This window comes from Panicum virgatum, chromosome 6N (genome assembly GCF_016808335.1).
Source record: "Panicum virgatum strain AP13 chromosome 6N, P.virgatum_v5, whole genome shotgun sequence".
Lineage (NCBI taxonomy): Eukaryota > Viridiplantae > Streptophyta > Magnoliopsida > Poales > Poaceae > Panicum > Panicum virgatum.
Genome location: NC_053150.1, coordinates 29,373,334 through 29,445,422, shown reverse-complemented (window position 1 = coordinate 29,445,422; position 72,089 = coordinate 29,373,334). Strand labels below are relative to the sequence as shown.

The 72,089-nt window shown below is 43.4% G+C and overlaps 1 protein-coding gene, 1 long non-coding RNA gene and 1 pseudogene across 4 annotated transcripts; 1 reads left to right on the top strand and 2 right to left on the bottom strand.

Moving 5' to 3' along the window:
- Positions 1-13,923: 13,923 nt before the first annotated feature.
- LOC120680030 lies at positions 13,924-16,883 on the bottom strand (annotated as a pseudogene).
- A 14,082-nt stretch (positions 16,884-30,965) lies between these two features.
- Positions 30,966-31,373, top strand: LOC120677251. The gene is made up of 2 exons (XR_005676235.1): positions 30,966-31,113; positions 31,215-31,373. It is a non-coding gene; the product is annotated as an uncharacterized LOC120677251 (long non-coding RNA).
- Positions 31,374-34,261: 2,888 nt separating this feature from the next.
- On the bottom strand, positions 34,262-38,715 carry LOC120678463 (UDP-glucose 6-dehydrogenase 4). 3 transcript variants are annotated; one of them, XM_039959655.1, is made up of 3 exons: positions 38,590-38,715; positions 36,719-36,797; positions 34,262-36,128 (listed from the first exon to the last, which is right to left on the bottom strand). In XM_039959655.1, the coding sequence occupies exon 3, from the start codon at positions 36,108-36,110 to the stop codon at positions 34,668-34,670; it is 1,443 nt and encodes a 480-aa protein (XP_039815589.1). In that variant the 5' UTR covers positions 36,111-36,128; positions 36,719-36,797; positions 38,590-38,715; the 3' UTR covers positions 34,262-34,667. The 3 variants fall into 3 exon arrangements, with proteins under 3 accessions (XP_039815589.1, XP_039815590.1, XP_039815588.1); XM_039959656.1 differs by having other exon boundaries at positions 38,272-38,608; XM_039959654.1 differs by lacking the exon at positions 38,590-38,715 and having other exon boundaries at positions 36,719-36,971.
- Between the last annotated feature and the right edge of the window lie 33,374 nt (positions 38,716-72,089).

Sequence of the window (72,089 nt, the reverse complement as noted above, 5' to 3'; positions counted from 1 at the left end):
GTTACACACAGAGGTTGGAGAAGCTGGGCTTCCCACTTGGCCAAGAGTTGGCCACTGACTTCATTCTTGCCTCTTTGCCTCCGAGCTATGGAAACTTTGTCTCGAACTACCACATGCACTGTGGCAGAACCACCTGAATTATCCCGGCTCAAGTGCGCAAGCTATCACCATAAAGGCAACACCATCTCAAACGCACTTCAAACGGAACAATTCTTGGTCTGTCGGGTAACGTCCCGATACAACCACCGGTTTTCGGATCGAACAAGCATACCCCGCACGAAGGCGAGTCCAGAGATATTACAACCATAATTTTACAACACAGGCAAGTAGTGATTACAAACTAGATCAAACCATTATTACAAAACCAAATTTAGTAAAACAGTTATACAAGTCTTAAGTGTAAAACTTCAGAGTTAAAATAGCGGAAGATAAAACACGACGGCTACAACACGTCGCAAAAGTATACCAAGCTAGCCCAAGCAAGGTATCACTCGTCAAGGTCATTGCCGGCCGAAGACGTATCCCACTCTACGGACCAGCCAGGAGGCAAAGAACAAGGATAGGTCAAGCTAGCGATCTGTTCCTTAAAACTCATACCTGAAAAAGGGTTTCAATAGCAAGGCTGAGTATTCTAATACTCAGCAAGACTTAACCGTCCACGGGTATATGTAGCCCACTTTAGCTAGACTATGCAGGGTTCTGTGAGGCTCTGGTTTTCCTTTTGCTGAAAAGTAATAAAGAGTAGGTCCTTACTTTCAAGTTTTAGCTTCCAAGATTCTAGTTGATTAACCATTCTATGTAAGCAACTACTATCCAATCATGGTAGAACTATAAGCAAACATCAAGATTGATCATAATAATGTTGCTCTTATTACTCTGTGTGGCAAAGGGATCAAGCAGTCCTAAACTGTGAGAAGCAGACAATTCAAATCGAATTTCTTACCTGGCCAGGCAAACCTAACACACACGTCTGGAACACTGTCGGGTCATTCCCAAACAACCGTTTACCTTTCTTTCCGGCTTGTGGATAGGGTCACTCTCCCCGACTACAGGGCACCAACTTCCTCCCTGCAGCCGCGGTGTTGCGCAACATAAACATAAATAAAACCTATCTCTAAGAGAGAGTGAAAGGTATATCCACTCCCCGGTCCAATCGGCTACTAGGCTTGCCACGTACCATATTTACGGCATGTGGCTAGTACGTTCAAAAACTTAACCACCGCTACCACACACCGCGACCTTAGCAAGTTCATCAACACAGACGGGGTCTCACATAAGGTCATGATATCGAACACAACCCCGTCTGTCGTCCTTATATTGATAACAGAAAGGTAAACAAGCAATTCCTATAGAACTCGCGAGTGACAGGCAATCACTCGACTTTTACCGGTCCTATAAGCTTAGCAAGTAGTCGAACTCAAGTCTAGTGTTCAGTACATAGGTTCCTAGGATCATGCATCTAGGGTTTCAATTCAAAACCTAAGAACTGTAAATGCAGAAGCAAGTAGTAACAGTAAATGATAATAATTTGAAATATAGGTTATGTCCAGGGCTTGCCTTCTCGGTAGTCGCTAACTATTTCAGCTCTAGGCTCTTCCGAACTTTGGTTCGGGGCTTCATTTAGTACGGCAGTGTTCGCTTGAGCTTCGGGATCACCTCCTTCGGAATCCGGGATCAGCTCGTACGTCCCGTCCGACAAAGCAGTCGTATCTATATGTAATGCAAAAACAGTATTATAAACACACATGAGCAATCATTTATAGAGTAGTTAACTAACAATTCTAACTATACAAGGCATCATGATCAACATCACAAGAAAGCTATACTAACTTCATAAAGTGAGTGGTCGTTGATTCCTATAGCAATTAAATCAAGGTTTGCTAATAAGTTAACAACTCAGAGCACCAATAGTAATAAATTTAACAAAAATTACCCTAAATAGAATATGAACAGAATAAGCAATCCTGTAAATTTCATGCCAAAACATGTAGCCAATTATTCATAACAATTCAATCATTCAGACCACACCTAGAACAAGATTGAATTACACAGGTTAAGCTAAAGCAAAACAGAAGCTCAAAATTTAAAAGTAGACCTACACAGGGATGAATTAGTACTATGAATTTTTCATGATTTTATCTACAAAGAATTAATTCTGAGAAAATAAACAATACAGACATTAGATTAACAAGATTCATTTTGAGCTCCTGTTCTTGTCATGAACTGGGGCTCAAACTTTATGTACAAGCTAAACTATTCAAAAATATCACTCAGAAATATTTTCATGATTTATCCTCAACATAAACTATTTATCATAATTAAAGTCTACTAAAGAAGGATTAAAACAAAGAAATAGCTACACATGAGAACTGACGACAAAATATTTATATAAACACTAGTGTCACGTGAACAAACCACCATAAAAATTTCACTGCAAGACATGGCTTCAAACATCAGTTAAGAAAAAGATAAAACATCTAGTCTTTATGTACCTAGTGACACAAAACAACTTGTACAGCAAACACTTGCAACAAACATACACCATATTTTGATTCTACTGCAAAGATCTACTCTCAAGGATTCCAGAACAACTGGATTTGCTATTTTACGAATTTTCTACGAATTTCTATTGAATTTCAAAGTTCACTGCAAAAATTACAAAGGAGCCCTTGCTGCTACTATTCATCTGAGTCACGGCCTATTCAAATAACCCCCTGGTGTTTCTGGAATTCAAACCCGAGGTCCTTGGCCGGGTCAGAGGGGGGGCGCGGGGTTTGACCGGCCGAATCCTGGCGAGGGGATCACCGGCGGCGAGGGTGGAGGGGTGTGGGGGCTTCACTGGTTCAAGGCGCACCTCAGGGTGGTCTTGGGGTGCGGGGAGGGGCTCGGAGGCGGCGGCTCGACGGAGCAGGGTGGCGGCGGTGAAGGTTTAATGGCGGCGGGGTGACTCCGGTGAGGGTTGGGCGACGAGAAGTGGTCGACTGGCTGCGCGAGGGCGAGACGGATCAAGTGGCGGGGTCAGCGCGGGCAGAGGAGGGGCGGAGCTACGAGTTCCACTGCGGATAGGCGACGGCGGAGCTCGGGCTACGACGGCGAGGGGGCTCCGGTGAGTTCTGGGCGAGAAAGAGTTGCCCATGAGCTGTGCGGGGATGAGGCGGAGCGATTGACGGGGTTAATTGAGGGCGGGGAAGTGCGGAGGTGTGGGTTCGACGGTGGCTTGAGCTTGCCGGCGTTCAAGGTGGAGCGGCTGCGTGTTCTGGGGCTCCTGAGCAGCGAGCGTGCAAATGAGTGAGGGGAAAAGAAAGCTGCGGTGTTTTGGGTTCTGAAGCGCACGCGAGTTGGCGGTCCGAGGTGCTGCAGCGGGCTCGCCACCGCGGCGGCAAGGTGGCGACCGGCGCGCGGCCTGGGGCGGGTGGCAGAGCGGAGAGGACACCAGCGCGAGGGCAAGAACGGCGAGGAAGCTCGGGCGCGACGTGTGGAAGCTAGCAGGCAGGAGGTGGCGCGGGGAGGCGGCCCAGAGCGGCGGGAGAGTGCCGCTTTGCCGGTGGTGAGAGAGAGCAGAGAGGCAGGTAGGGGAAGGAGAAAACGGGCTGTTTTGCAATTTCTGAAATTTCCAGGGACCTGAATGTAAAACAAGGATAACTTTTAAACTAAAGCTCAAATGGAAAAGTGCCCAACATGACAGTTGTTCAATTTTTCAAGATCTACAACTTTGGTGTTGTGCAAAAATTTATTTGATAAAAGATTCAAGAGCTAATTTTGAAAACATAAGAGGGATTTTGAATTCCAGGAATTTTGTCTTTTTCAAGGTAATTTCACTTTAAATTTAGACTTAAAAGCAAAATTTGCTGCCATGCAATAAATGCACTGAATTTTGCAAAAACACCCTCCACAAAAGCCTATAATTTCACAACCTATTCAAATATAACTGCAGAAAGGACCTTGCATAAAATCATAATTACACATATAACCTTTTATACTTACAAAAAGATCCTTTTTCAAGCAATTCAAGCACAAGATGCATAAAATAGATACACAACTACTGTGCAGACACCTAGGGTGTCACATGCACGGGGCTGAGAAGGGCTTGAATGAGCTGTGCATCATGCTCAAAATGGCAGAGAGTGACATCAAGAAAAGCACAGGTGGCAGCCATGTATGGCTTTCCAGAATAAGCCTACTTTCAAGAAGAAAGGTTCTTCTTGGAAGAAGAAGAAGGGCAAAGCTAAGGGCGAACCCCAAGCCAAACCCTACACCCAAGGCGAAACCTAGACCAGCTGCAGACAAGGAGTGCTTTCATTGTCACTAGCCAGGACACTAGAAGAGGAACTGCAAGTTGTACCTAGCCACACAGAAGAATCGTTCTTCCACCTCGGGTATGCTTGTCGTTCATATTACAAAAATATTTCTCGCTGACTCTTATATTAATTCTTGGGTATTTAATACCGGATCGGTTGCTCATATATGCAATTCGATGCAGGGAATGACAAAGAGTAGAAGCATTGAAAGAGGAGAAGTTGACTTCTGCATCGGCAATAATGCAAGAGTTGCTGCTTTGGCCGTCGGGACGATGCAACTACACCTACCGTCAGGATTTGTCTTGGAGCTTAATAATTGTTATTTTGTTCCTAGTTTGAGCCGAAACATTGTGTCTTCTTCATGTTTGATGAAGGATGGTTATTCTTTTGTGAGTGAAAACAATGGTTGTGTGATCTCTAAGAATAATATGTTTGTGGCTTTAGCGTACATAAAGAATGGGCTATTTATTTTAAATCTTGATGATTCTCCTGTCTGTAATATAAGTGCTAAAAGACCTCGGCTAAATGATTTGAATCCTACCTACATGTGGCATTGTCGTCCCGGTCATATAAGCGAGAAACGCATGAAGAAGCTCCATGAGGATGGACTTCTAAGTTCGTTTGATTTTGAATCATATGAGACATGTGAAGCTTGTTTGCTGGGCAAGATGAGCAAGGCGCCGTTCACAGGTTTTCCAGAGAGCATCAGATTTGCTGGAACTCATACATACTGATGTGTGTGGACCAATGAGCTCGACTGCTAGAGGAGAATTCCAATACTTCATTACTTTTACTGATGACTTAAGTAGATATGGCTATGTCTACTTGATGAGGCATAAGTCTGAAACCTTTGAAAAGTTCAAGGAATTTCAGAATGAAGTTGAAAATCAGCGTGGCAAGAAGATTGAAGCCTTGCGATCTGATCGTGGGGGCGAATATCTGAGTCACGAATTTAGTGATCATTTGAAGAGTTGCGGAATTGTTCCACAACTTACGCCGCCTGGAACACCTCAAAGGAACGGGGTTTCCGAGTGACGTAATCGAACTCTGTTGGACATGGTTCGATCAATGATTAGCCAATCGGACTTACCATTGTCATTTTGGGGTTACGCTCTAGAAACATCAGCTTTCACACTAAACAGGGTGCCGTCAAAATCCGTAGACAAGACACCATATGAGATATGGATTGGCAAGACTCCCAGTTTGCCTTTTCTAAAGATTTGGGGTTGTGAAGCATTTGTCAAACGACTCCAGTCTGACAAGCTTGCACCCAAATCGGATAAGTGCATATTCGTGGGATACCCAAAGGAGGCCTTAAGGTATTACTTCTACAATCGGTCTAAGGGCAAAGTGTTTGTCGCTTAGAACGGAGTTTTCCTAGAGAGAGTTTCTCCAAGGAGAGAAAAGTGGAAGAACGGTACAACTTGAAGAAGTTCGAGATGAGCCAATAGGACAAGACTCTACAAGTGACGCTAATGTAGCTGAACAAATTGAGATGCCTTTGGCAACAGAAGCACCTCCGCAACCACGAAGGTCAGCAAGGCTCCGCGCAGCGCAGGAATTATTATTGTTTGACAATGATGAGCCTGCGACATATGTGGAGGCGACGGCAGACCCTGACTCCAAGTCATGGAAAGATGCCATGAAATCCGAAATAGAATCCATGATGGAAAATCAAGTTTGGAACTTGATAGACCCGCCTGATGGTGTGAGAACCATAGAGTGCAAATGGATCTATAAGAAGAAGAAAGATATGGATGGAAATGTTCACATCTATAAAGCTCGACTTGTCGCAGAAGGTTTTCGACAAGTTCAAGGAGTTGACTACGACGAGACTTTCTCACCCGTAGCGATGCTTAAATCTATTCGGATTATTCTAGCTATTGCTGCATATTTTGATTATGAAATATGGAAGATGGATGTCAAAACAGCTTTCCTTAATGGAAATCTGTCCGAGGACGTGTATATGATGCAGCGCGAGGGTTTTGTCGATCCGACCAATGCTGGAAAAATATGCAAGCTTCAAAAATCCATTTATGGATTAAAGCAAGCATCTCGGAGTTGGAATATTCGTTTTGATGAAGTAGTCAAAGGGTTTGGCTTCATTAAAAACGAAGAAGAAGCTTGTGTTTACAAGAAGGAAAGTGGGAGCTCTGTTGCATTTCTAATCCTGTATGTAGATGACATACTGTTGATTGGAAATAATATTCCTATGCTTGAGTCCGTAAAGAGTTCACTGAAAAATAGTTTTTCGATGAATGATTTGGGAGAAGCAGCATACATACTGGGCATCAAGATCTATAGAGATAGATCAAAGAGGCTTATAGGATTAAGCCAAGATACTTACATTGACAAAGTGTTGAAGCGGTTCAACATGGAAGAGGCAAAGAAAGGATTCTTGCCTATGTCACATGGCATACATCTTAGCAAGACTCAGTGTCCTACGACGACTGATGAGCGAGAGCGCATGAGCAAAGTTCCATATGCCTCAGCAATTGGATCTATCATGTATGCAATGATAAGTACACGCCCAGATGTTTCTTATGCTCTAAGTGTTACGAGAAAGTACCAGTCAGATCCAGGTGAGAGTCACTGGATAGCTGTGAAAAACATCCTCAAGTACTTGAGAAGAACTAAGGATGTGTTTCTAGTCTATGGAGGTGAGGAGGAGCTCGTTGTAACTGGTTACACTGATGCTAGCTTCCAAACCAACAAAGATGATTCAATGTCTCAGTCCGGTTTCGTGTTCAAAGTAAATGGTAGTGCGGTTAGCTGGAAGAGTTCCAAGCAGGAGACGGTGGCCGATTCTACATCAGAAGACAAGTACATTGCAACTTCGGAAGCTGCAAAGGAAGGTGTTTGGATAAGGAAGTTCCTTATTGAGCTTGGTGTGTTCCCTAATGCCTCTAGCCTGCTGGATCTCTACTGTGACAATAGTGGAGCTATTGCGCAAGCCAAGGAGCTAAGGAATCACCAGAAGAGCAAACACGTTATGCGGCGATTTCATCTCATTTGAGAGTTCATCGATCATGGTGAGATCAAGATATGCAAAATACACACGGACCTAAACATTTCAGATCCATTAACAAAACCCCTTCCACAGCCCAAGCATGAGAGGCACACAAGAGCAATGGTAATTAGATACATTCTAGATTGACTCTAGTGTAAGTGGGAGACTGTTGGAAATATGACCTAGAGGCAATCATATTTCCTTGTATTCATGATTAATAAAGTGTTCCTTCAATATTTATGGATGACAACTTGTATTGATTAATGCTTATGTGAAGTATTTGTGAAACTCTATACTTATATGAATATTCTAAAGTGTTCCTAGTCGGAGTTCATGTGAGGATACACATGAATATTAGACTAGCACATGTATTAGTTGATTGACTATATTTCACAAGTCATGGACATGGGGATGTCAAACTAATAATGTGGGCTCATGTGAGACATGAGACTGAACTGACCCAACATGAGATGATGACTTCTCATTACACAATATGTATGTTGTCTCCTAAGACCTGAGATCGTCGTATGTACTCAAGATGTGAACCGACTTACTTAGGAGCCATCAAACGCTTCACTGTAACTGGGTAGTTGTAAAGGTGGCTGTCGGGTCTGTCAAGAAGTATGCTGTGACACATAGTCGGTCAAGATGGGATTTGCCCCTCTCTACAAGAGAGAGATATCTCTGAGCCCCCCAAGTGATTCAGATCAAAAAATGCATGGCCATGCTGGGGTTAAGAGTTAACCAAGGATTCCGAATCACGGGATCGAGAAAGAGTGGTCGGCTTCAAGCTAGACCAAATATGGTGTGGCAAAGGAAACAACATGTATAAGATTGTGACGGCTCGACAGATATGATTCGTGCGTGCTTAGGAGTTGACACGTCTTGCTAGAGACCGCTATCAACTATTGGCCAGCAGGAGTACTGGGCCATGTCTATTCACGCGTGAGCCCATAGGGTCACACACTTAAGGGCCAGAAGCCTAATGAGGATGAGATCCAAATTAGACTGAGCTTTGATGCACTAATGGGCCTTGAGAGGCTCACAGGGTTGTACTTTTGGTGGGGCTTAGAGCAGCCCACCTGAAGGGGGCGCCCAAGGTGGGGCCCACTAGGGCCCATCTAGGGGCGCCCACCAGACTATAAAAGGAGGGGAGGAGGGTGGAGGGGGCGCCCCAACTAGCAAACCCTAGCCACCCCCTCAGTTGGCCCCCCCTCCCTCTCTCCGCTGCTCCTCCTCCCGCGCATCAAGCCCTAGTTCATTCTTGCGGATCTAGCAATCCGGAGTGCGACGCTTCTTTCCGTACGTGTGGACTTCGTTGAGGTGCTGCGCTTGCTGCACAAGGACGAGCCGTTCGTGAGGAGGTTCACGCAACTGCATCATCTAGTGGTAATCCCGTGATCTATAACTGCAGTAATCCTGGTTTATGCGGTTGAAAATTTTTGTTTTTGCTACCCCATATTCCTACAATTGCTACAGTACACATGTTCCAATGATGGATTAATTAGTCTTAATAAATTCATCTCGTAGTTTACAGACGAGTTCTATAATTAGTTTTGTGATTAGTCTATGTTTAATACTTCAAATGTGAAAAGATTCTATTTCAAAAACTTTACAGCTGCAACTAAACAAAACCCTAGTCAAGTTAATCAACAATCAAAAAACAGATGTTGTATCGTTCCATTCTCATGAGAGAAGCAACACTGTTGGTTTCCTTGCCAGCTCCTTTTGGCCAAATTATCTTTTGTTACAATAACACCTTTTCGAAGGTACCAAAGGAAAACTTTGATCTTCAAAGGCGTTCTTAATTTCCAAAGACGCTTGTGGGTATTGGGGATTGTTTCATGAATCAGACCAAGATAATGTGATTTTACTGAAAATTCACCCTTTTGATCTATTGTCCAAATAAATTCATCCTCCTCCTGACTTAAAACAACAGCTGTAAGACGTGAAAGAAGATTATTCCACATCACTAACTTGTTGCCAAAATGATCCCTCCACCAGGATACATTAGGTGGACTCGCACTCAGTACTACTTCCACCGTATCCTGATTCCCTCGAGCAATGTTGTAAATCTGTGGATATTGTTCTCTTAGTGGTGTATTTCCCAACCAGATATCTTCCCAAAATCTTGCTTGTGACCCGTCCTTAATCATGAAAGTTCCAAATCTAAGAAAGTCTCATTTTACCTTCATCAAACTTGCCCAGAAATGAGAGTCTTCGCTTTTCACTGGACCTGAACCAAAGGTTTGGTCCTTAGATACTTGTTGCGTAGAATCTGCTGCCGTCTGTTTTTAACAGTCGGTACAACCATTTGCTAAGCAGAGCTGTGTTCTTTAATCCCAGATTATGTATGCCTAGGCCACCTTGTTCCTTCGGTTGACATAGAATATCCCATTTGGCTAAATGGTATTTTCTTTAATGTTCATCACATTGCCAAAAGAATCGTGAACGAAAGTAATCCAACAAGTGGACCTACAACTGGAAACTTTGTGTAATTTTGAAAAGCCTTGATCATAAAATATCTGCATTTTAGCGAGTCATTATTTGGTTGTACTCATCCAGTGGCTTAACCATATTGTCTAAATAATGTGCAAGTCCAGCTAGCCTAGTGTCTGATGTGGCCGATATGTCTTGTGAGCTGATGTGTTTGTGTTAAGTAGAACCGAGTCATGAAACTATCCTTTGTTCTACAGGTGTAGTATCAAGATTTGTTCTACTGATGGGGAACCGATAAGGAAATGAGATTTCCTTGGTGGGGAGGGTCTACAGGTGTTGTATCTCAATGATGTTGGCCTGGCCCTGAATCACTATGGTGGCCGTGAAATTAAAGTTCTTGACAGGGAGCCAAGTATCAGTTCTCAGGCTTCATGATTGTTGTGTTAGCTGTATTAACAGCTTGAAAATGATTAGCATCTGTTAACTTATTTTTTTGAAGATGTAAGTGAATCTTGAGATGCACAGATGTAAATGAATCTCGATGGGCTGGTACAATTGGTTGCTAACTTTTGAACTTGTACATGGACATTGTAGGGCACTGTGCTTTATTTTTAGCAATGCATTATCTTGGATGTGGCAGGTTCCAACACTTGAAGACAAATTTCTTGCAATGTCCATTTGGTTGCTGATGTATGCCTTATCCAAATGTGTGTTTTTGTTCTTAGTCCCATGTAATTTCAATTTGTAAGTGAATCATAAGATGCACAGATGTACATGTGAGTAATTATTGATGATTGCTCTTTTGCATGTATATGTGATCAGAGAGAAAACTGTGATGTGCATAGGTGAGTGAATCACCTATGTACTACTGTGTATCTGTATATATATAAAGGAGAAAAATGTACTATTAATATATTTTTTTCAATTCATCATTGGTAACGCGTTTTGCCACTCATTCAGGACACGTTTTGGCAAACTGTGTCACCAATAACCCCTCATTGGTAACGCGTTTTGGCAAAACACGTCACCAATGAGGGGTCATTGGTGACGTGAAAAAACCCTTCACCAATTTTGGTCACATCAGTGGCGCGAATTTTTTTTCGACTCTGATGTGAGTTGAGCCGCGTCTCTGATATGGGTTTCTGGCATAGTGAACTTCCTCTTACAATGTGGGACTAAATGTTTGCACCACTCCTCCACTCTCTCATACCCACATGAGCCTTTTAGATTTTTGTTTTCTTGGAATAGCTGAAATATTCAATGGGCCAAGCCCAAATTCCAACACTTAGCACGGAGTTTGGCATATTTGTTGATTTTCATCCACATTTCTTCATTCATGCTCCAGCAAATTACCCTACGTCCTTTCCTATGCAAATAATCAAACTCCGTGCTAGTCCAGCAACCAGTTCCTTCCCTTCCCTGATCTCCAAACATAAATGACAAGGCCTCATGTGTAATAAATGATAAATGATCAAAGTTAAAAAGCACTACGGAAAATATAAATAAACAGACGTCAGACAACATAAACACTATAAATAACTAGACATTTCATAGAAGTTTCAGCATTGGGTGTAAATTGGCACACATATTTATTTGGATAAGTCCTCCAAAACTAGAGATCAGAAGATTTTTGTCATGTGAACTTGTTAAATAAAAGTAGTCAATACAACTAAATAAACTCGATGGATTACTGCCAAGAAGATTCACTACTTTGTGCAATTTCTACTAGACAATGGATTATACTGCCAATAATATTCACCTATCTCCTGTTCAATTGCTAGAAATAAATTTGGACAGGAGTTATTTTTCTAATAGAAGTGGAACCACAACAGCTTTGTGCAATAGTTACTATTGGGTGCATATCACTTACAAATTTTTAGGTTGTCCTCCCCTATTACAATTTCATTTTGTGTGTTCTCTCGTCTATGTTCACATGAATTACTTACTTATCTATAGTGATAATGCGACAATTGGGACAATTCAATTCTCCTTGTCGAAAATGTGTCAACAAGGACGATGTGAGCCGCCACCGCCTTGTCGCCTAGGCCACGCCTTAAGGAATTGTGGTTTGTAATCAGTGTATGGACATATGGTTTGTAAACAATGCATGAACATGTGATACTTTGTGAGAGCGAATTATACTGACTATGTGTTTACTATGTGAGATTTGATATGCTTATTATGAGAATGATTTGCAGCAATTCCGTACCCATGTGAATTGTATGAAATTATTGAAATGCGGTTTAATTTTGATAATGGTGCTAGAATAGGCAGCGGAAAATAAGTATCAAGCCGGCCGTGATAGCCTATTTTCACTACCGGTTCAAAAGACAGTGGAGAAAATGGGTATTTTTCACCGCTTATATTTCACCGTCAGCACCTAAACTGGGGGTAACAATAGGTTTAGGGCCGGTGCTGAAAATAATTCTGTAGTAGTGCCAAATTCCCCAAATAGTGGGAGAGTTGAAAGTCTCCCAGTATGGTAGTTAGCTTGGAATATAAAAGAGATTGCTAGAAAACTGTAAAAGCAACTCTCCTAACAACTATAAAAGATTTATTGAGAAACTGCATGGTCAGTGGACATTTTAGCTGTTCTCATGATAAGATATTTATTGTTCTCCACCAGCCCGATCATATCTTTATGGTCGTGGACGTTTTAGCTGTTCTCATTGTTTTGGTTTGGCATAAGGTCAGTCTCAATGGGGGGTTTTATGGAGTGTTTCATGATAATAAATATTATCAATCTAGCTGACATGTCAAGGAGAGAGAATGATGAAATTTCATAAGATGTGAGGAGAGTTTCATCACCATGAAACTCATATGGCACATTTGCCTAGTTTCCAGTTTAGTTAACTGTGCCATGAAACTGTGCACTGAGACTGGCCTAATAGGCACGCATAATACAAGGAAAGTATGATATATTGTCGGTGACACATAAGCACCACCGGATTTCATTTATGTCATAGGAGTGCCAAGATAATTTATGAGGTGAGGATTAAATTATAAGGAAACAAATTAAATACTGGTACAGCATATCTATAAATCTGTTTGAATCTGAGTTACTAACCTTTAGCCCAATCACCTCGAATGTTTGGACACCAAATTAGTAGTATTAAATATAAGCTAGCTACAAAACTGAATTACATAAATGGAGACTAATTCACGATATGAATCTATTAAGTCTAATTGATCTATCATTAGTATATATTTACCGGAACACAACATGATCAAATCATAGACTAATTATATTTAATAGTTTCATCTCATGAATTAGCCTTCATCTGTGCAGTTAGTTTTGTAATTAATCTATATTTAATAATTTTAATTATGTCCAAATATCCGATGTGATATGGAGTAAAATGTAGTCGGGTGATCCAAGCAGGGAAGCATGGGGCGGGGGAGGTCGGGGACAACTCCCGTCCCTACCCTGACCCCCGAATCCCATTCCCGCTCGGCCCTGATATGCTCAACGAGGTGAAATCCATCCCGGCCTGGCGAGGCAGCGAGGGCGCGAGGATGGCCGGTCACAGCACAAGGAGGTTGGCCAGGCGGTGAGGGCGCGGATGGCCAGTGAGGTCGCGAGGAGGCCGGCCATGTGGTGAGGGCGTGGGGATGGCAGGCAAGGTCGCGGGGATTGTCCAAGGAGGCTGGCCAGCCGATGAGGGTGAAGGGACGGCCGGCGGCACAAGAATGACCTCAAGCCTTTGCGACTTCATGTGTCGTGCATACGCATACCCGGCCACTGCAGGCCTAGATGGGATTAGATTGGATGGCCAGCTAGCTAGCTTTTTCTTGCATACTTGAATGGGCTGTTGTTGGGTTGAAATTTATGGGCCAAAACTACACATGGCAATAATTTTGGGTCCCTAACGGTGGCCCACGGGGAATCTTTCAAGGCCCCGCGCCGGAGTTTGACCCATCGCTATTTGTAACAGGGCAGATCCCCGCGGCTTCCCGTCACCACGGGGAATTCCGCCACCCTGAACAGCTCCATGCACCACTCATATGATTCTTTTCTGGAAAGACATCGTGCTTTCATTTCGATCCTTATATAGTATGTTAGATTAATCTGACTTTTGAAGAGTAAAACTATTCTCAAAACATATACTCGAAATAAATATGGATTAGAAATGATTGAGCTACTTAACATGTTGGACAATAGAAAAATAAAGCAGGTAGCGAGAAGGCAGTGCATCTATATATAATATATAGATGACACCTACTAAAGTCATTAACTCAATTTTACTAAATATACAAGCTATCCACATCATATAGGAACCCACTACATTAGACGCCACATCACCATTCACTAGGACCATCTATTTATATCTTTTACTGATTTTCTGTGACTAATAGCATCTATGTAAAATAATATTACCATGCAATCATCTTAATGTTTCACCTCAAAATTTTATTTAAGAATCCCGCAACAATGCGCGGGGTATCACATAGTACTTCATATACCAGTTCACCATGCGAAGCAGGCATTATTGACTTTTATTTATGATTCAAGCCAAATTAAACTCGAACAAACTTACTACCACTAATACTTGAGCACCCATGATTTCAAACCATCAGCTGAAGCTCACGTGGTTTTGGGGACCTTGTATTCGTTGAGGTACGGCATGGTGGTGAGCCCCTTGGCCATGAGCGGCTCCATGTTCACCCACAGATTATTCTTCTTGGCGAGCTCCTCGACGGCGCTGGCAATGTCTTCCCGGACGTCGAACCTCATGGTGCCGATGATCTCCTCCGTCGTCGGGCCCATCTCGACGGATACGACCTTGAAGGCGCCGTCGCCGCTGCCGCCGCCGCCCTCGACGCGCACGAGGGTCGGGCCGCTGAACAGGTTGTGCTTGCAGGCCAGTGCCTCCTGGTACGACCCGGACAGGAGCACGGCCACGAAGTAGGCGCCGCGCTCCGGGTCCAGCGGGTGCAGCGGCAGCGTCTCGCCGCCGCTGATGAACTTGTCGATCTTTCCGTCGCTATCGCAGGTTATGTCGATGAGCGTACCCCTGAGCGTCGGTCGCTCGTCCAGTCGGCTCACCGGCATCATTGGGAAGAGCTGCCCGAGGCCCCAGTAGTCGGCCACCAGCGAGAACACGGAGAGGTTCATGTGGTAGTTGTAGATGGTGTTGGCGTCAGTGGTCACCCTCTTGCACATCTTCTTGGCCAGCTTGTACATCTCGATGCCCTGCTTCTGGAGCTCGGCGGCCTGCGAGTACAAGCCCGCGCCGCCGCCGCCGTTGGCCGCCATACATCCTCGGCTGCTTGGAAGACAGGTCCTGGATCTTGCTCATTAGCTGGTCGCAGGTCTCGTCCTCCGGCGGCTCCGGGATCGCCGACAGCGCCTCGAGGATGATCATGGAGTGGTGCGTCACCATGGCGCGGCCGCTCTCGGTGCACAGCACCGGGTGCGCGACGCCGCTGCGGTCGCACCGGAGCCCCGCCGCCTCCACGACGCTGGTCGCGTACTCCTCCAGCCCGTATGCCACCGACATGTCGGAGTCGTGCGACCGGGTCCCGTCGTAGTCGACCCCGAGCCCACCGCCGCAGTCCAGCACGGTCATCGGCGCGCCGTACCGGCTCACCAGGTTGCAGTAGATGCCGGCAGCCTCGCCGACGGCCTCGCGCACGATCTCCGTGGACGGGATCATGGAGCCGATGTGGAAGTGGAGCATCGTGAGCCAGTGCAGCTTGCCCATCTCCCTGAGCCGCTCGGCGACGCCGTAGATCTTCTCCTCGAGGAGCCCGAACTTGCCGCGCTTGCCGGCCGTCGACCCGAAGTGGCCCGGTATCTTGGTGAGGAGCTTGGCCCGGATGCCGATGGCCGGCTCGACGCCGAGCTTGGCGCTCTGCTCGACGACGATGTCGAGCTCCTCCTTCCATCTCCAGCACGATGATGCAGTTGAGCCCCATGGCGCGCGCCGACAGCGCGAGAGCGATGAAATCCGTGTCCTTGTAGCCATTGCACACCAAGTAGGCTCCGGGCTTGGCCTTGGCGAGGCAGCCCATGGCGACGAGCAACTCCGGCTTGGAGCCGGCCTCGAGGCCGTAGCTCTCGTCGTAGCCGAACCTGACGAGGTCCTGGATCACGTCCTTGTTCTGGTTCACCTTGATCGGGTACACGCCCTGGTACCTGTTCCTGTACCCGGTGGTGGTGATGGCGTCCTTGAACGCGGCGTGGAGCGAGTCGAGGCGGACCTTGAGCACGTCGGGGAAGCGGAGGATCATGGGGAACTGGACTTTCTTGTTGTCGTTGGTCGCGCCCGCCAAGACCTCCTCGATGACGGAGTGCACGTCGATCTCCTGCCCCTGCGCCGTCTCACGGCCATGGGGCTTGGCGCAGAGGTGGCCCTTGGAGTTCACCGTGAAGTAGGGCTCACCCCAGCCAAGGATGTTGTAGAGCTCGCCGTAGTTCTTGGCCATGGTGGGCAAGTGCGTGATGGCCTGTCCAAAGACACAGTAAATATGGTTTGGTAAATCGTAAGTGGACTGGAGAACATGTTGGGAGAAGATGGGTCGGTCGGACAATTAAAATTGGTGTACCAGATGCATTTTGGATTTGTTGTAAGCTGTGTTTGAAAATGTTGTAAGCTATGATTTCAACGCTTGTAACAACCTCTTTAAATTTTGAGCACTTGGCTCTTTTTAACCACATACGTCTACAACTATCTTCAGTTAGATATGTTCTATCTATACAATTGCGTCAAGTTGCAAAATATATCAGTTCTTACCACTCCTTTTCTTAGTTTTATTTCCAGAAAAAGTGCATCACACACATCCCTTTTTCTGACAGTTTCTAGATAAATTGCAAAACGGTAGAAATAATGAAATTGCCAAAACATGCTGACAGTTTCTGAGCTTTGTGGATTTCTGTGATTCTGTCTGTTGGAAGGGAAAAGTTGTCACTAATACTAGGAGTAAACGTTTGAAATGAACTACTGTAGATAAATATAGCATCTCGAGAGAAATGTTGCATTGATCTATGTCATGGCCGTGCAGAAACTGTTGACAAATGTATAGATTGAAGAGAAGAAATACTCCAACTGGAAGTAACAAGACCATACCAGAAGAAGATAATAAGGTTGATCGGGGAGAGGAGAGATGCCTGGATTGATTTCAGTGGCTGTACTGGTGTGTGGAATGAAGACCGCAGCTTCGTGCCTTTTATAGAGGTCGGAGAAAGAACGAAAAGACCTATTTGCCCATCGTAGAGGATTTAAAAAACGTGCTCACCGTTGCCTTCACAGAACACGTGCTCCTTGTCATGCACTTGACGCACACGATAGTCGATCGAAATATCCGCATGCATCCAGTTTGTGAACTGAAACGCTAACATGCACATAACTAACGTGAGCATTTTCTCTGAGCACATATATAGGAGAGAGACTGATCCTCGAGATTACCAAAGTCATCCCAAATATTTCGACCACCGAAAGAATAGCGCCGGTTAAATCTATGAATAAACATAAAAAATGCAAGTACCTGGCGCTCAGTTCGTACAGTGTTCACGTGGTGATGTGAAGGAATATGAAAGAATGCCCAGCTGTATAAGTCTGTTATTGCAGAACCATCACCCACTACTGTAAAAACGATTTGTAAGGGTGGGCGAAAACGTATTTTTAGGGGCAAACCCCCCACCCGCCCCTGTTCACCCGCCCCTACAAATAGTTTTCTAAGGGCGGGTGACCCCCCCCCCCCCACCCCCACCCCCACCCGCCCCTACAAATGCATATCCAGGGGCAGGTAGGGGTGTCACCCGCCTCTAGAAATATATTTGCATGGGCGGGTAACCCCGCCACCCGCCCCGAAAAATCATTTTCCATACTAATCGAAAAAATCATTTAAATCAGAAAATACAGTAAACAATATAAAAAACTGAAATTTAAACCATACGCGTATTATTAAAATAAAAGTCCATACTAGGGGTGAAATTTGTGTGTCCATACATTACATCCGCACGGCAAATGATAGAAGTCCATACATTACAACAAACATAGCATTCAATACATACAACTAGCTACTAGTTCTTACTACCACATACAAAATCCATAAAAATAGCTACTAGTTCTTACTACCACATACAAAGCGAAATGATACAAGCGCACATAGTGCAACGAGAGTCTCATGGCGGCGACTGCGGTGTTGCTCTGTGGGTACGACAGAGAATGGGCACGTAGTCGTGGCATCAGGCACAACTTTTTTGAGTGCTTGCCGCTTCCAGCGTCTCCTCATGTTTGTAATTATTATTCTTCGGTGCTGTAAAAGAGTTGTGTTAGCAAAATGACAGCTGGACAAGTTCTTTTGTTTTAGTTGGATAGTTGTATACATAAGGATTGGAGTAATAACTGTACCATAGTAATTATTTGTCGTGGTTGGATTCTTCCTGGTCGTCCTCTGCAACGTCCATTGGCTGTGTGTTATCCGATGGTGTGCTCAGTGGTATCTCCATTACTTCGGTGGAACCAGATCCCTGTTTCTCTTGAGGAGGCGAATCTTCTTCTTCAATCAGATCTGCATGAGAATGTGTATGAGATAGTGCAGTTTACGGATTGTTTTGGTGCTCAAGTATGTAGTTAGGGGCAATGTATAGACAAGTTGAACCATACTTAATTGCAGATGACGTGCTTTATATCCACCTCCTTGTCTAGAATTCCCCGCACCCTAGCCACCTAGGGGTTGCGGGGTACAGTGTGTATCGGAGTGGAAAGTTTCTTAATGCTGCAGGAAGAGTGACAATTATTAGACAGAACAGTTTCACATTAATAGAGCAATGGTCTTTTGTAACTGTGGTTACCGTTCGCGCTCGCGGCTAACTGGATTGCCGTTGGGTCGCCTGGTGAAAGAACATCAGCACGAATCCAAAGTGGCCATATGCTCAAGTAGGAACCCCCTAATGTCTAAATTTTATGGACGGCTACATGTACAACACTAGGTATAGCGTTCCTTGGAGCGAATGTGTGCGCCCTGATTAAGAAATTCACTTTTCTCGTATGGATGTCGCGAAGGTTACATATGTTCGCAAAGATTTTATGTAATACCATGGGACACTGCAAAAATAATTGTGGTGGCATTCCAGATATGAGAAGACTGAGTGGTACATTATTTCCTTATGGACGTTGTTGTCTACCTTCTATCTAGTGCTCCAGTGGAATAGACTCATCCAAGAATAAAGTAGTGGAACCATATTCGGGCATCCATCCTAGTATGGACAACTCAAGATGCGAGTGGCTTCTTCGAATGTTCGGGTTAGCATCACATAATCGCCGAACAAACGTAAGACATTCTGTAGCGAAAGCTCTATCCCAGTGTTTTCCAATAACACTCGCCGTAGCTCGTGCGACTGACAAAATGGGGGACTTCTACTTGAGTATGCGGACATGGAGAAAACTTAGTAATTATTAAGAGGCCAGCAAAAACCTGGGCGTGCAAGTTGAACTCTTGTTCCTCAAAGATTGTCAAGTGTTCATAGTTGACATGTGCCATCGGTTGGTCACCTGAGGATGGGGTGGCTCTGCGGCTTGGGGTGGCGGCGGGTGGGGTGGTGGCGGCGCTTGGGGTGGCGCTGCGGCTTGAGGTAGCAGCGGCTGGAGGAGCTGGACACGGAGGGGAGGAGGTGGCGGGGACGAGGCGGCCGAGGGCGTACGCGGCGGCGGAGGAGGAGGTGGCAGGGAGGAGGCATGGGGAGGGAGCAGCGAGGAGGAGGCGGACGCAGCGGCGACGAGAGGTGGCAGGGGAGGCGCCGGATCTACACTAGGGCGCGGCGGAGGCGGCGCAGGTTGTAGCGTAGGGGTGGAGGGGGCGACGTGGCGGAGGCGGCGGAGGGAGCGGTGCGGGGGCGGAGGGGGCGGCGAGGAAGAGGCAGACCAGCGGGGGCGGAGGCGGCGGCGAGGAGGAGGCGAAGGCGGTGGAGGGAGCGGCGCGGGGTCGGAGGGGGCGGAACGGGGAAGGAGGGGGGCGAAGGGGGCGGCGGCTTAGGGTCCGGCGCACCGGATCTAAACTAGGGAGCGGCGTAGGGGGCGGCGCAGGGTTTGCGGGGGCGGCAGAGGGGGCGGCGGCGGGGGACTGTGCGGCCACGGATGGTGCGGCAGTGGGGGAGTGGTGGCTGGGGGAACACCGAAAATTTTGGTAGCCTTCCGGCGTCTTCTCGCGCGCCAGGGGAGTCTGAAAATTTTTCTAAGTCCTTAGATATTTGTAGGAGCTCGATTTGTAGGGGCGGGTGGGCGCATCACCCGCCCCAAAAAATATATTTCTAGGGCATGCCGCGGCGCCAACCGCCCCTGCAAATAGATTTGTAGGGGTGGTCGGCTGCCACGCCTGCCCCTAAAAATAGTTTTCGAAATTTATTTCGGAAATACTATTAAATCAGAAAATATAGTAAACATTATCAAAAAATGCTGAAATTTTTACCATACGCGTATTTTGATGTGTAAAACACAGCAAAATTAATAAACCTATGTTGTACTTTTGTAATAAGAAAATATGTTCAACCTTTAACATCTCATAAGTCACTATTCCCTCATACAATTTAAGAGCAACTTTGTCCTTTACACACATTCAAACAATAAAAAACCTGAATTGTACTTTATGTATTTTTCACCAGAGATACAGGTTTTTATACGCTAATGGTGAAAATTTCACATTTTTTATATGTCGTTTGCTATTTTTTAAGATTAAATGATTTTTCAGAAGAAACAAATTGAGAAAATATTTGTAGGGTCTGGCGGAGGCGTCACCCTACAAAGCGATTTCTAGGGGCGGTCGGCGGCATCGGCCGCCCCTACAAATCAATTTTTAGGGGCGGTTGATGCCACTGCCCGCCCCTATAAATTTGTTTTCATATATATATATATTGGACTTGTCTTTTTTTCTTCATTTTCAGAAAGCTCGAGGATCACCTTTCCTGCCGCTGCCGCTGCCGCCGGCGCCGTCACCCGCCCCCACCCTCCCCCGCCCCTCTAGCGCCATCGCCCTCCACATCCGCGGCCACTTCCGCCCGCGCCCGACCCGCGTCGTTCCTTCACCCTCCACGTCCGCCGCCCATGCGCCTCCTCACCCCGCCCTGCCGAACCCGCGCCTCCTCTGCCACCCATCGTCGCGCTCCTCTGGCGCCCGCGATCTGGATCTTCAGCTCCATATCTGAGCTAAGGTGAGATTCTTGATTTACTTTTTTTATGTTTAACATTGGCTAGTAAGTGAAATTAGATATTTAATCTGAGAATAAGAAATGTAGTTAGTGCAATTAAATTAACTAATTAGTTTGACAATAAGAAATTTAGTTAGTGAAATTAGATATTTAGTTTGTGAATAGGAAATCTAGTTACTGAAATTAGCTAAGTAGTTTAAGAATAAGAAATGTAGTTATTGAAATTAGCTAATTAGTTATACAATAATAAATGTTGTTAGTGAAATTAACTAATTAGTATGGGAATAGCAAATTTAGATATTGAAATTAACTAGGAAATTTGAGAATTGAACACATGTTATTTTATGTATGAAATATGCATAATTTTGATGTGTAGGCATATAGCTAGTGGTGGCTTTGGTGGTGGTGTGCCGCATCAAGATTACCCTTTGCCTCTAGCTCGCCCTTCTGGCATCATTTTCAGCAGAGTCAATAGGGCTAGACAGAGGCCATGTTCTCAACAAAACATTACAGCTCCAAGCATAGTAAGACCCATCTTTTGAGTATGAGCCTTTTTTTTGGCTTGATTAATAAGAATGGTTGATACTTATTAATGTTTTGTTGCCCCTAATGCAGTAGATCGATTATTTTAAATGGCTTACTGAAGTACTACAATGCCTAGGTGGTACACCTCTACAGGTCGAAACCACATAATGCCTACAATTCAAGGAAATGACAATCTCTTTCGAGATACCATTAAGCAAGATCCAGGTACCATGATGGCAGTAGTGGCTAGTGGGAAGGAATCACCAGTTCAGATGACTTATGAAAGAACTGCCATAAAAGCATGCCTTCTGGAATTTGAGAGCTATGGTTATCTGATTCCAGATTTGTCATGGTTTAAAATCAAAGCACTTCGACGGAATCAACATGATATTGTAAGTCTCTGTGAGAGCCTTTCACGAGAAAATGTACATGACATAGTAAGTGAATTTTGTTAATTTAAAGGATTATGATAGTTTCTACATGACATAATATGTGAATTTTGTTAATCAAAGTACTTTTGTAAAATTTTTATTCCATCTCCATTGAAGGATATGTTTGGTAACACCTTTGCGGTGATGAGTTTAGAAGAAATTTTATGTCAAGTCGTGGATTAGTTGGGTTATTACTCCACTGAGGAGGGACCGGTACATACAAGGGAATGTCTCTACCAGGGTTCTTTTCAATTTCGAACCACGCCAGATCCTACTGCAGAACCAATGTTCACCATCTACGACAAAGCACTTCCTCGTAGAAGTGAAGCAAAGGACAGTGCACTTATCCATGCATTGATTTTCATTGACGATACCCTAGGGTACAAGATTGGCGATGTTAAGTATGTTGACTTCCTCTTGCTTCGGAATAATATTCGTTAGATGATGTAATGTAGGCATGCAATTCAATTTTTGTTAACTCTTCTATCTCTATGTGTAGTTTGTGAGTTGTGACTATGTATTGCACACTATTCGTGTAGATGTGAACTTATGTTAAATCTTTGGATGATGAGCCAATGCGTCTCCCAAAACCAATGGTTGGTTTTAATTTGTTGAATGGGTTAAGGTCAGTGAACAACAGATTGCTACCTGACCGGCTATTGGGCCACCATACTTCCAGAATTTGTAGACTCAAAGTACTCATGTGCCGCTGCCAGAAAGAGAGGCTACATACACAACCTGCCACTTGTGAATCGGTCACCTATACTTCCGATACCTCCAAAGACCCTATACTTCGAAATAATATTTGATGCCTTGCCGCTGCCAGAAAGAGAGTCTACATACACAACCTGCCACTCGTGAATGGGTAACCTATACTTATGATACCTCCAAAGACAATATTTGATCTCTTCCCTCTTACCAAGAAGTGGTAGCCCTCATGAGATCCAAGACGGCAATTTAACTGTCTTCAGATTTGTGTGGCTAGTGCTAAGTTGTTAGAGAGGATTCGCCTAGCCCTAACAAATTCTGAAGATCCGTCTCCTGTAAGAGTTCAAAAGTATGTGCTTTTCCATGGACTTGGTATTCGCATGAACTATGACTAATCCACACCATCGAGATCTAAAACAAGCGAGAGGCAAAGAGAGCTTCATTGAATTCAAAAACAAAAAAAGCCTTACAACCATTTATAGGGGCGGCAGGGGGGAGGGGTGAGTCGCCCCTAGAAACACCATTTGTAGGGGCGGCTCACACCCCCCTCCCACCCGGCCGCCCCTACAAATGGCGTCCATTTGTAGGGGCGGCCAGGGGGTGAGCCGCGCCTACAAATGGTGTTTCTAAGGGCAAGTGAGTTGCTACAGTACCGAAGCCCATTTGTAGCAATGGGTCAAGTATAGGTCCGCCCCTAAAAAAATTATGCCGTTCCTACAAATTTTTTTGTAGTAGTGACGACATGACCAATCTTTCTGCACATTACCAATCTTCCTTCTCTTACATACAATTTGTTTGTGCATGTCTTAGAGGACTACACATGATGGGCACTTTCTCAAAAAGTTACTTATTCTTGTGTAGTCTGTTCTACAATATTTGTTATTAGCTTTTTTCTCAAACTTTCAACAACACTGTTCATTCAAAAGTGAAGTGAAATGAGTACCACTAATTTGTGGTCAAAACTACTTTTAAGTGTGCCTTACAAGTTTATCAGTCTGCATAATATTTATAGAAAAAGGCTTAAAGTAAATATCAAGTTTCTGCAATACACACTACTACATAAATTATTTTTAAAGATGGAAAAAAGGTATTTTTAGGAGTGGATAATGCACTTATCCCTAAAAATAATATTTGGACTCACCCCTTAAATCAATTTTCCATGACCGGCCCTTACAAATCCTAAAAAAAATAAAAATAGAATAATAAAATATGAAAACTAACAAAATTACAAAAATAAAAAAATAAAAATGAATATAAACTATAAATATTCACGACAAAAATGAAAATAAAAAACATAATCTTACTTGTACAATCATTTTTATTTGTCCAGATTTTTTGGAAACCTTCGCAACTTGGAAGTTAAGAAAATAAAATTGAAAACAACAAAATAAAAATTCCATCTATTACATACTATTTTTTTGTGCATGTCTTAGAGGACTACACATGATGGGCACTTTATCGAAAAGTTACTTATTCTTCTGTAGTCTGTTCTATAATATTTGTTATTAGCTTTTTTTCTCAAACTTTCAACAACACTGTTCATTCAAAAGTCAAGTGAAATGAGTACCACTAATTTGTGGTCAAAACTACTTGTCTTACATGTTTATCAGTCTGCATAATATTTATAAAAAAGGCTTAAAGTAAATATCAAGTTTTTGCAATACACACTACTACAAAAATCAATTTTAAAGACTAGTAAAAAGTATTTTTAGGAGTAGGTAATGCACTTACCCCTAAAAATGATATTTAGATTCGCCCCGTATAAATCCACTTTTAGGGGCGGGTCTTGCCAGGACCCGCCCTTACAAATCCATAAAAAATAAATAATAAAATATGAAAACTAACAAAATTTTGAAAATAAAAAATAAAAAATGAATATAAACTAATAGAATTCACGATGAAAATGAAAATAAAAAACATAATCTTACTTGTACAATCATTTTTATTTGTTCAGATTGTTTTTGAAAACCTTCGCAACTTGGAAGTTAAGAAAATAAAATCGAAAACAACAAAATAAAAATAAAAAATATTCCAAGCAACCATCTACTACCACAAGCCCTGTAGTGTCGAGCTACAATTTTTTTGATGAAATATGCAAACTTGCATCACTTGGGATTCGAACCGCCTATCTCTAAGCCTCGCGCGTGCCTTCTTACCACCACACCACATAGTTACTCCCTCCATCCAACTATGCAAGGCCCATTAGAAAATCCGAAAAATCCAGATATGCAAGGCCTATTTTGGTTTTTCCTCAAGAGTGACACTTCGGGAATCGGTGTGGCAGTAATTCATCACGTGCATACCTCGGGAGTGAAAGCACATGCAGAGAGTAATCAAATCCGTAATAAATGCTGATTGTTCTTTTCCCAAGAAAAACTATTGATGGGAGTGCTTCCCTTGGTCTTTGAGCCAAGCAAAAATAGACCTTGCATAGTTGGATGGAGAGAGTACTTTTTATTTTATGGGGTATGAAATTATTTTGTATTAACTCTGAAATTAATTTGTAGGGATGGTCAAAAACTACAGTAACTCCGCTACATTGGTAGGAGCGGGCTATTTTTTGACATGCCTACAAATTATTTTCCGGTAATGCTTAGATACTGATGTCCGACGGAGCTGAAAAATTCGGATGCAATGTGGCGTTTTCCTGTCCATGAATATCTTATCTTTGTTAGGATTAATTAATAGTGATCAATTAGGATTAATTATGTCATTAGCAATTACTAATGATATCTGTACGTAGGCATAGGAAATAGACACCTTTTGGTGTCAACGGACACCCTTTGGCCTTTGGCCCTTTCGAGGACAGGCAACTGCCTTTGTCCTTTGTATATATATATATCAAACTCTTGTTCATCAATACAACAGAGATTCACTTTTCTCTACACAGGTGGTGGACTTATGTATCTTGCTAACAATACACGGCTGGATATTGAATTTGCAGTTAATTTATTAGCAAGACATAGTGCTGCTTCTACCGAACGTCATTGGGTAGGAATTAAAACAGTATTTAGATACCTCAATGGCACTAGAGATCTTGGATTGTTTTATAGTAGAAGTCAAGATCCAGTTTTGTTAGGATATACAGATGCTGGTTATTTATCATATCCACACAATGGCAGATCACAAACTGGCTTTGTATACTTACAAGGTGGTACATCAATATCTTGGAAGTCTACAAAGCAGACCTTAGTGTCTACATCCACCAATCATTTTGAGATAATAGCTTTATATGAGGCATCACGCGAATGCGTATGGCTTCGCCGAATGATAAACCACATAATACAGTCATGCGGTATTGGTGCGATTGATACACCAACAATTATCTTTGAGGATAATTCAGCATGTGTTACTCAGATGGAGTCAGGTTATATTAAGAGTAATATGACTAAGCATATTATCCCTAAGTTGTTCTACCCCCATGAACCTCAAAAGAATGGAGAGATTGAAATCTTGCAAACTAAATCTCGTGATAATCTAGCTGATTTATTCACAAAGTCTCTACCATACACTGCATTTCGTAAATGCATTGAGGGCATTGGTATGAGAAGGCTTAGAGATTTGCAAGAATCAGGGGGAGAATCTCATTGAGATATAATCTACATAAGCATCACATTACACTCTTTTCTTTATATGAGTTTTACTTCTAAAAAGGTTTTCTCACATAAAGTTTTTAATGAGGTAATAATAACACAAGGAAATTGTCATATTATCTATTTTTCCTCACAGAGGTTTTTCAAGGATAATATATGACATATTGATCTCAGATCAAATTATTTTAGACTATGACTTTAGAATTACCTAAAGGGTCATTTCTCCTTATTTTTCCCATTGGGTTTTAAGGAGTTTTACCTGTTATATCGATATACTTTGGTTTTTTTCCAACAGGCTTTTTCCAAAGCTTCAAGACAATAACTGATGAACAAGTAAACAATACCTACAAGAAGACAATTGATCAAGGGGGGTAAACAATACCTACAAGAAGACAATTGATCAAGGGGGGTGTTAGGATTAATTAGGATTAATTAATAGTGATCAATTAGGGTTAATTACATCATTAGCAGTTACTAATGACATTTGTACGTAGGCATAGGAAATAGACACCTTTTGGTGTCAACGGACACCCTTTGGCCTTTGGCCCTTTCGCGGACAGGCAACTGCCTTTGTCCTTTGTATATATATCAAACTCATGTTCCTCAATACAACAAAGATTCACTTTTCTCTACACAATCTTCTCCCCATCGCTGTCTTCTCCCATTGCGGCAGCAAAAGCTCATGCCATTTCCCATTCCTCTCTCTTTCCCATTCATGTCTCTCCGTTTGTCCTCTCTCCCCAGTGGGACTAGTCGAGGGGAAAGAGGCCGCCACCGTCGTGTCCGCACTGAGCTCTTCCCGTCGCAAGCTCCCCCGGTGCGGTACCTCATCAGCTGCAAGCGTTTCGTGGAGCGGGCCATGGAGTCCGACGCGCTCCTCCCCAACGTCGATGAGCTCCTCGCCGACGCTGACCCCCTCGGCTCCTAATCGGCCCTCTCTAGCCCGAGCCACTCGTCGTCCTGCAGCTCCCGCCCAGGGCTGACTCCGACCAAGCCGTCGTCTCCCGCGCCATCCGGCGCCTCGTGCTTCTCCTCAGCCTACGCAGTGAGTTCTTGACGGGGAGCACGACGCGGTCGGCGATCTAGAGCTTGACGGCTTTTCCTTGTTGTGCTCGACGCTAGGTAGGTAATGGACGCAGCCGCGGTGCCCGTGCCCGGCACGCTTGACGCCTTCTTCGTCGGGCCGCACCACAACTAGCTCCGTCCCGCCGCCTCCGCCTGGGGCCGCTTCCCTCCTCCCTGCCGCCGTCCATGCCAAGACTGACAAGCGAAGCGAAGGCGAAGGAGGTGATATTACAAACATGATTTAGCCATGTTGCGGCCGTGATTTTGTGTTGTTGCGGCCGTGATTTTGTGTTGTTGCAGCCATAATTTGGGATTTTTAATTTATTTTTGAGATGTTGCAACCTGTTTTTGTGATATTTCAAATGTGATTTTGTGACGCTGCAATTGTGATTTATGCGATGTTGCAATTGTGATTTATTCGATGTTACAAATTCATGATGTTACAACTACGAATTCGTGACGTTGCAACTACGAATTCGTGATGTTGCAATGTGATTTATTTGACGTTGCAACTACAAATTTGTAATATTGCAAATCTTACATGCATTAAATGTTGCGGCTGGAGTTTTACTGGGCTGTTACCGTCCGATGCTAGGCCCGAACGTCGGACGTCCAGGTACTAGCAAGCCCCATTATTTTTATAGTAGTGCAATCTTTAGTTGTATACGCGTGGTATACGCAGAGTATTTTTCTCTCTCTCATGCCTAACTCATGTAAAGGCAGTAAATGCCGGTATTTCTAGTTTCACTGGCTCGGCTCTCCCTCGTGACAACAATAGCACAGACGGCGAGAGGAGCTGAACCTTCTGAGAGCCTTCCTAGAAGCGATCGACCTAAAATGCAAGAGGAAAAGGAAGCTATGCATCACGCGATTTCGCCGACGGCAACAGGCACGCGCCACAGACAAATTATCCCAAGTCAGTAAGCTGGAGCCTGGGACCCATTATAACGATCCCGCGTGCACAAACGTAGGCCGGGAGCCGGCGAGGGAAGCGAGAAAATTTTCTTTCCGGGGAGGAAATTGGGACGCCCCCGGGTCAAAATCGTCTCTTGGCAAGCAAAGCCTCGGCTCCGGTTGGAGGTGGTGGTGCTCGTCGGATACAGGCTCCCTTCACCAACGTGGTCCACAGCGGCGGATCCAAAGGGGGGGCTAAGGGGGCTCGAGCCCCCCTACTGTCTGGGAATCCATGGATCCCCCCTCAGCCCCCCCTCTAATTTTTAGCCACCATGGATGAGCAATGGAGATGCTGGAGGTAGAAGAAGACTCTTTCTTCGTGACATGGGCCAAAACAACCAACCAGCCCAGCTGCCCAGGCCGACTGGCCCAAATCGCACCCCGTTGACCGGCCCAAATGGCGCACCGATGGCCCATTTAGGATTCAGCCCACCCACCACTGGTTTTCCCCAATCGAAATCCCTGGAGGCGAAGACAGGAGGCTGGCTCGGGCACTCGGCTGCTCACGAGCGGACGGCAAGGCGGCGCCTTTGCGGAAGACAACCAGGGGCGGCGGTGGTGGGAGACCGGTGGACGGGGCGGGGGCTGCTCTGCGACAGGTAGCCAGGCAGGGGCTCGGTTGGCCGCTCGTCTGCGCATCCGCGCTGCCGCAGGGACCCGCGGTCCCGGTCTGCGGGGGTGGAGGGGCGTCCCGGCGTGGCCGCGGCCCCCAGGCGGCCGGGCGCTCCGGACTCCGGAGCAGGGGCGGAGGGCGGATGGACCAGCGGTCCGGCGTAGTCGGAGCCGCGGAGGCTCGGCATTCGGCATGACAAGATGCGGCACGCCGGCACGCAGCGCCGCGGCCGTCCAGGTATGGAACTTAAACTTTCTGACCTCAAATCCCCAATTCCATGTTATCACATGAAACTACTGTAGACTATCACGTTGATATAGTTTGGGAATATGACATGTGTTGATGAGTTAGTGTATTGTGGTCAGCCCCTCTATATTTTTTTCCTGGATCCGCCCCTGGTGGTCCATACATGCCTGTCATCACTAGGTCATGTGTTAGCACGTGAATATATTTTGAACCTTTTGTTTGAATCCTCCGGTTAAGTATTCAGCTCAAAAATATGCTCTCTTTGTCTCTCCTGTCGATGGGAGAAAAAAAACCTTGCAGTACCATCTAACCTCAGAGTTCCAACTAGATTTCTGGAGTAAAAATGTTCGATTGGTATTTTCGGTTTTACATACTCATCCATGCAAGGATTTGTAGTGCTGATACATTCGCTAATAAGATCCTAAGTTAATGTAAACAAAATATTGAGCCATTCGCAGTGTTTAAGCTACCAGTTTAACAAAAAAAAACAATAGGGGAGAGCGGTAGGCTGATTTTTGGTCAAAATTTCGGCTGAAATTTGAAAATTGAAAGGTCAAACGAATTCAGGCCGAAAATTACGGGTAATACCTGTATGATCATTACCGATCACCACGAAAAAAGTAAATTTTCACAAAAAATCAGTAATTTGAGCTGAAATCCTAAATAGTGGCCACTATGCAACTGCCCGGCCACCTTTCATTGCAAAAATCGCATTGTAAGATGTGGCTGTCGGCTTTTGACAGGGTGCCTTGTTGCTTTCACTGGCACCTGTTTTCCATGTGAGCCCAGAATAGAGGCATTGTGGGCCTGTGCAGCTTTGTCCTCATTAACCTCCTCCAACTTTTCTTCATCATTCATATATGGGTTTATTGTGTTTTTGTCATGGTTTTAAATAGCCGGCTATAGTCTTTTTAGAGGACTACCGCTACGCTATTTGTATTTGTGCCGCTATGGCAGCTATGGGCGCTAAATTGCGCTATAGCTGCGCTAAATGGCGTAGCTTTAGCGCCGCTATAGCCTTATACTTAGCTCAGTGCTACTACTTTGGTATTTTGGAATAACTTAATATTTGATTGTATGAATTTTATTGTATTGTCAACTTAAGTGATGTTCCGGTAGCTCTAGAAATATAGTTATGTTTATGAAATTCGCTAATTACTATATTTTTGTGCATCTATTATTTGTATTTTTCATGATTTAGTAGTAACCCACTATTTGGCATAGTCTGCTATAGCCTCCGCTATAGCCTCTTAGCCTCGAAAAAAATACGCCGCTATTTGTCATAGCCCGCTATTTAAAACTATAGTTTTCGCCTCTATTTTGAACCCCAATTGCGATTTTGCCCTCATTTTTTCCGACTTTCCATTTTTACCCCTACTGTTCAATTATGAAGCCTCCGTTTACCCCTACAATTCACACCGTGAACTGCATCAAGAATATAAGAATTAAAAGAACCCTTCATAATACAGCGAAAAGTCACAAATACCCCTTGTGAATCTCTTATCCATTCTGGCCAGGCTCGTGGGGGCTGAACCCTAACCCTAAGCGAGCTCAGGCGCGCTTGCAGGGGCGAGCGGCGGGGCCAGCACCGCGCGCGGGGGCGTGGTGGGGCGAGCAGCGGGGCCGAGGCCGCGCGCGTCGGCGCGGTGGGGCGGGACGAGCGGCGCGCATGGGGCGGGACGAGCGGTGCCACCAGGGGCAGTGGCGGATGCAGGATTGGAGGCAAGGGGGGGCTGAAACAATAGAGATGTTGATTTGTGTGAAGATTTAATGGTGATTTGGAGGTCTTGCTACAGTGTTTTACGTGTAATTAGGGGAGCTTAGGGGGGCTTGAGCCCCCCTAGCCCCCTCCTGTATCCGCCCCTGACCAGGGGCGTTGCCAGGCGGGGCTAAGCGGGCCCGCGGGGGCCGCGGGGGCCACACGCGGCGGGCGCTCGCGGGAGCCACGCCCTGCAGGTGCGAGCCACGAGCAGCGGGTGCGTTGGGCCCCGCGGGAGCCACGCGCGGGGGAGCTTGGCCTGCGTGCGCGGGCGGCATGGCGGCCATGGATCCGGAGTGCAGAGATGTGGAGGTGGTGCTCAGGTACAAATTTTGATTTCTGACCGTCTATTGGACACATGTGGGACGAATTTTTGGGATTTAGATGATTGCACTAATTTTCTTTCAATTGCTCTGATTTGTAGGCCAAATCAGATGAGTTTGAATCTTGTTGTTAGGGTTCGATCATTCTTTAGTTTGCCTGGATATGTATGATGCCGTTATGCTTTGGTGGTACATCTCTTTTGAATATGTATGATGGGATATTATCTATCTGTATGCGATTTTAACTTAGTTTTGTGTCATGTTGCTGACCAAATTTCTGTCAAAATCTTGTTCATATTCTTATTGAAATGCTGCTGAAACATAATGACAAATAAGGGTATATTCACAAAGTTCTAAAAAAAGTAGGGGTATATTCGCAAGGGCAAAATTGTCCTCTTTCACACCATTAGGTGCTGTTAACGGAATAGGGGTAAAATGAGTCTTCATTTCCAAACAGTAGGGGTAAAAATGCAAAGTGAAGAAAAGTGGGGGTAAAATCACAATTGAGACTCAAAACAGGGGCAAGAACGCAATTGCCCCTTCAAATATTTATATTCGGTTTGTTCATTTTGTTTTTCATTCTGCTAAATTTGAGCTTCTTTTTTCATGTAACAAATGATTCTGCCTCAAAATTTGTATCCCGATTTGAAGGTTGTATGAATCCAAGTTTTTTCATCTCTAGTTGAGGTTGTCTTGTTCAAAGTTTTCCCTAACCTGAATAAAAAGGTTGTCTAGTTCCAATCTTTACAATTGAAGGTTCCTTAGTTCAAAGTTATGTATTAATGTTTCATTCATATTGAAAACTTGTCAGTACAAAAGCTTAGTTTTGACTTTTGATCCGCTCCTTGAAATTGTTTTTCTTCGACTGTAAATTCAAATAGTCTTCCAGAAAATAATACCGCAATTTGTCTCATTTTCTCTCGGCCTGGAAGTTTTTGCTTCATAATATCAGCCAAACAGCCCAACTTATTTTTTCATATATATGATGTCCAGCTCACTGTTCATAAGATGAACTGCTCAGCCTCTTACTTGTGGGGAGTGTATTTGCCGCAACAGAAAATACTCTAGTAGAAACTAGTGCATTGTTTTTTTTTCTGTTTGTGTGGATGTGGCGGTTTTAACCTGCTCTGTAATTCCGATGCGATTCGAGTGGTGGTTGAAGTGTGATCCTAGTGCTCAAATAGTTGGAGTTCATATGATAGAGACGTTACGGAACTGAGAGGTGTGCAATATTCGTGCACCATTAATTGAAGACAAATATATACAAGAAAAATGCGACTTATATGTCAGTATCTATGATCTCTGCGGGAGTAAAAATCTTCGATTAGTATTCTCTATGTTACATAGCCGTCCATGCTAGGGCTTCCCAAGATAAAAACTATAGTGCTGATACAGTAGCCAGAATGATTCTGGATTTATGTGAACAAATATCGATACAATAGATACTAGGCACACTGCTTATTGATGTGGCGGCGTTTCTGACAGGGTGCCTACTGCCTATTTATTTTCCATGTGAGCCCAGGACAGAGCTAGACATTGTGGGCCAGAGCAACTTTGTCCTAGGTGGCCTACTACAAATATTCTCCATCATTCGTATATTTCATTTTTTTTCAGCCAGTTCGTTCATTGTTCTTTTCTTTTGGTTAAATCTTAGTCTCTTCTTTTCTTTTGGGCTTTGGCACATGATATCTTCCTCAAAAATTCTATATTGACTTGAAGGTTTTTTATTCCAACTTTTTCATCTTTAGTTAAGGTTGTCTAGTTCCATGTTTTCCCTAGCCCCAAGCTTTTTTATACGATTGAAGGCTTTTAGGTTACTTTTTTTCTCCAAATGAAATTTTAAGCCAATCAAAAGTTTTTGAGTTCAAAGTTTCATGTAGATTATTTCATTCAAAAGATTAGTGTTCGCACCTATATTTTGAAGTTGTCCATACAAAAGCTTAGGTTTGTGGAGGGAGAGAAGCCGGGTGGCCAGCAGGCCAGCCTCTGAATCAAGCGCCCCGGGTTCGATTCTCCTCGGCCGCGTCCTCGCTAGAGTGGAGGGCGGGTTGGCCGGGGCGTAAGAACCCCGGTGCCTAGCGTCCTGACCCTGACGCAGGGGGCTAATCTAGCCTCTGGCCCCTACTAAAGCTTAGGTTTGAGCCACTACATGAGATTTTGTTTTCTTCTATTACAATTTATAAATTTTTAATTTCAAAAAGTCTTGCAAAAATAATACTGCAATTTATCTCAATTTCTGAAACCATGAGCTTTTTTGGTTATAAGCCAAGTGGCATAGATTTTTATAGCAAAAGCCACTTATATTAACGTATGATGTGCAGATAATTGTTTATAAGAACTGCATGACATGACCCTTTTCATGGGACTGTGTTTGCACACAATTCAAATAAATCATACCAATAGTACAAACTGTAGCTTGCAATAGTGCGTGTTTTGTTTTTTTTTTCTGTTTATAAGATGAACTGTATTGCCTCCTTTTCATGGGGACTGTGTTTGCATACAAGAAAAATAAATCCTACTAATAGTACAATTTGTAGCTTGCACAAGTGCGTTTTTTGTTTTTTCTGTTTTCGTGTGGATGTGGCGGTTTTAACCTTATCTGTAACTCCAATGTGATTTGCGTGGTTGTCCAAGTGAGGTCCTTGTGCTCATTCCGTTGGAGTTCGCGATACAGGAAAAATGCAACTTAGATTGGCACTGCTTGCTCCGAACCTTTCAGCATTGAAAACACGTGTGTTTCTTGAGGTACTAGTGGTTCTGGCTCTTCAAGTAGACCGCCATGGTGGTCTGTGGAGGAGACTCGTGTTCTCACAAATAATAAAAAAAAAACTTGAGTCATGGACTCAAAATGGTGGCAAAGCAACCAGTTTACCTTAAAACATGTAATTTGTATTCGGAGTACATCAACTCAAGCTCTGTTCAAGTTTACTCATGTAAAACGTGTCCCTTTGAACAAGTTTACCTTGGTTGCATCTGACCTCCAAGCCAAAATTATGAAGTTACTTCTGCCCATCGATCGAGATGCATCAGAATTCTTTCAAAAAAGTATGCATTGACAGAACAAAATACATGACGCCACACATGCAGCAAGGACTGATGACAGATCATATAAGGACAGTCACATGGTGCACTAGCACACACCAACATATATTAGAACTGCACCCACCATTAATTGACATCCATTAGTGTTCGAACAGAGGAAGCATGCATAGACTGAACAAAGACAAATGTATAAACATAAGAAGGCATAACTAGGAGTGACCATATCTTTGCAAAATACTATGTAACTTAAAACTAGCTTATATTTGGTGATGGAGCAGAAACCAAACGGTAAATGAATAAACAAAGAACGATGAACATGAATACAACTGGCAACCGGGCTATGGCTGCTGCGACCATTCAAACATAAACGGAGATACTAACATCCAATTTTGTGCCTGAGAGAATTGCCGTGCCTCCAGCAAAAGCAAACTATAAAGAATGGTCAAACAATTCCTCTTCTTGGTAGACTTCCTGCAGTTCAAGTGGCACGCTTGCGATGGAAATCTGGGAAATTAAGCAACAGCAGGCATATCCTTCAGCCAAGCATCAAGTGGCTTGCCAATTGAGTAGACGATGAAGCCAATCTCCCTGAGCTTCTCACCGTCAACAATGTTGCGCCCATCAAAGACAAAAGCTGGCTTCTGCATGTTGTCAAAGATCTTCTGGTAGTCCAAGGTCTTGAACTCGTCCCACTCGGTGAGGATGCAGAGGCCATGGGCGCCCTTGGTGGCCTCGTATGCATCCCAGACCACGCTCACCTGCTTCACAGCACTGGGGCTTGTAGGCTGCAGGTGCATCGGATGGTCCCAATCGAACTTGTTCATGGCGAGGTCCCGCTGGATCTGATCCTCAGTGACTTGGGGGTCATAGATGCTGATCTGAGCCTTGTCACCCAGCAAGCCCTTGCACACATCAATGGCTGGGGTCTCCCTCGTGTCACCGGTATCCTTCTTGAAGGCAAAACCAAGAACGGCGATCTTCTTGCCAGCAACAGTGTTGAACATGGAGGAAACAACACGGTTCACAAACCGGCTCTTCTGGTAGTCATTGATCTTGATGACCTGTTTCCAGTAGTTGGACACCTCGGGAAGGCCATTGCACTCACAGATGTAGACCAAGTTCAGGATGTCCTTCTGGAAGCAGGACCCACCAAAGCCAACACTGGCGTTCAAGAACTTGGGGCCAATCCTTGAGTCCTTCCCAACGGCGTAAGCCACCTCAGATACATTGGCACCAGTGGCCTCACAGAGTGCCGAGATGGCATTCACAGAGGAGATCCTCTGGGCCAAGAATGCATTCGCAGCAAGCTTGGAGAGCTCGGCAGACCACAGGTTGGTGGTGAGGATCCTGTCCTCAGGAACCCAGTGGGCATACACATCCTTAAGAGCCTGAACGGCCTTCCTGCCCTCAGGAGTCTCCCGGCCACCGATGAGAACTCTGTCAGGCTTGAAGAGGTCCTCAATCGCTGTGCCCTCCGCAAGGAACTCTGGGTTTGAGAGAATCTGGTAGTTGATGCCCTTGCTATTGTGAGTCAAAATCTTTTCAATAGCCTCTGCTGTCTTTACTGGGACAGTGGACTTCTCAACAACGATCTTGTCTGACTTGGAGACATCAGCAATCATACGGGCAGCACTCTCCCAGTAGGTGAGATCGGCAGCCTTGCCTGCTCCAAGCCCACGGGTCTTGGTGGGAGTGTTAACCGAGACAAAAATGATGTCTGCCTCAGCAACATGCTTCTCAACATCAGTGCTGAAGAAGAGGTTCCTGCCCCTGCACTGCTTCACGACATCATCAAGACCAGGCTCATAGATTGGGAGCTGGTCGCTGTTCCAAGCTTCAATGCGAGGCTTGGATATGTCAACAACAACAACTTCAATTGCTGGGCACTTGAGGGCAATGACAGCCATTGTAGGGCCACCAACATAGCCAGCTCCAATGCAGCAGATCTTCACCATCTTAGTTTACTGCACAACCTGTGATTGAAAAATGTGGTTTTCAGTGGATTGCAAAAGGCACATTTAAACATATGGCACAGATTAGAGACAAGAATCAAATTTAAGCACGAGCACCAAGATCTTGCAGGAAGCACGTTATACAAATGCGGTAGTAAAATAACATGCATAAAGATGGTTAATCAGTTGAACTGAAACAAACAGGAGATGAGGATAATCAGATGCTAAGAATTTGGAAAGATCCGCTAGTCTGGTAGCTACCAGTTTTTAAATTTAAATAGAAATTTAAATAGAATGACATGCATTTAAAAAACCACAGTTCCAGCAATTTCTATACATTTTATTTGACAAAAACAAAAGCAATACAAAAAACCCAGGTCACATCTGTTAGCAGCAAGCTGCAATAAAGAACTGAAACTCTCATCCACAAAGGCATCAAAAGAAACAAAGATCATGAGCCAAATACTATTCAAGTGAACTCTCAGATCTGAAGATATCTTAGTAATAGAATTTGAAGAACAACTATAACTACAAAATGGACTTGCAGTTCTGGCAAGATCCAGTGTGAAATCAAAACGAAGACAAACATGGGATCAGGTGGGAGCCCTTACCAATCTCAAGAAGTTTAGGAAGATCTTTGGAAGTCACTACTAGAGAAGAGATGGAGGCAACCTCTTGTATGCAGAGCAGCTGCCAATATGCAGAGTGAGGGTTAGCTCCTTATAAACCCCTTGCCACAAGGCCACAAATTAGATCTACCCCAACCCTCTCCCTTCAAAAATAAATAACTGTGTCAAGTTTGGTCAGTTATCAGAATAATTGTGGAGGTGTCAGTTGGTCTAACAAAGCAAAGTGCTCATGCTACACATGAGCCCACCAAACTTCCATTAATCATAAAGGTTCACATGAGTACATGACACACCACCAAACCTCTTTCCTTTAACCCCCATTTAAAAAATAATGCCAGACGCATAAACAAAAAAAGGTGCTAAGCTGTAGTTCTGTAACCAAACAGCCTGATGCTCTTATCAGATCTGACAGCTCCATCTCCGTTCTCACTCAATCTATCTGTATCCCTCGTCTAACTTACATAACTAAGGTCAGACATGAGAAGCTGAGATGGCTGAGTACATGTAGCCCATGAAAAGGAACATGATGTGCAGAATAACTAGGGATAAGCAACCCCAGTATTCTAATACATGGTCAACTAAGAGCAACGAAATAATTGAGACATGGACCAAATAATATAACCCAGAATGGAATGGGAAAATTTATAGCTATAGATATATTGAAGAGTAAGAAATACAAGACGTATATTTCAATGCTGCTGTATCAACCTAATGAAGACAGTAGAAAACATTCAAAGCCTAGGCAGTCAAAGTTAGGAAGCTGATGCACATGTGCACTATTTACTGATTGATACCCAGAGGTGGAATCTTCTGTAGAACTGTAGAGAACATAAAAGACTAATAATTATAAAAGGGGGAAAAAGATTCTGTGGAGGCCTTCTTTTAAACCCAATAGGCGTAAGCTTTCAAAAAAATCCGAGAGGTGTGTAAACAGGAAAATGATGAGGATCTATAATTGTGCACTGTAGCCATTTGATTACAGGTACTAATAGAATAAGAAAGACTCCACCTGTCTGTCCACTGCCAGTCATCATTTGGAGAAAGGCGCTAGTAAGAACTTGCTTACACAGTCTAAACCGTGGATTGTCACATGCCCATCTTTCAATTTAACATGTCACCAAATCCTAACTTCTTTTTCTAAATGAAGACTCCGCAAAAACGTTCATGTATGCACAAATCATACAACATAAACATATATTCTTTAGGGAAAAGATATCTATTTCTTTGAGACCTAGGACGCCATAGGAATAAGAGAAAAAGAAAAGGCAAAAGACAACAAGCCAAACATGCGCAATTTAAAACCAACAACAACATCAACAGCAATGACAGCAACTAGTAGAAAACAAAACAGAGCCTTCCTCACTACGAGGCATTTTAACAAACACCAGATATGTATCTCAAGTCAAGAATTCCCCCACGAGCCCCCCTCGTCGTCGCTAACAATAATTTAGGCAGAATTCCACCGACATCGGAAGAAAAGAGGAGCACACGCAGCACAGTACCATCTCCCCCCACCCGATTCGGTTGGAACTAACCGAAGGAAAGTTGGTGACTCCCTTTGAGTGCCTGCGAAGGGACCAAGAAACACGGCAAGCCACCTACACGCACGCACACATGGGGCACCAACTTCCTCTGGAAAATCGACCGCCATTGGTCCGTGCTCCGCGGAGCAGCAAGCAAAGCCAACCCACCCGCCAAGGGCAATTTGGGTCACATCGTCCAGACCAACTCTCGCAACAACGCAAGCAAGCAAGGTAGTGCTCAGCACAAACGAAAGAAGAGTCAATCCGGGGTCCAGATGGATCTTCGGCAGAACAGTAGGGCGCAGGAGGACGAGTTGGAGAGGAGAGTACCCAGGTGGTGGCGGAAAGTGAGCCGGAGGCGACAGGCGGGGAAGCCGATCGACGATGCAGTGCGCGGCTTTGCGAATTGCGAGGGGGTGAAGAAGGAAATCAAGATGATAATGGCCGAAGGAGAGAAAAACGGCCAAAGTATCAGTTTTCACAAGACATGAAACCGTCCGCGCTCCTCTATTCAAAATTTACAGTTCAAAGTTGGATTTTTCCCAAACATTTTAATGAAAATTCTTTGTATTGCTACAGTCTGAAAATTTAAACTCCACTAGGACTTTATCGATTGCTATTGTGCGCCGAAGTGAAAACATTGCAAAAACTCTCGGCGGGTTAGTCCGCTGTGGTTTTACAACAGTTCAATCAGAAACAGATTGTAGGTAGGAAAAGTCCGAATTATTTGCCAAACATCGGATAATCCTTTAAACTAAATCTTTTATTTAATTTACTTCTAAAATTATACCAATTAGTATTTTTCCCCTTTAATAAGACTTTTTTTCTAGAAACATAAATAGTCTTTTAGGTTAAACTAGAAAAATACTACGTCGTTTGGCGCCCCCGAGAGGCCCGTCATAGACGAATATATCTATATTTATAAAGTTTTGTTGCTGGCTCGGTCAAATTTGATTTGGGTTCTTAAATATAAGTGTGTGAGGTGTGGACCGTTGAAATATGTCTATGGATCGTCCATGAGTCCGTAGCGAGAAAGTTTGCATGTGACATTCATTATAAGTGTCAATGCCGTGTGTAAATGTGCGAGGCAATTCAACCGTCACCGATACACGAGTTTTATGTGAATATGGTGTTCATGGAGTGCGGATTGGTTTTAACAAAGTTTAGGGGTTTTGTCGTAAAATTGCTATCAATAGAGTGCGTGTTGATTTTATTAAAGTTCAAGGTCTTTTTGGTTTTTCCAAAGTTTAAGGGGGTTTTCATAAAATTACCATCAGCAAATTACCGTCAGTAGAGTGCATATTGATCTCATTAAAGTTCAGGGGGTATTTTGTAAACTTGACATTCACAAAGACTGGAGGCTGTTTTGCAGAATTGCCATCCATCGACTGAGGGTTGATTTCACCAAAGTTCAAGGGAATTTTTGCAAAATTTACGTTCCCAGCTGTCCTCTCCGTCGAATCGGCCGATCCAATGGTCGAGTAATTCTGGCCTACGTGGCCATCTTCAGATTTAGTTATAAGAGATTTTCGCAAAGTGATAGTAGACATTGTAAATACAATAATATTTTTGTCATTATTTTAATACTCTAGGACATTTAATAAAAATTAATCCTAGGGATGTAAAAAAATTATAATATAGTTTATTATAAGTTATGATGCCCACTATCACTTCATAATTTTAAACATTGGACTTCACTTGAGGACGGAGAAGAAAGAAACACAAAATGTATTGAGGGGTAAATCGAGTCAATCGACATAAAATCATGGAAGTAAATTGAACTGAAAAATAGTTTAGGAGTTCATATAGACTTTGTTGTAGGAGTAATTTGGAATTTTTTTTATCGTAAATACATACTGTCTAGGAACTTATTAGATATCTCAAATACACAGACGAAGTACTTTATGCATAAACCTTTTACACGCCGGAGAAAAAGTAAGTGAAATATTAGACATCAATACGATCTTAGATCACACAAACTTCTCAATAGTTTTTAAACCATATTTGTGACACACCACAAATATACTATCAAGAAGACACTTCTCGACATAAGGCGTATGATTTTAAAATATCAACACTCAATACATATAAGGCAATTGTAATCGAATTTTGAAATATAGTTGATATCGTCATCTTGCAACTGAGTATATAAAACAATATTAACATTATACAAAACACCAAGCTAACATCACACATGGGTCCGTAAAAGTTACTTATCACCGATAGACGACTATCTGTGATGAAGGATGTACAATCCTCACTTTCAAAGCCAGCAGTTCTAGCGGGCTTCTGCAGAGCAGAGCACAAATATGATGTATTTCTTTTTCAGGATTTCTAAATATCACCGAGTGACTTTCTATCCAATTTTCTATGGTTGCGATCATGTTTTGATTGGTGCGGGTTTATTGGTTGAATCTTGAGATGCAGTTGTGTTCACGACTGGGTTTTTTTCCCTGTGGGTGTACAGTTTCCCTGAGTATTTTTCCAGCAACCCACAAGAAAATTCATTTTTTCTTGATGGTTTAGGAAAAACTCACAAGAAAATTGCAGAACACATAGGGAAAATTGCAGAACACATAGGGAAGTTCATCTTTTCTTTGTCGTTGTAGATAAACTCATAGGTAAATTATAGGAAATACAGAAAAATTCAGCTTTTCTTTGTCAGTTGTGGATAAACTCACAAGAAAAATAACATAACACTCAGGAAAATCCATCTTTTCTTTGTCGGTTCTGGAAAACTCACAGGGATATAACTGAACACATAGGGAAATTTGAAAAAAACGAAAGACACTCACACCAGGAATCGAACCAAATTCTCTTCACTCGTCAAGGAGGACTTGATCCACTGAGCTATAGCCATGTTTATGTGTTTTTGCGAACATTACGTTATACAACATGGGTTACTAGATGGATTCCAATGAATAACATAAGTACAGTTCGTCTTTCTTCTTTTAATCCTTGACTAAAACTTGTATATATTATTTCTCCCTTATATGAACTCCAAATTTGATGGGTTTTTTCCTATTTTTTCTCTAAAATCATGGAATTTCATTTAATATTATTTGTTTGTATGATAATTGTTGTTATTTTGGATTTTCACATATGGCTTGTTTTCTTCCACCCAAGTATAGATAATGGAAAAATATATTTTTGCATAAAAAATAGTGATGTAACTTTATATTTTCTAATATAATGTTAAATGTAAGGTTGTGTCAAAATTTGAGATTTATACAAGTTCAAAAAATGTTACGTGGTATTCAAATCTCAAAGTCTAACTTTAGTTTTATAAAACTATGCTACACATGTATCCCTTTATGAATAATGTATTGTCTCACTTTATTAAAACCATTTAAGCTTTTTATGGAAAGCTCAAAGACCAAAATATGTTGCCATGTTAATTTATATAATTTTTTTGACACAATTTAGATATTATTATAAGAGCTCTTTTACAATGGTTGGTGGTGCCTCTTGGTGCCCAAAAATAATTAATTTAATTAGTTTGAGGGGCGGAAGGGTACCGTGGTAATTCGCCACCCCCAAACCCCACGCCCCCCTCCTCCCCGCACCAAACCAACGCCCCTAGGCAACTGTCCTGCCTCACCCGGTCACCCCCTGCCGGATCGCTGCTGCCGCCGCCGCCGCCGCACCCTTCACTCGGCCCTGCCTTCGCCTTATACTTGAATTAATCAGTATACTACAATCATTAATTTTTTTAATGTTGTTGATGGATGCAGGAGGAAATGGAGGATCTTGAGTCTTTGTTGGAGTACAATGAAATTGTTAGGAAGATGTTCACAAACGAAGATGAAGGATTTTAGTTTTATAACAACACATACGCTCTTCATAAAGGATTTAGTGTGAGGAAAAGCTATGTTGAGTGGAACAGTGAGCACACTGAGCTGATCCATCAGAGATATGTTTGCAGTCGTCATGGTTACCGTGAAGAGAAGTACGTGAAGAAGGAGATTAAGAAGAGGAGGCCATGGGATATAACTCGTGTTGGATGCCCTGCAAAATTGGTAATTGCACTGGACCGGAACACCGGGCAGTGGTATGTGAAGAATTTCATCAATGAGCACAACCATCCACTGGCTCCAGACGACCTTGGTTGCCTGCTGCCTTCACATCAAAAAATCAGCGATGCTCAGAAAGCTGAAATTGTGGAGCTGGGGGTTGCTGGGATCCGCAAACACCAGATTTTTGAAATTATGGAAATGCAGTATGGTGGGTACGACAAGGTTGGCTATACATCAAGGGACTTGTATGTGACACCTCTGGTGTCTGTGTTCTAAAAGCTAATTCATTTAACTCACATAAATTGTAGAAGGGGTTTTGGAAATTAAATTTAGAAAAAAGGTAAAATAAAAGTCAAATAATACATTTGGAAAATATAATGTGAGAGTAAAGGGGTTAAAAACCTACTCAAAATCCTATTTAAAAATGTGCATAAAAATAAGTTTGGGTGGTAATTGGTACCTTAAATGACATGTGCTAAATTCAACTTCCAGCAAAATCCTATCAAAAACCAAATAAAAATCAAAGCCCTTTTGTGCAAGTTTGAAATTTTAAATTAGTTAAAAATGTGGACTTAAAATGAAACATTGCCTAAAACAAAAGTTGTAGATCTTGAAAAGTTACACAAGTTTGCTATTCAACACTTTTTCATTTGAGCCCCGAAAAAGAGAGAAAATTTTAGTTTACCAAGAGGTTCCCGAGATTTCGGAAATTACAGAAAGGTCCCTATCTCCATCTCCCTCTCTATTTCCGCCGCCGCTCGCCTGTTCGCCGCCGGTAGACCTCATCCACGGCGTGTCCGCGGCCAACTGGACCCAGGAGGGCCCGCTGAGGACACCTAGATGCCCCCTTGGCCTCTCCTCGCGCCCACACGCGTCCCTGGCCACTTGGGCGCTTGCCACGCCGCCCGCCATACGCCGCGCCGCCTCCTCCTGCCGCCACCTCACCGCCGAGCGCTCCTGGACTAGTTCGACCTTCCCCCAGGGGCCGTTTAGCTTCGCCTCGACGCCCTCCCTCCAATAAATAGGACCAGAGCCCCGCTGTCGCGCGACCCCTCTCATTTTTCCTTCCTCCGCCGTCCGCCATCGTCGGCGAGCTCGAGCTCGCGCGGACAGGCCATCCCCGACCCACATTGCCCCATCCGACCTCACCAGTAGCCTCACCCAACTCCAGTGATGCTCACGCACGCCCAGAACCCCACTCGAAGCCCTCTATTCACCGCTACCCAATCGCGGCGCCTCACCCAACTCCAGTGATGCTCACGCGTGCCCAGAACCCCACTCGAAGCCCTCTATTCACCGCTACCCAATCGCGGCACCGCCGGCGAGCTCAAGGCTCCCCGTGGACCGGTCGATTCCGGCAGAGATAGAGCACAAGACCTACCCCAGAAGCTTCCTCACACTCTTGCGGTGCTCGTGTGCTCGGCGTTCGACTACCCCGAGCCCTCCTTAAGCCCCACCGCCATCAACGCCGACGAGCTCGATTCCGGCCACCCAACCCCGAACACCGGCATTGTTAGGTAGCTCTCGAACTCCTCTACCCCACGTGCCTCCCAGTCGCAGCCCCGGTAAGCCCTGCCTAGCAGAACACCACCGGCAAGATGCGGCTGTGGAGAAGGACGACGAAGGATCCGGTTGTAATTTTTCTTTTTCGTTCAAGGGTCTGAATGCAAGTTTTTCAGAGTCTGGCAGTGAACTTCAAAAATTCATAACAAATCACAAAAAAATCATAAAAATGCAAACTCAAATGTTCTAGAACCATTACACTGAAATCTACAAGTTTTGTTACACCCAAATCTTCAGAAACCATGCCCATTTTAATCTATGAAAAAGAATAGCAAAAACATCAAATGTTTTTCTGGAAGTTCTTCTCACTGAATGACCTTGATTTTTGGGTATGTTAGTCCTGGTAGAATATTAGGCTTGAACAACCAAGATTTTCAAATCTGCTACGGAACTTCATGATTTAATGCTGGAAAACATGGACATGATTTAGCTCTGTAATTTTTTCTGGAAGCATATGTAACTGAAATGTTGCTGATCCAAAAGTTTAAGAAATGTTAGAGCTAGTTTACTATATATCATGTTTAATGCTTGTTTAATCAACTTAATCCACCATATATAGTTGTTGTGCTTAGAAAAATCTAGATTTATTTCTGGAGCCTTATTTTAGTTCTGGAATCATGACTGCAAAGTTTGGACTCCATTTATTGAGTATTACTTTAGTTATAAATCATGCTTAGTAAATCATGGCTAGATTTAGGTTTGTTATTTTTGTTCTGGGTAAAATGGATCCTTTTTTATCATGATTTTTGGACATGTTCTTAGTCAGAGTACATACTTCCTATGGTAAAAATTTCACTTGCAGTACTGGTCATCTTCAATCTTGAATTAATATGCAAGCTCATGTAAAGTTAAATGCATAATTAAATTATCTGGTAAAAATAATGCTTGATAATTTTTCTGGAACATGTTTAGACCATATCTAGGTTCTGGTAAAATTTTGGATCCAAAAGCCTTGTATAACTCTCTGTGGAATTTATCTTTGATGATAGCTTGATGATTTTGTTAATTTTGTGACCCCTGCTGCATCAGTAAATAAAATCTGGAAAATTTACAGTATTGAGTAGATGATATATAGATGCTCCTGTAAATTTGTAGCACCAGAAACCATGCCCATCTTTTTGTGCAAAATTGTAAAGTCTTACAGTGATCTAGTTGCATGATTAAATGCTTAATGGTTAGATGCTGAAATTTATCAAGTGGATGCTAGATTGTCTGAGCTGTTCTACCTTATTATTTTCATCACTAGTTCATGAGTAGATTTTTCTGTTATGAATTTGTGAACAAATTCTAGGTTTTAATTCTAGAAATGGAAAACAACCCACACACTCCTTCATGAAGATACTTAGTTGTAAATACTACTCCATAAATGACTGCCCAGTAAATGAACTCACAAAGATCATCCTTAAGTTAATTTTGTTGGACTACAACTTTATCGTGAAGGAGAGAAATCATTTATCATATTGTAACCACGAAAATCTTGCATTGCATATAGACGCGGTTAATGTCGCCGACGGAGATTACGGGCTGGTTCCCGCGGACTCTCTTGTAACTTCGGAGGTTAATCTAAATTGTGCTAATGTGAATCAAGACCTGGGCCAAGCCCCAGAGGACTCTCAGCTTGACAGTGCCCAGAAAAGCAAGCCCCGGTGCATAACCTATTATTTTCCGCATTATTATTTGCGCATTTACATTTTCTAGGCATTGATCGAAAAACTTAGATGCATGATCCCTAGGTACCTATGTTTTATATACGGATCTTTTTATCGACTAGTTGCCCTGCTAATTAGGAACGGTAGAAGTCGAGTGGTTTCCTGCCTCTCACGAGCATATAGGAATTGACTGACTTTAAATTCCTACTGAAATATAAGGATAATGGGCGGGGTTGTGTAGTTGTGATACCCCGCTGGTGTAGTAAAAAATGGTTAAGGCCACGGTGTGTGGTTCATTTCGTTAAGTGTTTGAAAGTACTAGCCACATGCCGAGAAATATGGTAATCGGTAAGCTTAAGTACCTGATTGGACCGGCGAGTGGAACAATCATACACCCTCTTGGTAGAAGTAGGTTTTATTTTTGTCCGGACATACGGGTGCAGAGTGGTCGGACTCTGTAGCGGGGAGGGTAACCCGGATCCACGGATCGGAAAGAAATAGGAACAGTAGCGTGGGCGAAAGCGAAGTCGATCCCCATGCGTGTGTGCTAGGTTCCCCTAGCCAGGTTGAAATTCGATTCGGAATCGTCCGCCTCTCACGGCATGAGATTGCTTAATGTTTTCGGTCACACAGAGTAACAAGTGGAGCAAAATGTTGATAATACTGCTGTTTGATTAAATGGTTGCTCTAACATGTTTGAGTAGAGATAGTTGCAAACTTAGAACAGTTGATCCAACTAGAAAATGGCTAATTTAAAATTCTGAAATGAGGATCAACTTTTAGTGGCATTTTTGGCAAACAAATCCCACAAACCAAAAAGACTTGCATGTCTAGTTATCGGACTATGGTATATCCGGTGACGGGTAAGTCTTGCTGAGTATTAGTATACTCAGCCTTGCTTGTGGCACTGTTTTCATGTACTAACTTCGAAGATATGATTGCGAGTCTGACTTGGCCGTGTAGTCTGCCTCCGGGCTGGCCTGTTGAGTGGGATGGTGTAAGTGCATCTAGGCCCTAATGGGTTTTGGTGAGTTGATTGACAACATGATTAAAGGACTAACGGCATCATTGAAGTTGTCATGAGCAGGGATTTATTTGCAAATCAATTATTGTCATTAGCTCATGTGATATATAATCAAACAAAAGGCAAATATTATTGAAAGTCGAGCATGGATTGAAGAGAAACAAGAAACAAGTGTTCATGCAATGAAAATAAGTGGTTTGTATATATATGGCTTGACATAGATTTAAAAGGTGTTTGATTAAACAAATGATAGCAAAGCAAGACACATGTATGAGATTATTTCTTATTCAAGTCATTGATGTTTGGAGGAAGCTTGAGATATGGAGAATTATATATGAGACCAAGTTCAAGCAATCAAATAGAAAGTTCAAGTGGAATTCATTGTTGATGTGCAAAGCTTAACTTAATGTGGCAAGGGTAAGTGATGAAGAAGCCAACCGAGATGACTAATGCGAGGGACTAAGCAAGCTTTGGTGAAGCGACGGCTTACCATGTGCGAATTGCTAGGGTGAAGTTGTTAGTATCCGTAGGGCTTGCGAAATATCATACCTAAGCCATGTTGAGAGAAGCAATGCAATGCATCAAGTATATTATAGAGTGACTTGGATTCATGGATATATTTTCCTAAGAGTTGGAATTCCTAAGTCACTAGCGCAAGTATGGATTTGCTCTTGAAAAGAGAATGCAATGTTGAAAGCCCAAGATTGACATGTCAAAGTATGGCAAGACTAAAGTGATTCAAGGCTCAAGTGGTTGAATTATGTTTCATATTTAATCTTGAGTATAGGTATGCCGTACTATCAAGATGGATGCAACATTGATTATTTGACTCGGACAAAAGTGCTCATAGATAACCCATGAGAGGATCCTGAGAGAAAACCTCTGAGAACTAACATAGAAATACTTGAATGATCAAGTCTTGACTTGATGGATCAAGTAGGGCCTTCTAAACAGGGGTTTGGGGTTCTCTGGCCTTGACCGGTCTGATCGGTCTGACCGGTCAGGGAGAGTAACGTCTAGTTTCAGCTGGACCGGTCTGACCGGTCTAGTCTGACAGTCTCAACGGCTAGTTTCAGCCGGACCGGTCTGACCGGTCTAGTCTGACAGTCTCAACGGCTAGTTTTTGAATGATGGGTATTTATACCCCTTGGCCCTCTCTTGCGTGGGCTGCTGGTTCCTTGCATTCTTCTGAGCTTCTTGAGGCATTTTCTTGACCAGCTAGCTCTCCCCAACACTATTTGTGAGTTGTGCTAACTAGATTACATATCCTTAGATTGGGTTGAGAGATTGAGTGTGTGTGAGCAAAGTGACCATTGTGAGAGCTGCAATTCGAGCAGCTGAGAGAAACCATAGCTTGAGCACTCTTTATTCCGTCAAAGATTCATATTTGCATTTGTTACTCTTGGAGATGAGCCTCCTAGACGGCAAGGCATCGCTGGCTAGCTCCTGACGGTGTGGTGAGCAGCAGCAAGTCTGTGCGGGCGTGATCTTGCCCCCTTGGTGGAAAGGATCACGATAGTGGAAAGGAGGAGTGATTGAAAAAGACCCAACTCAAGGGATCGAGTTGCAAGAGACTCAAGCCCCACGAGTTCCTCAATGGAGACGTAGGATTCACTTTGGTGAATCTGAACTTTGGGAAACAAATCCTTGTGTCTCCTTGTGGTTTGCCTCACTACTCATTTCTCTAGCTTTTAATTTATGCTTCCACTTCGATCTACTTGGTTGTGTTATTTTTGTGTGTGCAGGGACTAGAAATATATTTGATATCACCTGCAGAAATACTACACGAAGTTATATTTGTGCTAGAGTGAAAGAGGGGAGAAACTCTGATTTTGGGCAGGTTCTGCATAGGACCGGTCTGATCGGTCTACACAACCGGTGTGACCGGTTGCCTTTTGTTTTCTGCGGTTAAGTCTTTGACCGGTCTGTGTACTGACTTTGTTTTTAAGTGCTGAAATTTGCAGAAATTTTAGAACGCCTATTCACCCCGCTCTAGGCGACATCCAAAGATCCTTTCAATTGGTATCAGAGCTTTGGTGTTCGGATTGAAGCTTCACCGCTTGGAGTATCTCAATGTCGACCCTTTGTGAGGTATCCTTTGAGCCACTCCAATGCGATGGCTCAAACTACTATTCTTGGTCAGCTCATGTTCTTAACACTTTAAGGACTTTAGGTCCTTATGAGCGGATTGTGGAATCAAGTATTCTTCCCAAGGACTTTGACAATTTGGCAAAATTGTCAAACAAGGAAAAAGAATATTGGTTTCGCAATCTTTGTGTCACTAACCTCTTGTTTGAGAATATGGATAAAGAACTTTCAGATCTTATACATCTAGAGGGCAAGCTACAAGTGACACGTGTTGATGCTCATCGTCTTTGGAAGTTTCTTGAAGCTATATGCGAAGAAGATAGTGACGATGAGGATCAAGAAGAAGAAGAGGAGTCACAAGAGAAATACTCTACTTCAGAAACATGCATTCATCCTATTGAGACTCCTCATGAAGATCAAGGAGAAGAATCGACTAAGTCTGCTGGTTCCTAGGTGGAACCGGTCAGCCTAGGGACAGGCACAGACAGAGCAAGAAGTGCTCCCGAAGGCGATCGAGACAAACGTAACCTTCGTCTAGATCAACATCTTCAAGTGAAGTTGATCACAGGTGCTTGATGGACAAAAGCAAGAAAATGATCAAGGCAGATGATGATCAAAAAGTTGAAGCAATCAAGGCTCTAACCCTAGACCTTAAAAAAATCAAACTAGAACAAGCTTCTATGATCCAGAGGTATAATGAGGTATCCAATGATTATGCTAATGCTACTAACTCAATTGCTTGTTTAGCATCATTAGAGAAAAAAAATCAAATGCTCAAAGCTCAAGTTGAGAAGCTCACTAGTGAGCATGTGGCTCTACGAGGAACTCATTTGGAACTTGAAAAGTCCTATGAGATGCTTGTGGATTCACATGTGTCACTACAAGTTACTCATGAGGCTATAATAACATCGGTAACACATCATCAACCTCACACACACACATGCACATGCTCACAAGTTCAAATTTCATTATCTTATGATAAACCATGTTGCTCCCAAGCAACAAATTCTTGTGTTGAGCATGTTGCTGCAGATACCTGTGAAAACCTCATTAATCAAGAAGACGATAATTCCAAGAAAGAGGTCAAAGAGCTAAAATCAAAGCCAACCAAGTTGAAGAGCAAGGCTCAAGTGTAACCTTCTCAAGATAACCGTGATCACATGGTGAAGAAGCTTGAGAAGGGTTCAAATGTCACTCCCTTTGCTCCTCAACAAGGTCAAGCTAAAAGAAGCAATCTTATTCAAAGTCAAAAGTCAAACATGGAACACTCCACTTGTTCCATGAACCCCAGGAACAAGACCAAGCTTTCAAGAAAAGAAAAGTGTCATGAAAGGACTAGGGTATGCTTCAGATGCAAGGAAAAAGGACATCTTATTGCAGCATGCCCCATTCAGCAAAGTGAGGTGGAATCTGACCCTACCGGTCAGACCGGTCAGCCTAGACCGGTCAGACCGGTTGGTGCCCTGAGTGTCCAGCCTCACTTCTACAAGCGTAATCAAGATTCTAATTCATGGGTGAAGCCCAAGATGAAGCAAGTGAAGAATGTTAAGGATAATTCTGAGTCAAACAAAGCCAAACATCGCACTTGCTACACATGTCGAGAAAAGGGGCATTTGGGTAAGGATTGTCCCAAAGGTAAAGCAACCGACTCAAACCTTGTTCATTATGATTTTACTAAGCTTAGGAAAGACAAAGCTGGTACTTGTGCTATTAGAGTGATTAACTTTCCCTAAAATAGCATAAGGGCCATTTGGGTTCCTAAGCATCTTGTGTCTAACTTGTATGGACCCAACAAGGTTTGGGTACCAAAAGGTACTTGCTGAGCTTGTAGGACCATGGAGATGCATTGAAGGCTTGGTTTGCTAGAAGAAATATTATATCTCAAGATGCAAACAGGTGTAAGTCAACATTGGAGAAACATTCACTTCAATGACATCTCATTAATAAGAGTAAACTGTCACATCCTTATTACTTTCAATTCTTTGTGAACAAAAGTGTGTCACAATTATTGTAATTGTGAAACACTTGGAAGTAACCTTGTTTCAATATCTAGCTATCCATTACTTTGTGCCATATGATGCTTTTAACGTCTCCCAAGTAGCGAGTTTGTTTTATGATGAAATGAAAAAAAACAAAGAACATATCATTTGCTTTCAACAAAACATTCTTTTGAGATGACATACTTGAGAGACATGCTTTTCACTCTCAAAACACCCTTGCAAAATCTTTCTGCACAGGGTCGGATCATCCTGAGTTACCCCGGATGATCCGGCCAAACAGTGATTTTCAGCACTGAGTAAGTCCGAATGATCCGGTCCTACACTGGATGATCTGGACCCAGACCGGTCTGACCGGTTTGGGGGACCGGTCTGACCGGTCTGGCCTAGAGCTGCTTACCTGCTCATTCTGAAGTGAGAAATGATGCTATGGATTATTATTTGAAGAACTCTCTCACTTAAGGGACCAAAGTGGATACATAAAAGTGATAGTAAGTACTGCAAGCACAATTTCAATTCTTGTAAATTATTTTTGTGCTTTGACCAAAGTCGTAAATGAGCCTCCTTATATTCTTTATCGAATAAAGTGCCTCCTAGCAAAGATATTCAAAATCTTAGGCACTGATTAAGGGGGAGCTCATTCTCAAATTTGTGTCACTCTTGGGACTAATACTTTCTTCTAGTGAATTTGTAGTCTCATGAAAGAGAGATAGAAAAACTCTCAAGAAGGAGTTTGCTATCTTGTACCCAAAGTGAAAAGTGGTAACTCTTCTATATTTGTTATTTGGTTTGTTACCAACTCTTGCATAGCTACTCTCCATAATATAGTTTAAATTCCTTGAGTTGGACTTTTGTGACCAAGTTAGTGCATATGAACGTGCCCTCCACATATCTTTACATATGCACTAAGAGTTGAGGAATTTAGCCTATATTGTGAGGTTTCATCTGTTTTGATCCAAACCCCTTCCACACTTAAAGGATCACTAAAGTGAAACTAGAAGCATGTGCAACTAACCTTGTCTACCTTCTTGATGCTATTATTATAAAATCCTTTGAGAACAAAGAAAATTGGAACTAATGATAAATATTGCACAATGCTTATCTAAATGGCAAAGATATGTTCCATAAACTCAAGTTTTTACATTTGTGCATCTAGGCCACTTCATCTTGCTAGTGTGTGCATTTATGTGTCTTGTGTGACATAGGATAGTTATCTTTCAAAATTCCACTAGCATGATATAAAGTGTGAGTGTATAGGATAGAATTTGGTTTTTGATCTTTGTGACCCAATTGAGCCATTTGTGACTATAGTTTTCCTTGTTTGATTGTTGGCTAGTCACAAGTGGTAAAATTAACTCAAGTCCATAAAATCCAAATCTATCTCTTCTATTCTCTTGGAAGTATCAAGAAAAACTTGAAACCTTGGAATAATGGCCTATATCTATCAAATTTCAAAGTTCAAAATTCCTCATCAATTCTTCTGAGAGAAACATTCATTGGAGAACAATTTCTAGCTGTCAGGGGCCAACCGGTCTGACCGGTCAGCCCGACCGGTCTGACCGGTCATGCCTGGCAGTTACCTCTTTTACCCCTTCATGGGGAAAACAGTAAGACTCTCTTCCATTCACCACTCCACCAACACCCCTTCGTCCTCCTCTCTCCCTCACGCGCACAAGGCGCCCCATTGGCGATTTGAAGTTTCAACCAAGGAAAATGAGATCCCTTTGTGGGATTTGGATCTCATCACTGGGCTGACCGTGTTCTCAAGCCGGTTCTTCATCCTCTCCTTCAAAATCGCGCTCTAAAGGTACTCTATGGCTTGTTTTGCCCCGATATACTTTTCTAAGCAATTGATTCAAATTTCCCTTGGTAGAACATCTTCTGCAATCCTATAGAACCTATATCTAGGAGATCAAACAATTTTGTTGGTTATTTTGGCTGATCCCACGATCTAGGGTTGACTGGCAAGACCGGTCTGACCGGTCTGCCCAGTGGAACCCTAAATTGTGATTTTGTGCAAAATAATTGACACATCCTATCCTAGGACTTTTCATGCACACATATATTCATCTTTTCAACATCTAGAGCCTCAGATTGGTCATTAGGGCTATTAGCTCTATTCTGGAAGCAACCGGCCTGACCGGTCTGACCAGAACAGATCTAACTGCTTCTAATAATTGCTCCTAACAATCTCTATTCAAGTCCAATCAAATTCCTGAGGATTTATATATCTGTTATCTATCTTTTGAACTCAGGAACATCAACAGGATGCCTAAGCTGTATGAGAGACGAACTAAGCGTCGTATGGATCCTGTTGGGGGTAATCAAGATGAGGGAGGCTCTAGTGATCCAGTTGTGAGAAGTACCAGGGAGCTGAGGCCAAGAGGGCAGAAAAGACCACATGATGATGACATTGTGGAAGAGAGTACAGGTGAATCTGGTGATTCTAGTGATGATGAGGTTGAGGATAGCACCTTCCGTGTCGAGCATCGTCATGGGAAAGAGCTAGCTAATGGGAGTGAGAGTGATGAAGAAGAAGAAGGTGAGATTGGTGATAATGATGAAGAGGAGGAAGGTAACAGTGAGGAGAGTGAGCAGGAAATTCCTTTCCCTACCACCCAAAGGCCTATCAGACTTGGCTCCAGGAGATGCATTGATTATTCAGGCAATGGGATGACCAGGGAAGTGAAAAGATTAAGGAAAATTGATCCTTACTCAGAACCAAAGACCGCGACTGACCCCAGATTTCACACTCAATTTCAGCAGGATTTCTATGAGTCTGTAATTCTCAGCAAGGGAAAAATAATAGCTGAAGCTCAATGGGTTGATTGGGATCACATGGAAAGGGAAAATGACCCCATGTTCAATGAAATCATCAATGCTTGTGCCAATAAAAGAATTAAAAAGCTAATGGGATTCAGAAATGATTGGAACAAGGAAATCATTGCACAGTTTTATGCCACCGTGTACTTTGGTTACATTGATGGAGAGAGAGCCATGTTTTGGATGACAGAGGGGACTCTCTATAGGATCACTTATCCACAGTTTGCCGGTGTGTTTGGCTTTGGTCAGAATGATGCAAACCGGCCAAAACTCCATTTCCAGTCACCTCTTCCCGTTGAGGAAATGAAATTCATGTATCCAAGAGGCCAAGTTCACAATGCAGGAAAGTTGCAGGTCTCTACACATATTACTCCATCCTCAATAGATTGCTTAGGAAAACCATCACACCTAGAGGAGGTAATCCGGCAGATATATCACTTCATGCAAGGAATTTGCTTGCTACATCAAGGCCGGGTGGACCAGACTTTTGTGTGGGTGATTTCATTTGGGAAGAGATCAAGTATATCTCTGAAAATCCTCTGAAAATCTGTGGTTATGCCCCATACTTGATGATCATGATTGAGAAAGTGACAAAAACCAAGTATGGAACGGATGCACGTCATAAGTGTCTTCGTCCCTCTGTGCCCAAGCAAAGAGTCATGCCATCTCCTCACAGATACTCAAAAAATGAAGATGAGATGGAAACTGAGGAAGGAGGAGTGGATCAGCAGACCTCACAGCAGCCTGCCGGTGCCCAGGTGGGGACCAGTCTAACCGATTCACCAGACCGATCTGACCGGTCTCACCTGAGACAACACAGTAGCAGGCAGAAGCCCTCTTCTCCAATCAAGAAACTCATCAATCTATTTGTTGGCATGTGCAAGAGCCAGGGAGACATAGAGGTTGAGCAGCAGAGGCAGTGGAGGGCTAGTAAGAAAGAAAGAGATTCAATCAAGATGATGCACAATGCTATGAATCTTCAGCCTCCTCGCTCTCCCATCTCTCCTTCACCTCCTGAGGTTGAGATTCCCTCAGTACGAGCAAGAATGCAGGGCTATATGGACGCTGGGTATTTTGAGGAGTATGGACACATATTCTATCTAGATGTTGGGACTACATCCTCTACTCCTGCACCTGGAGAAGGCATCTTTGGGTCATACACGTCTTATGGAGTAGCACGACCCTCCGTATCAGCTCCATTCCCTCCTCCTCCTCCTGATTACGGCTTTGGTACTCTTGGAGCTCCAGGGACATCCACTATGGAACCTCTGCATGGTACATAGTCAGAAGCTTCTTGTCCCTCAGCAGCGGAGATCTTTGCTCAATCCACAGCTGCCTCCATTTTTGGTACTCATCTTGGTATGTCTAGCATTGCAACCACTTCTTTAAATTCTTCGCTAGACATTGCTACAACTTCTCTTGAGGCCACCGTTCTACCAGAAAATGCTTATCTGACCTCAAACCTTTGGATAGGTATGCATGATGGGGGTGATCAGACTCCCTCAGATGCCACTGACAATGGGGGTAATGGACAGTGATTGGCGCCAAGCTACTTCTCTCAGGGCCTTTATGGTGATAGATGACAAAGGGGGAGAGGAACATGGATTTGGATTAAAGCTTTAGCTTGGCAAAGGAGAGAAGGAGAAGAGTAGAAGACAATCCAGTTCAGAGTGTCTATTTTAGCCGGATCGGTCTCCGGTCTATCATTTCTGTACTCATTTGTGGACTTGAGGCTTGTAATGTGTGCTACTATGTGTTATGAACAGTTTTTAATTTATCTAAGTTAATTTGTGCTAGTGTGATGCTCATTTGAATGATGAAATATTATTTTTGGGTGTCTGCCAGGACAGACCGGTCTGACCGGTCTGATGGACCGGTCTAACCAGTCAGCCCTGACAGAGCCAAAATTTCTTTTCTTTTGAAATGAAGTGAATATTCTTGTCATATGCATCACGTGTATCTTTTGTAGACACACTGGCGCACTTTGCACCCCATGAATTCTGAGATATAGAGGGAGCTCTTATTCATTTTAAATATGTGCTAATTGGCTTTTGAGGCCTTGGTTATTGAATTCAATTCAAAGCACATATTTAGGGGGAGCTCATGATATATCTGAGAATTTGAAATTTTTTATTTTGAATCATTTGTAAGCTTTAACTAGGGTTGTTATCAATCACCAAAAAGGAGGAGATTGTAAGTGCATCTAGGCCCTAATGGGTTTTGGTGAGTTGATTGACAACATGATTAAAGGACTAACGATATCATTGAAGTTGTTATGAGCAGGGATTTATTTGCAAATCAATTATTGTCATTAGCTCATGTGATATAGAATCAAACAAAAGGCAAATATTATTGAAAGTCGAGCATGTTGTGAAGAGAAACAAGAAACAAGTGTTCATGCAATGACAACAAGTGGTTTCTACATATATGGCTTGGCATAGATTTAAAAGGTGTTTGATTAAACAAATGATAGCAAAGCAAGACACATGTATGAGATTATTTCTTATTCAAGTCATTGATGTTTGGAGGAAGCTTGAGATATGGAGAATTATATATGAGACCAAGCTCAAGTAATCAAATAGAAAGTTCAAGTGGAATTCATTGTTGATGTGCAAAGCTTAGCAAGGGTAAGTGATGAAGAAGCCAACCGAGATGACTAATGCGAGGGACTAAGCAAGCTTTGGTGAAGCGACAGCTTACCATGTGCGAATTGCTATGGTGAAGTTGCTAGTATTCGTGGGGCTTGCGAAATATCATACCTAAGCCATGTTGAGAGAAGCAATGCAATGCATCAAGTATGATATGGACTGACTTGGATTCATGGATATATTTTCCTAAGAGTTGGAATTCCTAAGTCACTAGCTCAAGTATGGATTTGCTCTTGAAAAGAGAATGCAATGTTGAAAGCCCAAGATTGACAAGTCAAAGTATGGCAAGACTAAAGTGATTCAAGGCTCAAGTGGTTGAATTGTATTTCATATTTAATCTTGACTACAGGTATTCCGTACTATCAAGAGGGATGGAACATTGATTATTTGACTCAGTCAAAAGTGCTCATAGATAACCCATGAGAGGATCCTGAGAGAAAACCTCTGAGAACTAACATAGAAATACTTGAATGATCAAGTCTTGACTTGATGGATCAAGTAGGGTCTTCTAAACAGGGGTTTGGGGTTCTCTGGCCCTGACCGGTCTGACCGGTCAGGGAGAGTAACGGCTAGTTTCAGCTAGACCGGTCTGACCGGTTTGGAGGACCGGTTTGACCGGTCTAGTCTGACAGTCTCAACGACTAGTTTTTGAATGATGGGTATTTGTACCCCTTGGCCCTCTCTTGCATGGGCTGCTGGTTCCTTGCATTCTTCTGAGCTTCTTGAGACATTTTCTTGACCAGCTAGCTACCCCCAACACTCTTTGTGAGTTGTGCTAACTAGATTACATATCCTTGGATTGGGTTGAGAGATTGAGTGTGTGTGAGCAAAGTGACCATTATGAGAGCAACCATAGCTTGAGCACTCTTGATTCTGTCAAAGATTCATATTTGCATTTGTTACTCTTGGAGGTGAGCCTCCTAGACGGCAAGGCGTCGCCGGCTAGCTCCCGACGGTGTGGTGAGCAGCAGCAAGTCTGTGCGGGCGTGATCTTGCCCCCTTGGTGGAAAGGTGGAGTGGTTGAAAAAGACCCATCTCAAGGGATCGAGTTGCAAGAGACTCAAGCCCAACGAGTTCCTCAACGGAGAAGTAGGATTCACTTTGGTGAATCTGAACTTCAGGAAACAAATCCTTGTTTCTCCTTGTGGTTTGCCTCACTACTCATTTCTCTAGCTTTTAATTTGTGCTTCCGCTTCAATCTACTTGGTTGTGTTGTTTTTATGTGTGCAGAGACTAGAAATATATTGGATATCATCTGCAGAAACACTACACCAAGTTATATTTGTGCTAGAGTGAAAGAGGGGAGAAACTCTAATTTTGGGCAGGTTCTGCATAGGACCAGTCTGACCGGTCTACACAATCGGTCTGACCGGTTGCCTTTTGTTTTCTGCGGTTAAGTCTTTGACCGGTCTGACCGGTCTGCCTGACCAGTCTGTGTACTGACTTTGTTTTTAAGTGCTGAAATTTGCAGAAATTTTAGAATGCCTATTCACCCCTCTCTAGGCGACATCCAAAGATCATTTCAGATGGTCCTTCAGCTGGTGCTGATCACCCTCCCACTGAGTGACGTGTTTTGTACGGGCTTTATCGATGCATCACTTCCTTTCGTTAGATGTCTTTTACTGCTTCCGCTGAGACAATGACACTTGAATAATTTGAGTAGTTGGAACTTTGTAGTACTTTACTATTCTGAACATGGTTTGTAATATATTTACCTTCCGCTGCAAAACTCTGAGATGTATGAGATGTTCTGTGTTGTAATCTCTGGGCTCACCTTTGTGTGAGTGTTGTCTGCGCGATCCTAGAATAGCGTGGCTTTTATCGATGCTTCAGTCGAGGAACTACTGGTGTGTGCCGAATTGGGTCTGAGTTGCCTAACAAGTACGATCAGTGCACCCGGGCCCAGTCTTTTGGGGTGGTTCCACCACAGCTGGCATCAGAGCTCGCCGACAGCCTACCAGAGATAGCAGCCGCCGTTTTCTAAACAACAAATTAAAACTTGACTTCAAAACTACTAAGTTTTTGAAAAGTCTAGGATCTCCAAGGACAAGTCTAGAACGTAAAGCCCTAGGGGACCTTACGTGTATAATCAGGTGGCTTGCATTGTATGGCTAACTTCTAGCACATTACATTTCAGTATTTAAATTCTGCAATTTGAATTCTACAACTACATCGTTGCCGCGGAGGTATGCTTGCTCAGTCAGCTGAGGGAGCCTGACCTTCCCGTCGGTGATGCGAGCCGAACGCTGGAGCTAAAGCAGTGGCCTACTTGAGCTGCTGCCCATATACCAACTTCGGTTGATTATATGGGGAGTAATGGTTCGAAATTGGAATTCAATTCCCCGTCAAAGACGGTACTCAGTCAATATGTTGTTTTGATAATGTATGCTTAACGTTGTCCATACGACGGGAATTGTATGGATGCCGGTTCTATAGTGATCGGTAATGTATGGGAACACTTTTGTGAGTGATGGCACGGAAGATTCATTTTATACACTGTCAATTTTCTGCAGGTACGCTAACTCGAAACCGAATCCTACGCTAGTTAGCTATATCGAGAAGTTATACAGGGAGAGGCGTATTATGTATGCCACCTACGCTAACCGCGTAAGACAAAGACTACTTGGCAATTCTTTTCTTTAGTGAGGACGATTAGGATCTGCATTCATTCCTAAATCTTCAGGAAAGAAATGTTTGAGTGAAGTCACAATCGAAAATGTTAAAATCCCTACCTATGGATCAGTTAGGAATCTGTAAAATCTGCAATCCTGGTTTTCTCGAATTTTTAAAATAGGAAAATCACCTCAAACTGAGTTTGGTCTGTAATATGAAATGTAACCACATAAATTAGCAAACTACTTTAAAAAATTTGAGAATTTTTGAAGCCTCCTACCGTAGTGTTTTTGAATTTATATTAACCTTCTGTAAATCTGTCAACTGGGAGCAGTCTGTCTAAACTAAAATTTTCGACCATCCTAAGTTGCTCATTTGAAAAATTGTACAATATGAAAGTTGTAGGTAACTTGATGAAGAACTTACCATAAAAATTGAATTATCTTGGTCAACTGGTTTGGTAGATATGGTCAAATTACACCCTCTCTAGATAAACTGATTTATGGTTTGACACCACTTCGAAACTTTGAGTATATCACCCTCTTAGGATCTGAATTGGTCTTAGTGATGACTAGATGAAATGTTCCTCACTAACCTAGGTATTTTTGTAAATTTTTGAGAATTTTCAGAGCATGTTATCTATCATTTCGATCAATTTCTTTAACTGTCCAGAATCAGCCATTCCTTGTTTAACCATCAGCTGATCCATCGGTCTTTTGTTGGGACAGATGGACGAGCTGGCGGTGATCGACGAGCAGGGGCACGTGCACTCAGCTTGTTTGCACTGGGACGGACTACCTCACCGTCTCTGGGAGCTATTGAGTGCAGCTGGTTACCCCTAGCCACCGCTCTACGAGGGCCACGACTTTGTGGAGAGAGGGGTTCGCTGTTGCAGCGTGATGATGGTGATTCCGCAGCACCCGCTCAACGCATGGGAGCCGATTGTGACCCAGGTGATCGGCCACCATTTGCTTGACACTTGGGAGGTCACCGCTATGAGGGTGATGACCACTTTCTGCTCTCAGCACCCGCTGGAGGTTGTTCTGTCCGCGTTCAGGTTATTCCCCGCCCACGACCCGGCCGACCCACTTTGGCGTTACAGGATGGCCAACGTGGACACGGTTGCAACCCTCGACCCAGTTGGGGCACTCCGGATGACCGCATTGTGCCTAGACGGCCTCTACCATCTCCAGACTTTCCAGAGTCAGGCCACCGCTCAGCTTGTTGACCAGGCTCAGGCTTTACACCTGACCGTCCAGCTGAGAGACAAGCAGCTTCGTGAGGCCAGTGACGAGCTCGAGAGCAGGGGTGCTTTGATAACCCAGCTCCAGAGCGAGGTCCAGGAGCTTCAGGACACAGTGATGGACCGTGACACCACTCTCCACTTCCTCGAGGATCAGTTCCACGGCCTTCAGCTTGACCTCGCGACACCCAGGGGCAGCTCCACCAGATGCAGGAGGCTCTTCACGCACCACCCAGCCAGATGCAGGTGGATGGTGAGGAGGAACCCCAGGAGATCTAGGGTGTCTCAGAGGTGGACTTCGAGGAGCAGGCGCCACAGCCGGCGCCGGTCAAGACACACTCTCCCGCAGCGAGCGAGGTGTCGGTCAATATGTAGACCGAGGCGCTTCTTCTAACTTTTGTAGACTCCTCTTAGTGTGGCCTAAATTTTGGATCATGGGCTACTAGGCTAACTCAGAGTTGAGTAGCCACTTAGAACTGATGTTAAAAGTAACCACAAGTAGAAGTGAGAGGATGATGGATGTAATGAACCTCTAATGCTATTTATGTAAGATGTTGGCAGACTGTGAAAAGCTGAACGCAGCAGCTAGTTCGAATTTTTATTCTTACTTCCTTTCCAAATTAGTTCCTTAGTTTAATACCAAAGTTCTCCCAAATTTTATCATCTAAATGCTCACAAAATTTCAGCTCAAACGGACGTGTACAGCAGGAGATATCCGCAAAATACAGAGGCTCTGTTTTCTGTAAAATCAGAAAACCAGAGGAGTAAATGAATTTTTCGACTAACTTACTCTGGGAATCTGACTTTGCGTTGACTACCAAAGTTGTAGTTTAAGAAATTATCTATCTCCTTTAAAACTTTTAAGTCTATATCATGCACAGAACTCCAGTTATGCGCTTTTCCGTAACGCCGGTTTTCTGTGTACACGATTTATGCAATTCATATTCTTCCATTTATGTCTTGAGTTATATATTTCCATTTGAGATGATGAAAATGTTGAGCCTAATGCAAACTACTCACATTTCAGATGATTGGATCAACTCGAGGCAGTCCCAGTGGTTTTGGATTCGGAGGGAATGGCAATCCACCCCCACCTCCACCTGCGGGCATCGCAGAAGTTCTTGCCGCTCAAACTGAAATCTTGCGGCAGTTGGTGCAAGCTCAGCAGCAGCCGCGAGGTGGGCATCATGCTCATCAAGCGCAAGAGGCGAGCTACTAGGACTTTCTCAGTACGCAGCTCCCGCTATTCACCAAAGCGGATGAGCCACTGGATGCGGATGCTTGGATTCGCACAATCAAATCCAAGTTTTCTTTGTTGACTGTTCCTTGCTCCGAAGCGAACAAGACTCGATATGCCGCGCAGCAACTCCACGGATCAGCTCGTATGTGGTGGGATTATTACCACGGAATGCTACCGGCTGATCATGTGGTGAATTAGAATGAGTTCAAGGATGCTTTTCGAGATCATCATATTCCGGCTGGACTTCTTGATCGTAAACTCAATGAGTTATTGCCTTTAACTCAGGGCACTCGAACTGTACTACAGTATGCCCAGGCTTTTAATCACTTATGTCAATATGCTGGTCATCATGCGGATACCGATGCTAAGAAGCATGAACGCTTCCGTCGAGGCCTCAGTACCAAGTTGCAGGAGAGGCTAAATCTTGCCCGTGCTGATTCTTTCAATGATCTGGTGAATCTGGCCATTACTCAGGAGGATCTCATTTTGGCACATCACACTGAAAAGAAGCGCAAGGCACCTGCTGGACCCTTGAGTGCCTCTGCACCGAGGTATCGCATTGTGCAGAATACTTCAGCTGCACCCTCTCAGAAGGCCCCTTAGCCAGGGCGTTGGGTTATTCGGCCTCCTCAGTAGCAGCAGCAGGCTCGGTTTGCGCCACCTCAGTAAACCCGCTATGCTCCACCACAGCAGCAGCAGACCGGCCCTAGGCCGAATTTTCAGCAGGTCGCTCTCCCTGACAACAACAACCGTTGTTTTAGATGCGGGAGCACAAATCACTTTGCAAAGATGTGCCCTCAAGAGGGACAAACTCAGGGGTAGGCTTCTCTCAGAAATGATCAGAACAAGGGCAAGAAGCAGACTGTTCAAGTCAGGCAAGGCCGACTTAACTTCACCAATTTGGCTGATCTTCTCGAAGGAGCACCAATTATGTCGGGTACATTTTCTATAAACCATCACCCCGCAATTATCTTATTCGATTCTGGTGTTTCTCATAGCTTCATTAGTTCTAAATTTGGAGCAAGAGTTGGGTTAGATTTTTGTCACACAAAAGGGTCATACATGATCTCTACTCCTGGTGGTAAAGTCGCATTGAACCAAATCATTAAAAGCGCACCACTTAAGTTGGGTAGTAGAACAATTCCCACCAATTTAATCCTATTACCACTCGAAGGGATGGATGTTATTCTAGGAATGGATTGGATGAATAGACATGGGGTACTGTTAGATATCTCTTCCCGAGCCGTTGAAATTAATTCTCCTACCCATGGCCACTCAGTTCTATATTTACCTCATTCAGAACATGTCAATTCTTGTGCTTATGCCATGAAAGATATTCATATCGAAGATATTCCCGTAGTCCGTGAGTATGCCGATGTTTTTTCCAGATGATATGCCTGGTATGGCACCAGACCGGGATATCGAATTTGTCATTGAACTACAGCCTGGTACAACACGTATTTCAAAAAGGCCATACCGAATGCCGCCCAAAGAGCTGGCCGAGCTGAAAATCCAATTGCAAGAACTACTGGACAAGGGTTTTATCCGCCCAAGTGCTTCACCTTGGGGCTGTCTAGCATTGTTCGTGAAGAAGAAGGATGATAGTTTGAGGTTGTGTGTCGACTACCGGCCTCTCAATGTGGTAACCATAAAAAATAAATACCCACTCCCGCGCATTGACGTACTGTTCGATCAGTTGGCTGGAGCAAGGATCTTCTCTACGATCGATCTTCGTTCGGGGTATCATCAAATAAAAATCAGATCTTGTGATATTCCCAAGATCGCATTCTCAACCAGATATGGTCTCTATGAATATTTAGTTATGTCCTTCGGTCTCACAAATGCTCCCGCTTATTTCATGTATCTTATGAATTCGGTATTCATGCCGGAACTTGACAAGTCCGTCATGGTTTTCATCTACGACATTCTGATCTATTCCAAGAATGAGGCGGAACATGAACAACATCTGCTAAAGAACATAAACTGTACGTGAAATTTTCCAAGTGTGAATTCTGGCTGGAATCAGTCAAATTTTTGGGTCACACTATATCCAGTGAAGGTATTTCAGTTGACCCCAGCAAAGTCCAAGAAGTAATGGACTGGAAGCCTCCTACTTTCGTTCATCAGATTCGCAGTTTCCTCGGATTGGTGGGATATTACCACAGGTTTATTCCGGACTTCTCCAGAATAGCAAAGCCATTGATGGAACTGCTAAAGAAGGACGTCAAATTTAAATGGGATGCGAAGTGCGATGAAGCATTCCATACACCGAGAGCACATCTAACCACAGCACCAGTCTTAGTTCAACCGGACAACAACAAGTCCTACGATGTTTACTGTGATGCATCGGGTACTGGTCTTGGCTGTGTTCTAATGCAAGACAATCTGGTGATTGCATATGCTTCCCGAGCCCTTCGACCACACGAACCCAATTATCCCACTCATGATCTTGAGCTAGCAGCAGTTATTCATGCTCTCAAAATATGCAGACATTATCTTATGGGCACTCATTGCAATGTTTTCACCGACCATAAAAGTCTCAAATATATTTTCACCCAAAGTGAGCTGAACATGAGGCAACGAAGATGGCTGGAATTAATCAAAGATTATGACCTGGAAGTTCGTTATCATTCGGGCAAAGCCAATGTCGTAGCATATGTGCTCAGTCGCAAGGTTCACTGCAATTGCCTCTCAGCAGAATTGTACAACGACTCATTGTGTGCTGAGATGCAAAAGCTGAATTTGGAGATCATTCCTCAGGGTTCACTGACTCATATTTCTGTGGAACCGACACTCCATGACCAAGTCAACATGGCGCAATTGCATGACAAGAGTGTCGGAATTATCAAACAGAAAGTGTTAGAAGGCAAAAATAAATACAAGTGTTTCCATGTGGACCATAAAGGAATTTTGTGGTTCGAGGATCGCCTAGTCATTCCCAAAAATCATGAGCTGCAGAAACAAATCTTGGATGAAGCACATCTCTCTAAATTTTCCATTCATCCGGGCAGCACCAAAATGTATCAAGATCTCAGACAAAATTTTTGGTGGACTCGAATGAAGAGAGAAATTGCTAAATATGTCGCAGAGTGTGACACATGTCAGAGAGTGAAAGCTAGTCACTTGAAAGTTACTGAAACGCTCCAACCTCTGCCAATTCCATCCTGGAAATGGGAAGATATCAGTATGGATTTTATCGTGGGCTTACCCAATACCTCTCAGCATCATGATTCCATCTGGGTACCCAATATCGATTGAATTATCTGTCTGCACGGGGTACCTAAAACCATTATCTCAGATCGTGGTACTCAGTTTGTGGCACGATTTTGGGAGTAGCTCCAAGAGGCTCTCGGAACTAAATTAATTCAAAGCTCAGCTTACCATCAACAAACTAACGGACAAACCGAAAGGGTAAATCAAATTCTCGAAGACATGCTTCGAGCGTGTGTCATCCATTATGACAAGAATTGGGACAAATGCTTGGCCTTAGCTGTGTTTTCCTATAACAACAGCTATCAGGCCAGTCTGAAGATGGCACCATTCGAGGCCTTGTATGGTCGACGGTGTCGAACTCCTTTGAGTTGGTCCTAGACTGGAGAGCGCAAAATATTCGGACCTGATTTAGTGGTCGAGGCTGAAGAGAAAGTGAAAATAATACAAGTAAATCTCAGAGCAGCCCAATCCCGGCAAAAGAGTTATTTTGACAAGTGGAGGAAACCTTTGAAATTCAGCATTGGTGATCATGTTTATTTACGAGTTTCACCAACTCGAGGCGTTCAACGCTTCGGAGTCAAAGGCAAGTTAGCACCTCACTATGTCGGACCATATGAAATTATCGAAGAATGTGGACCCGTGGCTTATCGACTGCGACTTCCTTCACGACTCGCAGTCATCCATGACGTTTTCCACATATCTCAACTCAAGAAATATATCCGAGTTCCGACCGAAATCATTGATCAACAGGAAATATTGGTGGAACCCGATCTCTCTCATATTGAATATCCACTCAGAATCTTGGATCGAAAAGAGAGAGGTACTCGTCGAAAGGTGGTAAAATGTATAAAATTCAGTGGTCTCATCACACTGAAGAAGAATCCACCTGGGAGACGGAAGATTATCTCAATCGACAATATCCGGGTTTTCTTAGCTTCACCCTAGGTATCCTATTCTCTGTTCTAATCCCAATCATCCAATTTCAGGATGAGATTCTTTTTAAGGGGGGTAGGCTGTGACACCTCTGGAGTCTGTGTTCTAAAAGCCAATTCATTTAACTCACATAAATTGTAGAAGGGGTTTCGGAAATTAAATGCAGAAAGAAAAGGTCAAATAAAAGTCAAACTATACATTTGGATAATATAATGTGAGAGTAAAGGGGTTAAAAACCTACTCAAAATCCTATTTAAACATGTGCACAAAAATAAGTTTGGGTGGTAATTAGTACCTTAAATGACATGTGTTAAATTCAACTTCCAGCAAAATCCCATCAAAAACCAAATAAAAATCAAAGCCCTTTTGTGCAAGATTAAAATTTTAAATTAGTTCAAAATGTGGACTTCAAATGAAACATTGCCTAAAACAAAAGTTGTAGATCTTGAAAAGTTACACAAGTTTGGTATTCAACACTTTTTCATTTGAGCCCTGGAAAAGAGAGAAAATTTTAGTTTACCGAGAGGTCCCTGAGATTTCGGAAATTACAAAAAGGTCCCTATCTCCATCTCCCTCTCTGTTTCTGCTGCCGCTCGCCCGTACGCCGCCGGTGGACCTCGTCCACGGCGCGTCCACGGCCAACCCAGGAGGGCCCGCCGAGGACACCTGGATGGCCCCTTGGCCTCTCCTCGCGCCCACACGCGTCCCTGGCCACTTGGGCGCTTGCCACGCCGCCCGCCATGCACTGCGCCACCTCCTCCGGCCGCCACCTCGCCGCCGAGCACACTTGGCCCAGTCCGACCTCCCCCAGACGCCGTTTAGCTTTGCCTCGTTGCCCTCCCTCTTATAAATAGGACCAGAGACCCGCTGTCGCGCGACCCCTCTCATTTTTCCTTCCTCCGCCGTCCGCCATCGCCGGCGAGCTCGAGCTCGCACGGACAAGCCATCTCCGACACACATTGCCCGATCCAACCTCTCCAGCAGCCTCACCCAACTCCAGTGATGCTCACACGCGCCCAGAACCCCACTCGAAGCCCTCCATTCACCGCCGCCCAATCACGCCGCCACCGGCGAGCTCGAGGCTCGCTGTGGACCGGTCGATTCCGGTGGAGATCGAGCACGAGACCTACCCCAGAAGCTTCCTCACTCTCTCGCGGTGCTCGTGCGCTCGGCGTTAGACTACCCCGAGCCCCCCACCGCCGGTAACCCGAACGCCACCACGCCATCAATGCCGACGAGCTCGATTCCGGCCACCCAGCCCCGAACACTGGCATTGGTAGGTAGCTCTCGAACTCCTCTACCCCACGTGCCTCCCAGTCACAACACCGGTAAGCCCTGCCTAGCAGAACACCACCGGCAAGATGCGGCTATGGAGAAGGCCGGCGAAGGACTCGGTTGTAATTTTTCTTTTTCATTCGAGGGTCTGAATGCAAGTTTTTCAGAGTTTGGCAGTGAACTTCAAAAATGCATACCAAATTACAGAAAAATCGTAAAAATTCAAACTCAAATGTTCTGGAACCATTACACTGAAATCTACAAGTTTTGTTACACCCAAATCTTCAGAAACCTTACCAATTTTAATCTATGACAATGAATAGCAAGAACACCAAATGTTTGTTCTTGAAGTTCTGCTCACTGAATGACCTTGATTTTAGGGTATGTTAGTCCTGGTAGAGTATTAGGCTTATGGTAAAAATATGAGACCTGGTTGAATCTGTTATCTTGCTTGAACAACCAAGATTCTCAAATCTACTACTGAACTTCATGATTTAATGCTGGAAAACATGGACATGATTTAGCTCTGCAATTTTTCATGGATGCATATGTTACTGAAATGTTGCTGATCCAAACGTTTAAGAAATGTTAGAGCTAGTTCACTATATATCATGTTTAATGCTTGTTTAATCAACTTAATCCACCAAATATAGTTGTTGTGCTTAGAAAAATCTTGATTTATTTCTCGAGACTTAATTTAGTTCTGGAATAATGACTACAAAGTTTGGACTCCATTTATTGAGTATTACTTCAGTTATAAATCATGCTTAGTAAATCATGGCTAGGTTTGTTATTTTTGTTCTGGGTAAAATATATCCTTTTTGATCATGATTTTTGGACATGTTGTTAGTCAGAGTACATAATTCCTATGGTAAAAATTTCACATGCAATACTGGTCATCTTGAATCTTGAATTAATATGCAAGCTCATGGAAAGTTAAATGCATAATTAAAATATCTGATAAAAATAATACTTGATATTTTTTCTGGAACATGTTTAGACCATATATAGGTTCTGGTAAAATTTTAAGATCCAAAATCCTTGTATAACTCTCTGTGGAATTTATCTTTGATGATTTTGTTAATTTTTTAACCCCTGCTATATATATATATATATTTATAGATTTATCAGTAACTAAAATCTGGAAAATTTACAGTATTGAGTAGATGATATATATATATATGCTCCTGTAACTTTTGTAGCACCAGAAACCATGCCCATCTTTCTGTGCAAAACTGTGGAGTCTTATAGTGATATAGTTGCATGATTTTGTATGATTAAATGCTTAATGGTTAGATGCTGAAATTTATCAAGTGGATGCTAGATTGTTTGAGCTGTTCTACCTTATTTTTTTCATCACTAGTTCATGAGTAGATTTTTTGTTATGAATTTGTGATCAAATGCTAGGTTTTAATGCTAGAAATGAAAAACAACCCACACACTCCTTCATGAAGATACTTATTTGTAAATACTACTCCATAAATGACTGCCTAGTAAATGAACTCACAAAGATCATCCTTAAGGTAATTTTGTTGGACTACAACTTTATCCTGAACGAAAGAAAACATTTATCCTATTGTAACCATGAAAATCTTGCATTGCATATAGACGAGGTTAATCTCGCCGACGGAGATTACGAGCTGGTTCCCGCAGACTCTCTTGTTACTTCGGAGGTTAATCTTAATTGTGCTAACGTGAATCAAGACCTGGGCCAAGCCCAAAAGGACTCTCAGCCTGACAGTGCCCAAGAAGGCAAGCCCCGGTGCATAACCTATTATTTTCCGTGTTGTTATTCACCTAACTATTTGTATATGTTGTAATAATTTTATTTGCGCATTTACGTTTTCTAGGCGTTAATCGAAAACCTTAGATGCATGATCCCTAGGTACCTATGTTTGATATCTAGATCTTTTTATCGACTAGTTGCCCTGCTAATTAGGAACGGTAGAAGTCGAGTGGTTTCCTGCCTCTCGTGAGCATATAGGAATTGACTGACTTTAAATTCCTGCTGAAATATAAGGACAACGGGCGGGGTTGTGTAGTTGTGATTACCTGCTGGTGTAGTAAAAAATGGTTAAGGCCGCGGTGTGTGGCTCATTTCGTAAAGCGTTTGAAAGTACTAGCCACATGCCGAGAAATATGATAATCGGTAAGCTTAAGTACCTGATTGGACCGGCGAGTGGAACGATCATTCACCTTCTTGGTAGAAGTAGGTTTTATTTTTGTCCGGAGGTACGGGTGCAGAGTGGTCGGACTCTGTAGTCGGGGTGGGTGACCCGGATCCACGGACCAGAAAGAAAGGGGAACAATGGCGTGGGCGAAAGCGAAGTCGATCCCCATGCGTGTGTGCTAGGTTCCCCTGGCCAGGTTGAAATTCGATTCGGAATCGTCCGCCTCTCACGGCATGAGATTGATTAATGTTTTCGGTCACACAGAGTAACAAGTGGAACAAAATGTTGATAATACTGTTGTTTGATTAAATGGTTGCTCTACCATGTTTGAGTAGAGATAGATGCAAGCTTAGAACGGTTGATCAAACTAGAAAATGGCTAATTTAAAAATTTGAAATAAGGATCAACTCTTAGTGGCATTTTTGGCAAACAAACCCCACAAACCAAAAAGCCTTGCATGTCTAGTTATTGGACTAGGCATATGCGGTGATGGGTAAGTCTTGCTGAGTATTAGTATACTCAGCCATGCTTGTGGCACTGTTTTCCGGTACTAACTTCGAAGATATGATTGCGAGTCTGACTTGGCCGTGTACTCTGCCTCCGGGCTGGTCTGTTGAGTGGGATGGCCCTTCAGCTGGTGCTGATCACCCTCCCGCTGAGTGACGTGTTTCTTACGGCTTTATCGATGTGTCACTTCCTTTCGTTAGATGTCTTTTACTACTTCCGCTGAGACAATGACACTTGAATAATTTGAGTAGTTGGAACTCTGTAGTACTTTACTATTTTGAACATGGTTTGTAATAAATTTACCTTCCGCTGCAAAACTCTCAGATGTATGAGATGTTCTGTGTTGTAATCTCTGGGCTCACCTTCGTGTGAGTGTTATCTGCGCGATCCTAGAATAGCATGCCTTTTATCGAGGCTTCACTCGAGGAACTACCGGTGTGTGCCGAATTGGGTCTGAGTTGCCTAGCAACTACGATCAGTGCAGCCGGGCCCAGTCTTTTGGGGTGGTTCCGCCACATTGTATAATTTCTGCCATCTTTATAAGCAGGAGATAATTGCTGATGGTGATGCTCAAACAGTCATCAGTCACCTGAAGGAATGTCAAAACAGAGATTTTGAGTTCTTTTTCAAGTACATGACTGATGGGAAAGGACACGTGCAGGGAATGTTCTGGTGTGGTACTCAATGTATGCTTGATTATGCAGCATTTGGTGATGTCATTGTATTTGATAGCACCTACAAAACAAATCGGTACAACCTGCCCCTTGTGCCTTTCGTAGGGGTGAATCACCATTACTGCACGGTTATTTTCGGATGTGGAATTATTCCTCATGAGAATGCTGAGTCATATGTGTGGCTGCTGAAAGCATTTACCAAAGCTAATGCTCAGAAGCATCCTGTTTCTGTGATCACTGATGGTGACCTTGCTATGCAGAGAGCAATCAGTGTGGTGTGGCCGAATTCACCGCATAGGCCATGCGGATGGCATATTGAGTTGAACCCAGTGCGCAATGTTCACAATGAAACACTGAAGGGTGCGTTCAGGGTTTTTTTGTATGACCTTTGCTCCATAGAAGAGATTGAGAGGAAATGACAGGTGTTCCTGGTTGACAATAAGGACAAAGAGGACTCGTGGCTTTATCAGATGTATGAGGTGAGGCAAACCTGGCGTGCTGCATATCATGTAGGTCATTGCTTTTTAGGATTGAGGAGCAACCAATGGAGTGAGAGCAACTTTAGGCTTCAGATGAAACTGGATGGTAAAATGACCCTGTTAGAAATGGTACAGCACTATGAGACCTGCCTTACAAAGCTGTGCAAAAATGAGGCGGACGACGACGCTAAAGCACTGCAATCTGCGCCATTCACAGAACCTGATGCTTCAGTTCTTGAGATAAATGCAAAGGAAAGATTCACAGCAAATGCTTTTAAGGTGAAGGTCCAGTTCAGTGTGGAAGCAGCCAAGAAGTGTTCTCTGATTGAGATTCTAGATGGCGATGATACAACTGAGTTTATTGTTGGAAGGAGAGATAGAGACATCATGTACTATGTGAAATGTGCATTAACTGAAGAGGCCAATCTGGAGACAATTCCATGTTCTTGTCGTAAGTTGCAATCCCTTGGAACCCCTGCTCACACATCTTCTTTGTATTGGGGCCTCTGGGATGAGAGCAAGCTTCCAGACTGCTGTGTTTTGGAAAGGTGAACTATGGGGGCAAAGCGTGCATTTCCGACGATAAGGAAGAGCACAATGTATGACTATTCCCCTATCCTACTAAGGTTCCGTGAGCTACGCAATCTCAGTCTTGCTGTAGCCTTTGTAGCATCTTGTTCACCCGAAGCATATGAGCGGACCAAACGTGTCCTTGAACAAGAAGCTGCTATGATCATAACAAATGTAGGAGCGAACGAAGGCAAGATGTATGGACCTGTGCTGCCACAAGCGTCGGAGGTTGATTGTGAAGAGTTCAGAGATGTCCTAGATCCCATGACTGTGCCTGGCAGAGGGGCCCCGAAGAAAAAGTTGAAGTCAAGTTCAGATAAGACTAAATCTACCACGAAATCTTCCATGAAATTTTACCTATGTAGGCGAACATGCTTGTTGAGACCAGAGGTAGTTTTCAATAATGTTCATCAAAGCTGACAACTCCCCATGTGTGAGGCATGTGTACTTATGACTGATGTTCATCTTCATTTGTAGGAAACAAAGCTCCCTGAAGATGTGCTAGATTAATGATTTGCCAAGGATCTGATTGCAGCTACCGAATGGATATAGGTAAGGTGACAATTTTCATCTTCATTCGCTGGCAAACTCCACGTTACAAAAGCTAAATTATTGTTCCTTTTTGCTTCTTGTACAGAACTTTGTCTATTAGCAGGATCCATTTTCTTCGTGCGCTACCTTGTCGTCTAATCAAGAGTGACAGGAATGGGCATCAATGGAACTTGTTAGCATAGTCATTAGACTTAGTTTTGCATGGGTGTATCTCCAGACACCTTCCTTGGTAGAATTGTAACAAAGTATTACCCTGATATGAAGCGCCTGTTTGCATTTGTGAATTCTTTGTGTTCCATTTGTTGCAGTGAAATGTGCGGCAGCATCATGTCTTACTGCACTACAGGTCAGACCGGTGTGTGCACCGTACAGCATCACCGCAGCATTTTTGCTGTACTTCGAGAGACAGTTGGAACTGTGGTTCCTACGCACTGACAATCACCGGACAATGTTTCTAGGATTTGACTGTCTCAAGGTCCTGACATTGACCGGGCAATGTTTCTAGACTTTTTATTGTCTGATGGTCTTGACATTCGCCGGACAATATTTCAA

What these genes read in the sequence shown, in the direction of transcription:
- LOC120678463 (XM_039959655.1), bottom strand. Translation starts at nt 36,110, where the DNA reads ATGGTGAAGATCTGCTGCATTGGAGCTGGCTATGTTGGTGGCCCTACA.